This window comes from Ochotona princeps, chromosome 12 (assembly GCF_030435755.1).
Source record: "Ochotona princeps isolate mOchPri1 chromosome 12, mOchPri1.hap1, whole genome shotgun sequence".
Taxonomy (NCBI): domain Eukaryota; kingdom Metazoa; phylum Chordata; class Mammalia; order Lagomorpha; family Ochotonidae; genus Ochotona; species Ochotona princeps.
The window spans coordinates 69,967,050-70,039,138 of record NC_080843.1 but is presented as its reverse complement, the minus strand read 5'-3'; the positions used below and the strand labels follow the sequence as shown (position 1 = coordinate 70,039,138).

Here is a 72,089-nt window from a genome sequence, read left to right as displayed (position 1 = left end):
TCTGGGTCAGCTTATCACCCATCATCACTCAATAAGATTTTTCTGTTGTTTCTTTGCCAAGCCCCAGATGCTACTCTACCAAAAACAAAGGAGGCAGGTAGGAGAAAGAAGGAGAATAAAAATACATTTTAAAGAGTCTTCTGAAGTACAAGGTTAGTTCTTTCCAGGTTTCAATCCAAAATCTCTACAGCAACTGTTCACTTGCTAGGAACTTTCTGCCTAAAAAAATACCCTTTAATAAGTACTCTCCCCTCCAAAATCATTTTTCTAACTCTAATCCCCACACCCAGGTTGCTGTCTATAGTTCGTTAACCTATACCAAATAAATAAACCTGATAATAGCTTTTTTATGGGGGGGAGACAGAAAAAGAACAACAAAAAAAGAAAGAAAAACCAAACTAGTTCTCACCTAGTTTTTCACTCTCCAAATGCCTGCACTTGAATGCCTAGAGTGCCACAGCCAGAAAGCTGGTAGTTATTCCAGATCCTTTTTCTCCCTCATCCCTAATTAAAGCAATATCCATTTTAATTTCCAATGCTTAAATATATCTTCATTCATTGTCCCCTATCACTGCAGCTCTATCTTCAGTTTTGCTTCTCTGACATCTAACCTACATCCTTACCTAGGCTCAGGAAGGCCCAGGTCTAACTCCTGAAAAGGCTTCAAACAGCTCCCCAATGCCAGCAAGCATGCCAACATATCAGTTCCTGAGCCCACTTGCCACTAACACAGCTGCTTTTTACCTTAAAGCACTGTTGTGCTTCATGCCTGCACTGCTTAAAACATTTCCTCAGCCTACAGACTTCCATATTCAGGAGAATGTCAGCTGCCCAGCCTATAAGTTTCCCTAGCAGGTGTGTATGCTTCAGTAAGCATTTGATTTTTTAATACTAGTGATCTGTTCTAACTGTTGTCTTCTTCTCCTTGACACCTTGATACTGGTGGCCAAAACTTTGTTACTTCACTCAGAACACACACACACACCCCTCCCTCACGCTACAGTGCAATAAATGAAAGAACAGCATAATTACATCTGCCTCAATGTTTAGTCTTTTAAAAATATTAGTTTTTTTTTAAACTTGGAAATATGCAACAAAGACAACTATACATACTGAAAGGGAGGAGGTCTCTGTTACCTAATAATGAACTGAACCAAAAAAAAAAAAAAGTAACTCTGGGAATTGACAATCACTAAGCTTTAACAATCTCCTTTCTGTTAACAAGACAAAGATGAAACAGGGTGAAGAATCTCACTGAAAAGCACCTCAGGGGCACTCTTCATTGCAGATAATGAGATACAATCCCAAACTTTCAACTGAGCTCAACTGTCCTTTCAGTACAAGAGGTTTCATCACTAAATTGATTTAGGGAGATTTGTCCTCAAAATTGTCACAGTTGGAAAAATCATGTGTCATGGATCCCTGCCCAAAATTTAAAACAAACATAACAAAAAGGCCACTTCATTTGGCACACAGAAACCATTCCCTTACTTTGTGATATCCAATAAACCAATAAACCAATGAAGCTCCCTCTTCATGTTCCTGATACCCAGGTCCTGCTCTACCATAGGAATAAACCACCCAATACACCTGGCCATAGGTGAGGGCTGGCCTCAGACCCTGTGGCAACAGTGGCTCAGATCACAAAACCCTCATGGCGCCCAGACTCACGTCGTGTAGCTCATCCAGGAACCACCCCACATATGAATGAGGGGTGGCCCCTGGCGGCTCCATGAAGCAAGGCAGCTTCAGTGGTCACCACCACATCGACGGCCTCGCAGCAAAGAACACTGATTTTTTTTCTGAAATCTAAACCTGGCAACTGGAGCGTACCACTGCAGAGCCAGCTATGGGGGACCAGGGAGAACCAGGGAAAATGGATCCCACAGGCCTGTGGTGTCACACCACACAACTGCTAGGGTGTCATGGCCCCTCTATTAAACTTTCTATTTTAGGATAATGCAGCTCTGAATCCATCCCACTAGAGCCTGTGGCATACCCCCTTCCCACCATTCCACCCCCTCCCCTCTATGTAAATGGAATCATCCAACTGCCACTGTGAGGTCAGAGGCACATGCTGGCCCCTCCATCTTGGTGGGAGGCTCTCTTAAATGGGAAGATGCTATTTCTGGGTATTCCCCCCTCAAATCCAGGAAGTTAAAGTATTTGGGCCTGGAGAATCTAATTGGGCCTCAGGTCCTGAGCTGTAGTGTATGCTACACAGCCAGAAAGATTGGGACTGTGGCTCAGAAACTCAGGCCTTGGGAACCTGTGGTGGTGGCTGCCAAGCTACTTCCAAGGGTCTCACGGTGCAGCTCCATGGGGTGATTATAGTGTACCCGCCTTGAACCAGCAGCCCAAGCCAGCCCAGGCCTGAGCCTCAGCAGCTGGTCAACAGTAACAGAGGCACAACACAGGGACAGCCTGTAAATGTCCAAGTGCTATCAGGAAGCTGGTCAATCATGGCACTCAGGGGGTGGGAGGAATCTGTGAGCTCCATTCTGCATGTGGCCACTCTGGGAAAGGGGCTGGCAGGGACCCATTAAGAGGCATCTTCTTGCCATCTGAGGATGTGTTGCCACTGTACTTCCAGCTCTGAGCCCTGAGCCAGATCTAGGACCATGCCAGAGCACAGAAATGGGAAGCCTGATTTCTGTTGAAAGTCTCTGGCTCTCTAGTCCTGAGTCCTCAAACACTCGCCTGCCCATTTGCCTGACCATGCGCACAGATCAGGACACAGGAGTCTCCCTGCTGATCAAGTGGCTGAGGGGGTGTGGCATGCGACACCTGCTTGCTGGGCTCCCTGCAGAAAAAATGTGGTGAGTTAGAGATGCTTTTGTCCATGGTGCCCCCCTCTTCTAGATGTTCCCTGAGCCACTTCTTCCATCCAAGCTGGACATTCCACTTGGCATCAGCATGATCACCTGCTCTGGGCGTTGCCTGGAGGGGCTTTCTGGCACCAAGGGAGGAAGCAATGCAGGAGAGATGAGGGTATCCAGTGCCCTACAGAACCACAGGGAAGACCCAGGACCCAACCAATGATCACAGATATGGTCCAGCATACCAACAAACACTTGTGTTGAGAACTTTCAATGGATCTCAGGAAGGGATTTGAGATCCACAGCAAGGTCATCTACCAGTTCCGTATCAGGTCCCCACAATGATGGGCAAGAGGACAGCCCCTATCCAAGCCCTCCCCATTTCCTAGGATGAAGAGCTCTCAGCATGAGAACCAGGTGCTCACAAAGTCTTTTTATCAAATCAATTTCCTTTTCCAAAAAAAGGTTTTTTAGATGCTTGAGATAGGTATATCAATTTCACCATTCAAAAATAACGGACTGGTTGTAGGCCACAGAGTAAAGAGAATATAAATGTAAAAATAGAAAACCTTGGAACTGGTATTGTGACACAGCAGGTAGGGCTGCAGCCTGTGGTGCCTGCATCCCATGCAGATGCTGGTTCAAACCTTGGATGCTCCACTTTCAATCTAGCTGGCATGGTGTTTGGGTCCCTGCTCCCAATAAGAGAGACACAGATGCAGCGCTTAGCTCCAGCTTTCGCCTAGCCCAGCACTGGTCATTACAACAAACTGGGGCATGAATCACAGCAGACAGAATAATCTCTCTCTGCATTTGTCTTTCTCTAATTTGGACTTTTTAGATAAATTAAACAATAAAGATCAGAAGCCTTTGTTGTGCTGCAGTGTGTTAGGTTGCTGTGTGTGACGCCCTCATCCCATGTTGGAATACATGTGATCTGATCTAGTTCTGTCTCGTCTGCAATGTCGCTCTAACTTAGCTTCCTGCTAATGCATAGGAATAAGAGGAGCATGTGACGGGCCAAACACTGGCTCCTGGAGTCAGCAAGGTCCAGCTGCAGCTGTTGTCATCCATTGGGGAGAGAAGTAGCAGATGGATGGGGGGGGTGTGTGTGTGTGTGTGTGTGCGCGTGCACAGGTTCACATGCAGCTTTTCCTCTAATTTTTAAGCAAACAAATAAAAATGCAGCTTTTCAGAAATGGGAAGAGTTTAAACTAGCTAAAATACTTGCTGTTTTAAGTGAGCAATAGAGTGGACAGAGAGCAGAGGTGCATGGCCAGTGTAACTCCATTTAACCAGCTCTGTGAGTGGTCATTTCTATGAGATCTTTTTTTTTTTAATTATTTATTATTTAACTTCAGTAATTACATTGTATTATGTGACACAGTTACATAGATACTTGGGTTCTCCCCACCCCTCCCCAAACCCTCCCACCATGGTGGATTCCTCCACCTTGTTGCATAACCACAGCTCAAGTTCAGTTGAGATTTCCCCATTGCAAGCGTATACCAAACATAGAGTCCAGCATCTTATTGTCCAGTCAAGTTCAACGGCTTCTTAGGTATACCCTCTCTGGTCTGAAGACAGAGCCAGCAGAGTATCATCCCAGTCAATTGAAAGCTCCAACATACCATCAGCAAAAATTTACATCATTATGGAATTAATTGACATAGTAATGAGTAACCAATATGTTAAAAGTAAATGCGGGTTCCCAGCCACCTTCTGTGACCACCTCACCTATACTTCAATTTTAGTTTATACACAACATATAACATTCAAAACATAACATGTTATACATAACATCATATCATCTTAAATTAAGGCAAACATGTGGTATTTAACCTTTTGGGATTGGCTCATTTCCCTGAGATCTTTTTCCCTCCAGATGGCTCATAGCAGTTAGTTCAGGACACTCCATTTCTAATCACCTTCCAAACTGGATCTCTTGACTCCTTCTGCAATGTCAGGGCTGATTACAGCCACTGGCTGGATTCTGGGAAGCATTAGGGCTTCAGAACGGACTTGCCATTCCATCACTGTAGTAAGTGCTCATCTCTCTTCCTGCCTCTGACACTGATTGATACACTATTAGGACCAAATGTAAGACAGGTTGAACCTTTGAATGAACTTGCATCCTCACCAGAGGGAGGCACCTTGCTTTTTCCTTTCCATGTAATGGATGACGATTTCTGGATCCTGTTATTAATTGGCCCTGGTATCCAACTTGGGAAACAGGATCCTTGGTAGTGTAAGTACAATCACCTACTTCATCCTCCAAAAGGGGAACAACCTTACGAATGTAGTGAGTGTGGAAAAACTTTTTGCCATATGTCATCCTTTAAAAGACATTGGCAAACACCCACCAGGGAGAAACCTTATGAATTCCACCACTGGAAAAGCCTTTATCTAGAAATCACAACTTAGAATACATCACGGAACAAACATAGGGGAGAGACCTTATGAATACATGGCTCTGGAAAAAGATTTCTGTATAAACCATGTCTTATGGACGTCAGTGAAGTCAGAAAAGGGGGACAGATATGAGAGTAGTGATTTCAAAATGCCTTTTTATGAAAATCTGTTCTCATGAAATAGGAAATTCACCAGGGATAGAAACTTTATGAATGTTCAGAATGGGACAGTCCTTGGCCAAAATCAAATGTCAGGACAGAGTATTCACCAAGGACAAAATCTTATGATTGTAACGCACAGGGAATAGTCTTTTTTTCCAGCTGTAGTACCTCAGTAAATCAGGGAATTAAACAGAGCTGCTGCAAAGGCGACGGCTGCTGGGAGTGCACACTGCTTCTCTCCTGCACCGACAAGTGCCACTGTACCTTTTGGACAACGTCTGTGCCAATAGCCAACTCACAGGAGGTGCCAGTGGACAGAGCCCTGCAGGTCGCTGTTTTTCACAAGGAAGACAAAGGGAAAGGGTTTCAAAGAGAATGTGGAGGAACAACTCACTAAAATAAGGTGGGAAATTGATCTTGCCACTGAGACTATCTCATCTTTAGAGTTGGTGACATCTTCATTTGTGGAGAAAGGGCTTCTGCTGGTATTACATCTCAGATGGGAGACTGAAGCTTCCTGGAACTTCCTGTGCCCTTTTGCACAGGAACTTTCCTGGACCCTCACCATCCTGTTTTCTAGGCAGATCTGGCAAACACAATGAGAGAGGGGCTTTGCAAATCCACCCTTAATCACAAGCCCAATTTCCACAAGGACATTTTGCAAAAACAGGCCTCTGTTGCATGACACCATTCCTGCTACAATGACCAATGTGGTGCGAGGTTGTCCTGCTTCCAATGGTCCCTATCACATGGGGTGATCCCAGGACAGAAAGGCCTCTGGTCCATGAGGCCACCATGCAACCACAGGCCTACGACTCACGGGGTACTACTTTCCCCACAAATCCTGGTAGCATAAGGCCATTTCTATACGCAAAGTCAAATGTCACATGAAGCTAACCTATGCCTACAGTTCTGCTACATGATGCCATTGCTGTATCCAAAGGCCCCTGTCACTCATGGAAATTCTGCACCCATGGATTCCTCATGTATGAGGCAATCTCTGCAATATATACAGGCCCTCCCACACAAGGTCACCCTGAACCCAAAGCCCAATGTCACACAAGGCTGTCCATCCACACAAGCCTCTGCTGAATGAAGTCTTCCCAATGCTAATGGCCAAAGTAACACAAGGTCATCCGGAACACACATGTCCTGTTGCACAAGTACATCCCTGCACTTAAAGAATCCCACCCATGAGGTCAAGTCTGCACTCAAGGGTCCTGTCATGAGATTGTCCATAAACCCACAGACTATTGTCTTCTAGACAGTTCAGCAAACAGCCCTGTAAGAACAACCACTCTCACAGGTCGGTGCTGCATGAAGCCATCCCTGTATCAACAGCCAATGTGACACAAGGCTGTCCTACATGCAAACATCCTTGACACATTAAATCCATCCTTCACACATAGGCCTCTGTCATATGAGGTCATCCCTGCACATAAGGAACCCTTTTGGGTTGAGGTCATTCCTGCAAACAAAAATCAAGGTCACATGAAGTCATTCTGCACTACAGGCCACTATCACCAGAGGCCTTCCCTGTATCTAAATCTCAGGGGTTTCTGACTAGCAGCCCCCCATGACCACCAAGGAGATGAGGTGACAGTGTTCCTCAGCAAGAATCACCAGATACAGTCTGGTTGAGCATGTCTATTTATCATAAAGCAAGTACAACTTACATAGAAAAAGAAAAAGGGAAGGCAGAAGGGCATCCCCCGACAATCCTTTCACCCACCAATGGCATGTAATTGGCGAGAAGGCAGCTCTACCTCTCTAGATCCTCCAATCCTGATGCAGGTCACATAAACCACATGTGCCTGGCAGGTAACGAGGGACCACACCAACTTGTCAGTTGCTTATCAAGGAAGACCCAGCACAGCTCATCCAAGGACAGAGAAGGAAGGCTGGGGTGCAGCCCACTGTTCTCGCCTGTATGGCCAGTGATCAGGTCAAGCTGAAGTCTCAGGCTGCCAATATCATTGACAGGGGCTCCCCTGGGGACTCAGTATGCCATGTCCATATGAATTCCCATATAGGTCAAACAGGAAGAGATCCAGGGGCAATCTCCCATACCCAAAGACCACTGGTGCTGGAGGCCATGCCGTACCCATAGATACCTGCCAGATGAGGGCATCCTGCACACAGGTCTCTCTCACATGAGGCCATCCCTGCACCCAAAGTCCCCTGTCAGGAGAGACTTTTCCTGCACACAGAGACAAATGTCACATGAGGCCATTCTGCAGCACACACATGCTTCTGTCTCACAAGGCCATCCCTGCAAGAAGAGCCTATGTCACAGGAGTCTGTCCTGCACCAACAAGTCTGTCACACAAAGCCATCCTACCACCTACAGGCTCCTATCTCACGAGCCTATCCTGCAGCCACAGATATGTCTCACATGACGCCATCCCAGAGCAGAAAGGCTACTATCTTGTGAGCCATCTGTGCATCCAGAGGACTTGGACACATGAGGTCATCCTGTACCAACAGATCCCTGTAACATGAGGCGATCCCTGCACCCACAAGCTCTGGTTACACAAGGTCATCTCCGGAACCAAAGGCCAGTGTTACGTGAAGTCATCTTAGACCCACAGTTCTGTCACACAAGCTCATCAGTGCACTCACAGACCTCACCTGCATCTACAGATCCGACACTCATGAGGTCATCTCTGCATGCAAAGGACCTGTCATATAAGGCAATCACTGTATCCAATGGCCACTCTCATTGTGCGGCCATCCCTGCACACAAAGGCCACCATCACGTGAGGCCACATCTGCACACGAGGCAAATGTCACATGAGACCCTCCCTGCACACACAGGCACTGTCACATAAGGTTGTCCTAATCCAACGACCTCTGTCAACTGAGATCATAACTGTACACAAAGGCCCCTGTCACATAAACCCATTCCTGCATTTCATGTAGGACCAAGCCTATACCCAAGGCAACTGTCACTCCAAACTGTACCTGAACGCACATACACTGATAAAACACAAGGGTCAGTTCTTGATGCCATGCTGGACCACAGAACCAAGTCACAGGAGCCCACCAGGCACACATACACAACCTCTGTCAAAGAAGGCCATTACTACAACCAATGGCCAATGTAGTAAAAGGCCATGCTGCAACAGGTCTTTGTCACATGACGCCATCATGGCATACAAAAGTAACTGTCACAAGAGGCCATCACTACCTCAAACCCCTGTCCATACAAGGCCATCCATGCATCTATAGACCATGGATGTGCAAGCCCGTCCCAGCATGAACAGGCCCCAGACATGTGAAGCACCCACAGGCCCACTATGCCAGGGTATCCCTAAACCAACAGGACCCTTTTGAGAGAGACCAGCCCTATATCTCCTATAATCCCTGTTATATAAGCCCATCCATGACCTCAGGAACCCTGGGCCTATGAGGCCATCCTTTCACCCACAGGACCTCTCATGCCTTAACATTCCTGCAACCACAGGCCACAGATGTGCAAAAATATCATTACATCCACAGCCCCTTGATGTGTAAGGCCAACCCCACAACAGAGGTCCCAGACATGTGTCGTAACTTCTATACCCAAAGGCCACTGTTACACGAGGCATTCTGGCCATCCAGACACCCTGGATACACATGGTCATCCCCCGCCCATACAAACATAGGCACCATTTGCTTGAGGCCATCCCTGATCATAAAAATGATGGGTGAGGCCATCCCTTCTCCTGTTTGTCCTGGAGCCATGAGGCCATTCCCATACACAGACCCTGTTCATGTGAGTCCATCCCTGCACCCACAGGCCCCTGTCATGCTTTGCCATCGCTGCAGCCAGTCACAGATGTGTGTGAGGTCTTTGTTGCACCCAGAGGCTCTGGACATGAAAGACCATCCCAGAGCCAAAGGCCCCAGTCACCTGAGGCCTTCCCTGTCCCCACAGGGCCCAGATGCACGAGGCCATCTATGCACCCACAGACCTTTGTCATTGAGGCAGACCCTGCACCTACACACCCTTGTCATTGAGGCAGACCCTGTATCCACTGACCTTTGTCATTGAGGCAGATCCTGCACCCACAGATCCATATTGTGAGAGGCTCTCCTGCACCTAAAGGACCAAGATAGCTTAGGCTGTCATGAACACACTGGTCCTGGGCATGTAAGCTGTGAACACATGCACAAGCCAAGGTCTTCCCAGACCCACAAGCCTTTGGAAGGCAAGGCTGTCCCTACACCCAAAAGCCCTTTACCCTGTAGTCCACAGGCCTCCATCATGCAAGAGTGGCCTGCACAAACAGGTCACAGACACTGAGGCTGTACACACATCTAAGAGCCCAACACATGAGGCCTTCCTTGTAGCTACAAGCCTCTGTGGCACGAGATGTCATCCTGCACCCATTGATGCCTTTTGTGCAATGCTGTTCCTCCCAGGCCCTTAACACATCAGGCCAGCCTGAACCCAAAGATCCCTGTTGTGTAAGGCCATCTCTACACCCACAGAACTCTGTCATCCAAGGCCATCTCTGAACCCACAGGAATCAGATGGTGGGGCAGTCCACAACACAGGCCACAATCACACCTGCCCTGCCCCTAATCCACGGGCCCTGGCTTGCAAGGCCAGGAAAGGAAATTGACAACAAACTCCACAACATGCCACATGGTGGGATGTCATCCTACACCCATTGTCCCCTGTCACACAAGACCACCCCTGCATGCACTGATCCCTGTTCTGCAATAGCTTATCTATACCTACAGGCCCCAGATGAGTGAGGTCATGACTTTACCCATGGAATCCTGTCGCATGAGGCCATCTCTGCCCCCACTGACCCTTGTCTAGCAAAGCTATCCCTGAGGTTGTCCCTAAACCCACAGGCCCGTGAGGAGCCAAGGTCATCACTGCAGAAATCAGCCCCTGTAGCATAAGGCTGTCCTCGCACAGCAATCACCAGCATTCTGCCTCTGGCTTTGTGCTGATGGGGTCATTCAACTGCTCAGCCCACAAAATCACACCCTTGACCTCTGACATCTCCTTGCCCATGTAGTTGGCATGCCATGATGGCAACCTGTCCAACAGGGCTGGTAAATCAATCTCAACCACAAAAGAACACCTTCATCCTACTTTGCTCTCAGAGAGGCCAGGGCCAAGTCTTCATCAGGGTAATCTCCAATGTCACCAGGATCCTGCATGGCTATTTCTCACAGCAACTCCACTGTGACTTAAAATCTGCACTGGACATGGCTCAGCCAGTAACTCCATGCCAGATGAGAACACGGCAAAGTCCTTCATTTACACAAGTAAAACACCTAATTCTTTTCCAGTTTTCAGATGTCTAAGCATCATCTGCTGGGCAGCAGAGCCAGCACAAAGGAGAAAGGGAGAGGTCATGTCAGGTGCTTCAGAAAGTAGCCCACTTCTGCCTGGCACCCGTCCTCACAAGCATAACTCTGGTCACTCATAGTCTCTCTGGTCACTCACAGTTACTTTGCTGCTGCTCATCTAGGGTGAACCTGTGCAGAATGAACTATACACCTCCCAACTCCAATGCCTGCTGAGAACGCAGGGAGACTCACTTCTGTTGACAATCCTCAACTTCTGAGAGCTCTCCAGGACTTCCTGATTGAGGATCCTAGGCAGAAAGTTCCAGATTTGCATCACCTCCACCATCAAGTACTTGAAGTTCTTCTTTCTGACTGCGAAAACTCTTCCTTCATACTCGGGCTACAAGAAAAAGCACATCTTCTGATCACTGCCATTGCTCCCACGGGGGGATGATCCCTTCACTGCCCACCCAAACCCCTGACTCACCATTCAACAAGGATAATTCAGCAGGTGGAAGGAGGCGCAGCTGGCCTGCTTGAGACAGAAGTCCAGGAATCTCAGCATTCTGAAGAGCAGCCTCACGAGATGAGGTAACTCAACTTGCGCACAGCTCTGGGCCCAGGACCAGGTGCATGGCCCCCAGACAGAGGCGTAGACTGTCACAGCTGAGCCCTCATCATGGACCCGAGTTCTGTGCCTCTGTCCACTCCATCGCGGCTTCCTGCTGCAGGTCTGCCAGATGCACACAGCACAACTGCCTGTCTCCACTGTCCCAACCACAAGGGCCATGGATATCGCTGATTCTGGAGATCCACGCTGGTGCCTCTCAGAACAGGAGCTTGCACCCCACCAACACCTCGGCTCTGGGCTTCATCCCCGCATTAGAGACCTGTGCTTTGCCTTGCCACTAACCCGCACGTCTGCCAACCATGACCCACGCATTTCTCCTGCTGATGGAGACACACACTTCATGCTACCTCCCTGCCCAGCTCCACAAGCACCCAGACAGACCCTGCCTCTGCCCTGCTGAGCTAGAATACACCGCCCTTCTCCCCAAACTTTGCCTCTATCTCAGAAGCTTCACTGCTGCCTCATAGGAACCCTCCACCTAAGGAGCAGAGCTGGGCTTCCTGCAGCAGCCTACTGGGTGACCCGAGTTCACTAACTCAGACACAGGACCAGCCACCACCACCCCTGCTCAGGGGTCTCCACCAACCCCAACAGTCCCGTTTCACCTCAGCCTTGCAGACTCTGCTGTGGGCAGACCCCACCTCACACCCCAGCTTCCTGCGTGGCTCCATGCACACCACCCTCACACCCCAGCTTCCCGCCTGGCTCCATGCAGACCACCCCTCACACCCCAGCTTCCTGCCCCACTCAGTGCAGACCCCCTTATACCCCAGCTTCCCCCTGCTCCACGCAGACCCCTCTCAGACCCCAGCTTCCCGCTGCTCCACGCAGACCCACCCCAGACCCCAGATTCCCCCGCTGCACACAGACCCCCCCCCTCACCCCAGCTTCCAGTCCGGCTCCAGGCAGCCCTGCACTGCCCTGCTGACCCGATACAGACCATGCTTCGCTCACAGCCCCCAGCAAGGCCTGGACGTCCGTGCCCACAGTGCCCACTGACCCGCTGCTGTCTCCCACGCAGACCCGCGCTTCCTCACCGCCCTCCAGCTGACCTGTGCTTCACCAGCACCAAGCACCAAACCCGAGCTCCACCACCAGGCCGACCTGTCCCTGTCAGACTCCACTTCCCGCCAACCACACTCCCACATGTCCCGGCCAGTGTTCAAGGCCCACACACCCTCCTCCACTTCCCGCTTCCCCTTGGCGGCCCTCAAAGAGCTCAGCGCCTCAGCTCGGCTTCCTGGGGAGTCTCCGCAGGCCGCCTGCACGCGGGGCTCAGCACCAACCCCATCACCCCGGCTCCTGCACGGACCTCGCTGCTCCGTCCCGGCACCGCCTGAGGCAGTTTCCTCCTGGTGAAGAACATTTCTTCAGGCCTCAACCCGGGTCTCTCTCCGTGGCTGCAGAAAACTGCTTTCCGATACATCACGCGGCCCAGCGCTACAGGCACCCACCGCCACGCGCCCCACGCTGACCCCACGCAGCCACACGCACCCTGCACTGACCCCACGCAGACGCACGCAGTCCCGCCCTCACGCAGACACACGCAGCCCCGCCCTCACGCAGACCCACACTGCCCCTCCCTCATGCAAACACAGGCGGCCCCGCCCTCACGCAGACCCATGCGGCCCCGCCCTCACGCAGACGCACGCAGTCTCGCCGTCACGCAGACGCACGCAGCCCCACCCTGCACCGACCCCACGCAGCCCCACCCTCACGCAGACCCACGTGGCCCCGCCCTCATGCAGACCCACGCGGCCCCGCCCTCACAAAGACGCACGCAGTCTCGCCCTCACGCAGACGCACGCAGTCCCACCCTACACCGACCCCACGCAGCCCCACCCTGCACCGACCCCACGCAGCCCCACCCTCACGCAAACCCACGCTGCCCCACCCTCATGCAGACACACGCTGCCCCGCCTTCATGCAGACCCACGTGTCCCCGCCCTCATGCAGACACACGCTGCCCCGCCCTCACGCAGACACACGCAGCCCCACCCTCACGCAGACCCACGTGTCCCCGCCCTCATGCAGACACACGCTGCCCCGCCCTCATGCATGAGGCCCCGCTCTCACGCAGAGGCACGCAGCCTCGCCCTCACGCACACGCGCCATGCCCCGCCCTCACGCAGAGGCACGCAGCCCCGCCCTCACGCAGACCCACCCTCACGCAGACCCACGCGCCATGCCCCACCCTCACGCAAACCCACGCTGCCCCGCCCTCACGCAGACTTCCACGCAGCCCTGCCCTGGTTCCGAGGCCCCGCCCACTCACACACCTGCACCACCCAGCCAACTTCACCTCTGTGGCTGCACACTGGCCTCCAGTGCAGCTGCAGGCGGTGTGGCAGTTGGCAGTCCGTGCAGTGGTGACTACCCTCATCTGCAAAGTCCCCAGCAAAACCCAGGAGATGCCTTGGGCCCCTGCAGCTGCAGTGGGTGTGGAAAGTTCAACCTGACTCCCCGCTCGAGCTCTCCCTAGACCTGCTGCCCTTTTGGGGTATCTTGCAGGCAGAACCCTGGGAGTGGGTCTCCCAGGAAGAGCTGCTTTCGCCCTAGTCCTAGAGGCAGTCTATGTAGATCAGCATCCTCCAGTCTCCCCAGCCGCTGGTCAGGGACGCTGGGGGTACTGGACCTGTGGTCACAGCTTGGTGGCCTCCTCCACTGAGGCTGTTGATGGGCACATGGGGGTGCTGGGCCTGGGCGGCAGCCTCCAGAGACACTGCAGGGACAGGCACACTGGGGTGCTGGACCTGTGGTCACCGCTGGGCTGTCGCCTCTTACCAAGACTGCGTGGACATGCATGAGGTGGGTGTTGGGTTTGGGCAGCCTCTTTCAGTGAGGTTGTGGGGACGGGCATGAGGAGGGTGCTGGGCCTGTGGCCATGGCTGGGCACTTGCCTCCAGTGAGACTGCAGGGGCAGGGGCATGGGTTGCAGTTCCCACTAGGAACTATCTTCCTTGAACCCAACTCCCTCCCTTCCATGCCAGCATTTTCGTTGGACAACCCAGGAGCTCTGTGCCACAGCATGCAGCTGTGGAGTCCCTCATGGGGTCATGGTGGGCTTCCCTGGCACAGAGGGACCTGCAGGCCACTCCTACCCAGGGAAGAGGGATGCAGATCCTCAGGGGAGCTCTGTTCTGCAAACAGGGGGCATAGCCTTCACCTTTCCTAGGTGTGGATCTGGAGCCCACTGGGATGGGAAGGGCGGCAAACAGCCAGGCACCCATGTGGGAGACACGGACGGAAGTGCTTGGCTCTGGATCAGCTGGCTCTGACCTTTGCAGCCACTTGGGGAATGAACCAGCTGACAGAAGATCTTTCTCTCCGTGTCTCCTTCTTCCTGTAAATCTACGTATGCAATAAAGAATAAATATCTTTTAAGATGTCCTGAGAATGTATCTAGTCTCCTTATTTATATTAAGAGAAACTGAAAGAAATACACTTAGAATGAATACTATCATCCATTGTTTCTTAAATCACAGAAATCTCATTAACATTTTAAGACAAATCTTTCCTTTTCCATCTTCTCACCCTGATTGTTTACCAAATCATTTTCAATCTTCCATGATTTTGCTATTTTATTACAGACCTATTTTATTTTAAACTGAAAACTAATAGCTGCCTATGGTCCCCAGTCCTACAGGGAGCACAGCCCACAGTAACTACTGTGTGCCCCTGTGCCCAGCCCTGCAGGGAGCATGGTCCCCAGTCCTACAGGGAGCATAGCCCCCAGTGACTACTTCTTGTCCCAGTCTCAGGCCCTGCAAGAAGGGTGACTGCATCAGGCCACTGACTTTGCAGAGCTCCCATAGCCCTCCTCCTTCCACCTCATGCCTGTGCCCACCCATAGTCCTGAGGGCTCTAGGGCAGGGATGTTTTCACACCCCTTGGGGATCCAGCTCCCCTTATCCGTTACTCCCCCAGATTCAAGGGTCTACACTGACCTTCCCAGCCAGCAGCAAGCTGATCTCAGGCTGGGATTCTGCTGGGTTTACATTGGCATCCAACACATCAGCCTCCAAAGCTGGGCTGACCTTTTCCTGTGTTCTCCTTTGTTAATGGAGAATACCAGAAGCTGTGGTGTGGTGTGGGAGAATTGGGGAGGGGTGCTGGCATGTGCATAAGGCTGTGTGTGCACCAAGTGGTGTGTGTTTCTTTAGACATTCCAACAACAATGCATCCAGCTGCCTCTGAAGACCCCATCTCTCTCAGAGGATACCTAGGCAACACAGAGGTACCTTCAGGGTCTCTGAAGCCCCTAGGCAACAAAACTGAGAGGAGAGGAGCTCAGACTCACCCAGTGCTCCCATGTGATCCCCTGCCCTCTCTGGAGTACTGGTACTCCTGTAATAACCTCAACATGGGTGAGGTTGCACCATTACCCTGACTGCATCCCACTCACAGTCCCAGGCCCACCCTATCAGGGGCCATCCTGGGTTCTGGTGCATTGAAGGCTCAGGCTGGTTTCAAGGGCTGGAAGGTCCCTGCCTCTCTGGCTTACCCCTCATTCCCAACACACAAAGAGCTACAGGTCCTCCCTAACCATGCCTGAGTCCTGTTTACAAGCTCTAAAGCTGCCCCAGGGCTTGGCATTTCTCTTTCCTGGGAGCATGGGCCCCTCCACATGCTCGGTAAGCAGAAAAACCCTTTTCCTGTCAAGGACCATGTCTCAAAGGAGGCCCCTTCTCATTACAGCTGAAGCCTCTCCCAACTGTGACTTCTCCCTTTGCCTTAGGCCTCTCTATATCCTGCTATTTCCTCTAACAACAAGGAAGTGTGATTCCAACAGTCCATATGTAGCAGCGCCCACCCTCCCACACACACACACCTGGTTAAGATCCTGTTCTGGAGTTGGTTCCTTGGTGGTGGTGTCCAGGATGTTAGTGTCAGGAAGGGACCACAGTTTTGCACCCCAGCCCACTAGGGTCAGATCCCTCAGACTGGCCTCTAAGCAGTACTAGAACCAGATCAGGTCTCTGCTACAACCACTGCCTCTGTTGGCTGCGTTGGGATCCTCTGCATGCTCTAGGAAGTGGGCTGTTCACAGATGTTTGTTTCAATGAATGTCACTGTTGAGAAAACAAAAAAATAATAGCAAACATGAATAATGCCATAAGCATGGAGATGTAGAAAACTACAAGCAAAAAAGCAGAATAAGAAAGAAAAAAGCATTTTTTCCATGCAGTTCTGTGAAGGGACTGTGTGTGTGTGTGTCTCACTTTGGGCCGGCTGGGTCATCACTGACCCTTCCCACCTCCCATCAGTGCTTCCCAGAAACTTCTCTGAGTTGGCCTGGGGGGCCTGGGAAGTCCCCTGGGCAGGAGGCGGGACAAGAAAGCTACAGGATTTCCCACCAGGCCTGTAGAGCGGATTCCCCCAAGGCTGTCAGATACAACCTGAGTCCACGCTGTGGTCACAGACAGTCCTGGCTGTTGGCTTCAGCATGCCAGTCTGACTGTGGGCCGGGGCAGGGTCTGGGTGTTAGCCCAGATCCACAGCCCCAGATTCTCACAAAGCCTCCCTCACCCTTGGTTTTTGTAAATAGTCTGACATCCTTTGTCTCCATACACATTTTTAAAATGACTTATTTACCTTTATATGGCTGCGTGTGAACTAGGAAACTGCAAGCTTGGCCTTAACAGTCTTCACTTATATTGCTTTTGTTGTTGTGATTTAATCCTTTCCTTTTTGTGAAAGGCATATTTAGGTATCTGTTTCAGAAAGTATTAAAACAATGGCAATCAGTTTGTATTGTTTTGTTTTTAATATAAAATATAAACGTATATGTCATGGGTACATCAAACAAATGTAGGATTATCCACACATACAGTTTTATATTCCATATTTTATTGTGACCCAGAGATGTGAAACAATTCAAGGACCTACTGACAGATGATTAGGTAACTACACAAGCATGTATCGTCACAGTGGAATATTCTCCAGCAGTAAACAGAACAGAGCAGGATGAGGAGGAAAGGGGGAAGGGAAGAGGAAGAAAGAAAGAGAAAGAAGAAAATAGGAGGAAAACGCAATGAGAACAATTTCTACATACTTCTTTGGAGATATTACCAGTGCGTGTGTGTGTGTGTGTGATTGTGGTGCCAGTGTGTGTGTGTGTGTGTGTGTGTGTGGCACTGTGGTGCCAGGTTGTGTGTGGGGACGGGCAGGCATTGTGTGTGCCACGGTGTTTGTGAGGGTCTCTGTGTAGCAGGCATTGTTGAAGCAGGATGTGTATGTGTGTGTGTGTTCAAGGCATTGTGATGCCAGTGTGTGTGTGTGTGTGTGAGGTTTTATGTTGCCAGTGTGGGGGGGCATCATTGTGGTGTTGGGATGTGTGTGCTTGGGCAGAGGTAGGCAGAGTGATGCCAATGTGTATGGAGGTGCAGTCAGTGTGTGTGTGTGTGTGTGTGTGTGTGTGTGTGTGTGTGTGTGTGTATGTGTGAGGCATTGTGGTACCAGGATGTGTGTGGGGGACAGACATTGTGGTGCCTTGGTGTGTGAGTCTGTAGCAGGAAATTTGGTGTCACAGTGTGTATGTCTGTGGCATTGTGGTGCCTGGATGTAAAGGGAGAGGCATTGCACTGCCAGGGTGTGTGTTGGGGACAATCATTGTGGTGCGAGGATGTGTGTTTCTAAGTGTTTATGTGGCACTGTGCTGCCTGGGTATGTGTACGTGTGAAGCACTGTGGTGCCAGGGTGTGTGTACATGTCTGTGTATGTGTGTGTATGTTGGGAGCACTGCACGAGTGCCCTGCCCTAACATGGCGCCGAGACCGTTCCTCCTCTTGGAGCTTGACGGTAAACAGGTTTCAGGAAGTTGCAAAGGATTGGTTCAAGGTCTCATGAAGTCCGTGTGGTGCGCGCGTGATCAGAGTTATGATTGGTGTGCTTACTGCGTGCCTTGGTGACCTTTAAGTGGATTGGCTGGAAAAGAGACTATTCTGTGAGGATTTGGGGGAGGGTGGTTGCTTTCCGCCTTTGGCTTTTGCTTTGCTTAGCCTTGCTTTGCTGCTCAAGGACAATGTGCTGTGGCTACTCCCTTCTTGCTTTGCACTTGGATTTTCTGTTCTTTCACTTTATCTATGCTGCTTAATTAATAAAGCTTTGAGAAGAGATCACATCGTATCGGGGTCTTGCTCGCGGGACGAGAGACCCCGATATGTATATGTGCAACTGGCATTGTTATGCCAGTGTGTGTTTGTGTATGTCCATGTTTGCATATGCATATGTATGTGTATAGAACACATTGTGGTGCCAGTGTGTGTGTTTCAGGCACTGTGGTGCCAGCATGTTTGTGAGTGTGTCAGGCTTTGTGGTACACGTGGTGTGTGAGTGTGTGTGTTTGTATGTGTGTAACAGGAATTGTGGTACCAGGGTGTGTGTGTGCGTCTGTGTAGGTGTGTGCAAGTGTGTGGCATTGTGGTGCCAAGGTGTGTGTGGGGAGGGCCGGCACTACAATGCCAGGGTGTTTGTGTGTGTCTTTGTGTAGCAGGCATTTTTGAACCAGGGTGTGTATGTGTGTTCAAGGCACTGTGGCACCATTGTATGTGTGTTTGTTTGTGTTCAAGGCATTGTGGTGCCAGTGTGCTTAGGGGTAAGGCATTGTGGTGCCAGGATGTGTGTGTGTCTATGCTTGAGTGTACGTGTGTGTGTAGAACTCATTGTGGTACCAGGTTGTGTGTGTTTGTGTGGCAGGCATGGTGAATGTATGTGTGTCTGCATGCGTGCAACACGCACTGTGGTGCCAGAATGTGTGTGTGCATCTGTGTGTGTGAGGCATTGTGGTGCCACAGTGTGTGTGTGTGTGGTATTGTGCTGCCAGGGTGTGTGGGGGGAGGGCCAGCATTGCGATGCCAGGGTGTTTGTGCCTTTGTGTAGCAGGCATTTTTGAACCAGGGTGTGTATGTGTGTTCAAGGCATTGTGGTGCCATTGTGTGTGTGTGTTTGTGTATGTGTGGTTGAGGCATTGTGGTGCCAGTATGTGTCTGTGTGCAGCAGGCATTGTCAAAGCATGGTGTGTGTATATATGTGTGTGGCACTGTGGTTCCAAGTTGTGTGTGTGAGTGTTCGAGGCATTGTGGTGCCAGTGTGTTGGGAGGCAGGCATTGTGGTCCTAGGATGCTTGTTGTGAGGAGCAAGCATTTTTGTGCCAGGGTGTGTTTGTGTGTGATATTGTGGTGCCAGGGTGTGTGTGTGTTTGTGTGAGTCTGTGTGTAATAGGCATTGTCAAACCAGGATTTGTATGTGTGTATGCCTGTGTGGTGGGGGCATTGTGGTGCCAGTGTGTGTGTGTGTGTGTTGTGTGTGTTCAAGGCATTGTGGAGCCAGGCTGTGTGTGTGAGGCTTTGTGGTTCCAGGGTGTGAGAGGGGTGCAGGCATTGTGGTGCAAGGGTTTGTGTGTGTCTCTTTGTTTCTGTATGTGTGTTCAAGGCATTGTGGTGCCAGAGTGTGTTGTGTGTGTAGCAGACTGTGGTGACAGGGGGTGTGAGTGCGTTTATAGTCATTGTGGTGGGATGGTGTGTGTGTGTGTGTGTGTCCTTGTGGTGCCAGTGTGTGTGTGTTCGAGACACTGTGGTCCTAGGGTGTGTGTTAGGATGAGCAGTCATTTTTGTGCCAGGGTGTGTATGTGTGTCTGTGTGTAGCAGGCACTGAAAAACCAAGGTGTGTATGTGTGTGTGGGACACTGTGGTACCAGGGTGTGTGTGTATACATGTGTGAGAGAGAGTCTGGGGCATTGTTGTGCTCGGGTATGTGTGTATTTCACTGTGTGTTTGTGTATGTGTGTTCGAGGCATTCTGGTGCCAGGGTATGTGTGTGTTTGTAGCAGGCATTGTGAGGCCAGGTTGTGTGTGTGTGTGTGTGTGTGTGTGTGTGTGTGTGTGTGTGTGAAAGAGAGAGATTGTGAGTTGGGGACACTGTTATGGTGCCAGGGCATGTGTATGTCTCTCTGTGTATTTGTGTTTGTTCAAGGCATTGTGATGCCAGGGAGTGTGTTCACGTCTGTGTGTCATACTGTGTGTGTGTGTGTGTGAGGCATTGTGGTGCCACAGTGTGTATGTGTGTGTGTGGCATTGTGTTGCCATTGTGTGTGGGGGGGCACAGGTATCTTCGTGCCAGGGTGTGTGGGTGGCAGGCATTATGTTGCCAGGATGTGTGTGTTTGCAGCAGCCTTGTAGTGCCAGGGTTTGTGTATGGCATTGTGTTGTCAGTGTGTGTGGCATTGTGGTGCCAGGGTTTTCTTGTGTGTCGGAGTGTGAATGTAACAGACACTGTGGTGCCTGTGTGTGTGTGTGTGTGTGTGTGAGTGGGAGTTTGCCAGGAATTGTGGTGCCAGGACTAAGCCACCAACTGTGATCCCCATATCCCATGCTGGCATGCCTGGGATGTAGTCCCAGCTCTACCTCTGAACCTGCATTTTGCTATTGCACACAGAGGGAGGTAGCAGGTGATGGCTAGGTCCTGTGGTCCCTGCCACCCACATGGGGCACCAGAATGGCATTCCAGGCTCCTGGCTCTGGCCTGGTCCAGACCTGGCTTTTTATTTGAGGAATGAAAAGGCTGTATATGCTTCTCTTGCTTTGTCTTTCAAATAAATAAACAAAAATAAATTTTAAAAAGGCAAGTTTCCAAAGAAAAACATATAGTACATCTTAGACTTTGAATGTTTGTGTGCCTTCTGAAACTGATGTTGAAACTTAATAGTTAATGTGATACAGCATGAGGATTTTTACCCACCTGGTGAGAGTAATACTCTGTCTAATAAAAGAGGGTTCATGTGGTTGGCATCATGGCTCAACCGGCGAATCTTCCACCTTCAATTGCTTACAGGCCATTTGGGCATTTATTGGTGTTCTGGCTGTTTACTTCTTATACATCTCCTTGTTCAAGGCCTGACAAAGCAACAGAGGAATGCGTAAGTCCTTGGGACCCTGAGCCCATCTGAGAAACCTGGAAGAAACTCCTAGCTCCTAGCTTCAGATCAGCCTATCTCCAGTTTTGAGCCATTGGGGAGTGAACCAGAGGTTTAAAGATCTGTCTCTCTATATCTCTTGAAAATCCAACTTTCTAATAAAAACAAGTAAATTTTTACCAAAAGAGGGTACATTTATTGAACATTTGCACCTTTTGGATTTTGCCCTCTCCCCATCACGGGAGCATGGTGGATGGGCTCTCACCAGCTGAAACCTTCATCCTGGACTTCTAGCCTTATGAACTGAGGACAAAACAATTCGTTGTTTATACACTCCCAGTACCAGGTATTGTGTTATAGAAGCTTGAACGACTGCAGCAGAATGTTACCTTTTGTTATATGAAAGGAACGAAACAAGAATATTAACTTGTATTGCTTGTACTTATATAAATAAGCAATGGAGGAAACATAAAAAATGATAAAAATGTTTTTAGAAACGGGATCCGCTAATTAGGAAGATAGAAAAAAGTTAAAGCTACACTTGACAGAGCATGATTTATTAGATGTTGAAAAGCACAGCACAAAAAAAATGTATTTACTAAAACAAAATAATTAATAAAACATATATAGTATGAGCAGTTTTGAAAGAATCCAGAGGTTCAAGTCTGGAAGAAGATAGATCAAAAGATTAATGGTACTCATTTCTCTGATTTTTGACTCTCTTTACTTCTTCATAATTTTCATTCTCATTGCTTACCTGCATGTATTTTCTCTGCTTCGTACAATAAATTTACATTATCTGTGCAGTTGTCAATATTTGAAACAACCTGTCAGGACACTTCCCCAAATTACTGGGAAATAGTTTATGCAACTGCATAAGCATTTCAGCCACTTCAGGAGTGCTGTGAGTCCCTGAACTCCCGGGGAAATTTTCTTTTCCTGTAACCTACTGAAGCATACCATCAGAACCAAACTCTCAGCATTTGTAATTAAAAGGCAAAGTGCCCAAACTACAAAAGGCATTGCTTAAGTCAACAACAATCTATGTTTTTTTTTAAGTCAGATTTGCTACTAATATCTAGTGAATGAACAAAACGATACACCAAACACCACTCACATATTTTTTTGTGTCAAGAGATCCCCCTAAATAACCTAGTTTTCACTGACTGACTTCCCAAAATGACTTTTATGGGTAATCTCAGATTTTATGGGTAATCTTCAGATTAAGGAGCCAGCACTCTCCCCAGAAATGATCAAAAAATATCCTCAAGCTCAAAGCTGCAAGATGAAGACATCAGGGAACTAGCAGATAAGGAATAAAAAAAAAATCATCATGAATCTCTTCAGAGACAATGAGAAACACTGGGGAAAATTAAGGAATTCAAGAAGAGCATTATCACAGAAAATAAGTTGGTCCACAATGAAATATTATGACTGAAAAACAATGCAGAAAGCCTGACCAACAGAATGATTGCTGCATAACAAAGAATATCAGACATAAAAGATAACCAAAATGAATACACACAATTAATAAAATATCTGGAAGCAAATATGAACAAACCCAAGAAATCTATACAAGGAACAATACCATCAAACAGTCAAATATCAGAATTATAAGCATTCCAGAAGACACATAAAAGGAAACAAAATTAAACATAGATAACCAACACACACACACACACACACACAACACAGCTATATCACAACCTCTCAATACTAACTCTGAACACTAATGGCCTGAACTCATCAGTCAAAAAACATAGATTAACAGAACGGATTAAAAAACAGGACCCAACCATTCGCTGCCTACAAGAGACACACCTAATCAATAAAGATGCAAAGAAGCTGAAAGTGAGAGGATGGAAAAGAACATTTCACACCACTGGAAAGGAAACAGAGCAAATGTAGCTTTTCTTAATTTCAGACGCTATAGACTTCACCATGGAAGACATTGAACCAGATAAGAATGGACACTACATAATGATTAAGGGAGCCATCAACCAAAAGGAAATAACAACAATAAACGTTTTCATGCCAATCACAAGAGCACCTAGCTATATGAATCAATTGTTGACTGACTTAACCAGAGACATTGATGTTAATACAAGAAACGAGGGAGACATTAACAGTAATAGATAGATCAAGGAAACAAAAACTAAGCAAAGAAGCAATAAAACCCACATGGCCACAGAATAATACATTCTTTTCAGCAGCACATGGTACCACCTCCAGGACTGACCACATGATAGGGCACAAATCAAAACTTACCAACTTCAAAATAATAGAAATTACACCATGTATCTTCTCACACTATCAGAGTGAAGCTGGAAATCAATAAATTCAAACACCCTAGGAAATTGGTAAACTCTTGGAGGAAGAGCAACATGATTTACATAAACAATGCATCAGAGAAGAAATTAAAAAAGAAATAAAAAATTGCTTGAAACCAATGAAGACTCACACACAACATATTAAAACATCTCGGATACCATCAAGGCAGTATTAGAGGTAAATTCTTCAAAACAATAGAAGGGAAAGCAACTCTTCCAAACTCATTCTTTTTTTTTTAACTGTAGAATTTATTAGAAAACATATACACATTTCAAAACAATGAAACAGCAAGGATTGAACTAAAGAATAAATGTGTAGTACTTTAAAAGAGATAGCTACAACTTACTGAAGGATTTTGAAAAATACATGTCTAAACGAAAAAGCATATCATTAATAATGATGATTCTCCAGGATGGAGTACAACTGTGGGGAATTATTATAACCTGTTTCACTATCCTGTACTATAAAGTTTTTTCATTGACTAGTTGTCAATTACTTATATAAGCTAAACTAAATGTAAATATTTCATAAACTCAGAGACTCCTTTCTAAGTATGTGGGTTAAAACTCAAAGATCTGGATTTACATGCATTAAAAAAATCAACTCCTTTTATTTCATTACATCTATTTTCTCAGAGTGTTTGATTTGTTAGGCATTACTGAAAGGTTGTAACCAGGGAATTTGTCAGTGCCACACCAATTTAACAAGACACAACATTTTCAAATAACGGAACTCACCATGTGGGATTCCTAAGCCATTAGAAGCAAGCATATGCCAGAGAACTACACTAATGGTGCCTCTTCCTTCCCACACTGAACCTTGCAAATGGTTACTGTGATGCAAACAGCAGGTTTGCAAGGAACTGAGCTTAAGTCTGTGGGATATAAGATGGAATTTGTGATCAATTATAACTTCCTGTGTTAGAAGTAAACTTTGAGTTCCTCCATGGCACCCAATATTCTTCAAACACCCTTAAAATAAATTAACATGCAAGTGTGGGAATTAATCTTTGAGGATACTCTAAGGGAGGAAAAAAACAACTTGTTTCCTACCTTTGCTGCAATTTTGGTTAGAAAGATCTGCCCCACCTAACCAAACTCGTTCTTAATAACAAACATCATCCTAATACCAAAGCCAGATAGAGATTCACCAGAAAAAGAAAACTACAGACTGATATTCCTAAAGAATATTGAAGCTAAGATCATCAACAAAATACTAGCTGACAGAATGCAAAAACACATTAGATGGATTATTTATCCGGACCAAGTGGAATTCATCCTGGGCATGCAGAGATGGTTCAATGTCCACAAATCTATAAATGTGATACATCACATCAAAAACTGAAGAGCAAAAATCATGCAATAGTTCCAATAGATGCAGAAAAACCTTTTTACAAAATCCAACACCATTTCATGCAAAAAATTGCAAATTAAGACAGACATGGAAGGAACAATCCACAACATAATCAAGGCAATATATGAAAAACGCAAGGCAGCATCATATTGAATGGGGAAAGATTAGAAGATCTACACCAGACAAGGATGTCCACCATCACCACTGCTATTTAACATAGTACTCAAAGTACTCACAAATGCCATCAGACAAGAAAAAGAAATCAAAGGAATTCAAATTAGAAATGTGGAAGCTGTCTCTGTTTGCAGATGATAATGATACATGGGAGAACCAAGAGACTCAATGAAGACCCTGTTAGAACTTATACAAGCGTTTGGCAAACTTCTAGGGTACAAAATAATGACAAGAAATTAAAAGCTATAGTGTATGCAAAAAAACCCCAACCCTGCAGAAGAACTAGCTAGCATGGTACTATGAAGAAGCTCTGGGCTCCTGGCTTTGGATTGGCTCAGCTTCAACCACTGAGGCCACTTGGGGTGTGAATCACTAGGGAGGATTGAGGATTTTCCTCTGTCTCTCCTCCTCTCTGTGTATCTGACTCTGGAATAAAAATAGTATTTTAAAAGTGTAGAAAAGTCCTCTCTGGGCCAAGTTCATTGCTCATAGACAGCTGAAACCTTTACAACTGAAACCAAAGGACAGAGTTCAGCAGCACAGCCCTTGGAGAGGACCAGGGGAAGACAGAGATGCCACAGAGGCCAATATCATGGCTGCGACATATACACAGCTGCTGTGTCCAGCCTCCCAATGCACTGAAACTGTGGAGTTTTAACCCACTAAATTAGTTGTGACTTGCACAACTAGAAAATTCCATAAAATACAATTTTATACACAAAAACTCATAATTTTTTTCCTGAATGTATGTTACCTAGACTTTAATCACTCAGGCAAATATACCATTTAACTGCATCATTCATGGAAATACTTTCAACAAAAGAAACAAGTATTTTAGAGTTACTTATATATCTCTTTCATTACATACCATACCATAAAAAAGAGTGACTTTGTAGTTTACTATTTCTCAAGAACTTTGACTTGTTTCTTCTATGATTCTATACATAGGAGAACCAAGATACTCAATAATGACACTGTTAGAACTTAAACAAGTGTTTGGCAAACCTGCAGGGTACAAAATGATGAAAAGAAATTAAAAGTTATAGTGTATGCAAAAAACACCAACCCTGACGAAGAACCAGCATGGTACCCTTCAAAATAACAGAGAAGAAAATGAAATACCTGGGAAGGGCCCGGCACCGTGGCCTAGCAGCTAAAGTCCTCACCTTGAACACGCCCCGGGATCCCATATGGGCGCCGGTTCTTATCCCGGAAGCTTCACTTCCCATCCAGCTCCCTGCTTGTGGCCTGGGAAAGCAGTCGAGTACGGCCCAATGCATTGGGACCCTGCACCCGCGTGGGAGACCCGGAGGAGGTTCCCGGTTCCCGGCTTTGGATCGGCGCGCATCGGCCTGTTGCTGCTCACTTGGGGAGTGAAACATCAGACGGAAGATCTTCCTCTCTATCTCTCCTCCTCTCTGTATATTTGACTTTGTAATAAAATAAATAAAATCTTTCAAAAAAAAAAAAAAAGAAATACCTGGGAATAAACTTAACAAATGATGTGGGAAGTCTCTATGATGAAAATTACAAAACATTAAGACAAAAAATAGAAGACTTCAAACAGTGGAGAAACATACCATGTTCCTGGATGGGCAGAGTCAACATCTTCAAAATGTCCATATCAATAAAAGCAATATATACATTCAATGCTATTTCAATCAACATACCAAGAGCATTCTTTACAAAGCTGGAGAAATGATCCACAGGTTCATCTAGAAACAAACAAACAGAAAAAAAAAAAAAAAAACACATGAATAGCCAGAACTATCCTGAAGAATAAGAACTTAGCAGGAGGGATCACAATTCCAGCTCTTCGGACATATTATAGGATGGCAGTTATCAAAACAACCTGGTACTGACACAGAAACAGAGAGGAAGACCAACGGAATAGAAATACCAGAAGGGAACCCAAACATGCACAACCATCTAATCTTCGACAAGAAAACAGAAACCAATCCAGGAAAAATGAAGGTCTCTTCAACACATGTTGTTGGGACAACTGGCTAATGCCCTGCAAAAATAAGAAGAATGACTCACACATTTCACCATACACAAAGATCAAATCTAAATGGATGAAAGATCTAAACCTACACCCAGAAACCATCAAAGTTTTGGAAGAAAACGTTGGAAACATTCTGCAAAATATAGATGTAGGCTCTGACTTCCTAGAAAAATCATCAAAAGCAAAAGCAATAAAGACCAAAACAAATAAATGGGACTACATCAAACTAACACATTTCTGCACAGCAAAGGAAACAATCATCAAAGTAAAAAAAGCAACCAAAAAAATGGGAGAGTATCTTTGCACACTACACAGGAGACAGGGGGTTAATCTCCAGAATATACAAACTCCAGAACAACCAAAACACAAAGCAAACAAACCAGTCATGAAATGGGCACAGGAAATGCCCAGTCAATTTTTCAAAGGAACAAATCCAAATGGCTAACAGGCTTATGAAAAAATTGCTCAAGCTCCCTGGTAATAACGGAAATCCAAATTAAAACATCACTCAAGTACCACCTAACTCCTACATTTCCTATCACCAGTCACAACAGCCAAGAAACATATTAAGCAACACATTAAGGAAGAACTGTTGTCATTTTCTAAAACATGTCTGGAATTAACGTTATATTATTGAGTGAAATAATCCAAGCATAGGAAAGACAAATAACACATAATCCCATTCAAATGTAAGATCTGTAAACTTGATCTTATAGATGTTCACAGTGTAAGGCAAGTCCCTCAATATTCCCCAGTGCTGGCACGTGGGTTCCTGGTGCTCTATTCCCCATTGTTAAGTCCACACGGCAGGATCTGGGAAAGATCTTAAACATAACACATAGTGAGGCGATAGCTGCAAGTGCCGCAAGCCCCTGCACCATGAGGGGAGAGCCACCTCTGTGCCCAGAATCATGTCATGGGCACAAAAACCCTAGTGTGACTGATGACCAGCTCCCTAAGGACTAAAGATACTCAGTGCCCACAATTGGGCAAGTTTTTCCTTTGTCATGAAGTTTTCTTTCATCCTGTCCTAGGGGAAATAAGGCTATGTGACTGTATGGGGAACTGGCATTGGTCAATGGGTCTCTTAGGCAGACCGGCTGAGCCATTCTGTTGGTGCCAGCCTCAGTAATGCATGGGCTCCATAATCACAAGTCTCCATGAGTTTCTACAGGTGTATATCAGCCTGTGTGGCGACACTGGTATTACATGTCAGGCAAATCTGCCCCATCAGAATATGGGCTTATTTCCAGTGTTAGCCAAATCCAGAAGTTCCATCCATGAGCACAATCCCAGTAGTAGAGACTTTTGGTTTACAGCTGCTGGGCCACATCATGGTGCACAAGGTTCTGACCTCAAACCTAAGTCCCTCTTCCCTTCTACTTTGGAGTAGAAGGAATTTTGCCCTGATTTCTGCTGGGCGTTGTTGGTGGGGCAGTGGCTACGTAGGGTTCAAGTACTCATTCTGCATATAGTTCCTGAGGAGCAGTGGCCATGACTCTGTCTTAACCTGAATGCTATCACATTAGATCTGGCTTTGGGAATAAATCTATGGACTTAACGCCCCCACCTGCTTAAAGAATAGTTGTCTATAAGTTCCTATCCTTGTTGGAGGAGGAGTGGCACAGGCAACTCTTTGTGACATTCTTTAACAACACATAATTATGCTAAAGTAAGACAAAAAAGACACTCATCTCTTACCCAGCTTCCTTAGCTCTTCTGAAAGTGAACTGGTGCTTGAATTGCTGCTCAAATTGGTATCTCTGTGGTGAGGTGTGTGCTGGAGTGTCTGAGTCAACTCTGGTCTTATTGTAATCTGAGAGGTTTGTTTAGCTCACAGTTATGACGATTCCAGGGACCACACCTGGTGAAGGCCTTGGCCTTACAGGTAATCACTTGGCAGGAGACTGGGAGAACATGCATTTCTGTTTCAGCTCTCTTCATATAAAGTCACTTGTATTCAATCAGGGCATCAGATGATCTTATCTAATATTTCAATCACCTCTGAAAGATCACATCACACCAGTGTCACATGAAGTTCTCATCCTCTTGGGCAATAAATTCCAACATAAGCTTTGGAGTGACAGTCATGTTCCATGGCTGGAAGGGCAGTCACATTGGTGTATCCTTAGAGCACACTGGAGTTATCTCTGACATTCTCTTTAGCAGATTCCTTCGAGCATCTACTTCACTTAATCTCTGTCAGGCTGAATGCCTCATTTTGTAGAACTCCTAGGGTTCCAGCTGTCATAGCTGGGTCCTCAGGTTGGCATTTCTGGTGTCTTTAAAGAGGTGGGCCTAGGGGGAGGTTCTTATGTCACTGGAGGGTGGAATGGGTGCATTTTAATTACAAGATAGACATGGGCCCTTTTTAAATAAAGTGAACATATTTCCTGTATTTCACAATATAGATTTAGCAGCCGAGTTTCTATCCCTATCCTCCCTTTTGTCTGCATCAGAAGCTTAACACTCAATTAGAACTGGTAACCATCAAATAACTATTATATTCTTCTTTACAACATTTATCAATAAGCATTTATGGAATTTCAAATTAAAAACAAATGTTCTAAGCCAAGAAATATGAGGTAAGTAGGTTTTACTGTAAATGCTTCTACCAAGACATTAAGATATGCCAATAAATTGAAAAGTTCAGAAGAATAAAATTCTCTACACAATTTATTAAACGTGAACCATCAGGACATTGGAGACCAAAATAGACCAATAACTAGGACAGAGATTGAATAAGTAATAAAGATTCTTCCAACAAATAAGTCTGGGACCAGATGGCTTCACTGTTCAATTCTACTGAACGTTTCAAGAAGTAACTCCAATTTTTCAAAAATTATTCAAAAACAGTAGAAAGTGAGATGATCCTTCCAAGTTTCTTCTATGAGGCCAACATCATCTTAATTCCTATACCAAAAAAATAGATACAACAGAGAAACAGAAAATAGACCAATATCCCTGACAAATGCAAATGCAAAAATCCTTAACAAACTACTAGCCAATGTAATCCAACAACACATGACAAAGAACATCTTCCCAGACCAGGTGGGACTTTCCCTGTTTTTCAGGGATGATATGCAAGGCAATAAATGGGATACATCACATCAAGAAACTGAAGAGGAAAAACCAGATGCTTATCTCAACAGATGCAGATGTAGAGTCGGAGAAATTCAACTTCCTTTATGTTAAAAACTTTAAGCAAATCAGGCCTGAAGGAATTTCCACCAATATTAGGAACTAAACAAGGATGCCCACTCTCTCCACTGCTATTCAACATAGTACTAGAAGTACTAGCCATAGCAATTGTGCAAGACAAAGAAATAAAAGGAATGTAAACTGGAAAGGAGAAAGTTAAATTAGTCCTTTGTTCAGATGGCATGATTCTTGCACAGGAAACAAAAGACTCAACTAGGAGCCTCCTGGAACTCATTAGAGAGCTTGGCAAAGCCAGAGGATACAAACACCACACACATAAATCAATGGTCTTAGTATACACAATTCCATGGGTGTGAGAGAACTTGTAAAATCAGTCCTGTTCACAACAGTGGCAAAAAACAAAGAAACAAAAAACCTTAAATACTTTAGCATATACCAAATGAAGGATGTGATGGAGCTCTATGATGAAAACTACAAAATATTGAAGAAAGAAATACAAGATGACATCAAATTACGGAAAACTGTGTCATGTTCTTGGATTGGTAGAATTAATATCATCAAAGTGCCCAAACTGTCAAAAGTAATCTATAGAGTCAATCTGATTCCATCCAAAGTTGAATGGCATTTTTCTAAGATAGAAAGAAGTGCTGAAATTCACATACAAATGCAAGTGATGTTGAATAGCTAATCTAATCTTAAACAGTTAAAACAAAGAAGAGGTACCACAAAAGCAGATGTACAGCAGAACAATGATAATCCGAACATTGCTGTAACTGGTAACGGACCTGAAGTGCATTGATATATTTTGGATACATACCAGTATAAGATGGCCAGATCATACAGTAGTTGCTTTTTTAAATTTACACTAAAAAACCCAATTCATGTTTTTCCAATGGGTGCACTAATTTATATTCTGATCAGTGCCTTTCAGCTTGCCTTCTCCTTACAAGATTACATGCGCTGGCTGTGTGTCTAGCTAAGAGCAGCAGTAGCCTTGGTGGCATGGTGCTCTCTGTTCCTTCTGGGCTGCTTTTCAAAGTCTGTGATGGCCAGTGTCTTCAGGACACAAGATTCTGATTTCACACTGCTTCTGTAAGTATATCAAATGTGCCATCACAGTGCCTAGGCTATTAATTACTCTAGTTCACATTTACATGAAGAGCTATTTTTTCTTCCTTTTTTAAAAAAAAAATATTTTTATTGGAAAGTCAGATATACAGAGAGGAGAGACAGAAAGGAAGATCTTCTGTCTGTTGATTCACTCACCAAACTGCCACAATGGGCAAAGCATTGCCTATCTGAAGCCAGGAGGCTAGAGCTTCACCCAAGTCTCCCACACAGGTGTAGGGTCCCAAGCGTTTGGGCTCTCCTTGACTGCTTTCTCAGGCCACAAGCAGGAAGCTGAATAAAGATCAGGGCCTCTGGAACTAGAACCGACAATTATATGAAATCCCCAAGCGCAAGTAGGACAATGACTTTAGCCACTAGGCTATCGCGCTGGGCCATTTTTTCCTGTTTTAAGGATGTTCTTTTCAACCTGTTTGCTGTGAGATGGGACAATGTTCTCCATGACTCCATGAGATGCCACGACCACAACGACATCAAACAATGCCCAAACACAGATGCAGCCCACTCAAGGACAAAGGAAGGGGACAGGGACAACAGAACTGAACCCTCCTCAGGGGACACAGCTGTGTTACCACCTCTCCCAGTGGACCTGGCTGCACCTGTGTCACGCTCTCAAGCAGTTATTCATTTTCACAACGTGATCCTACATTTCAGAGGAGGTCCCTCTGGACAAAGCACCCAGGAGCAGTAGTGTCCAGGACAGGTCAGCCTGTTAAGCCAGTGTTACCAATTAGGAAGCCAGCTGATGGTCTCTGGGGATCTGGCCTGGTCACCACATCTGCCTAGTGGACAGTGGTTCAGCAATGTCAGAATAAGAACTTCCTGAAATCACAGACACAGGAAGACCAGGAGCACCAGGAGGCTCCACAGGGAACGCTAGAAGCATAGCCAGTGCCATATGTACCTGCAAGAGCTCACAGAGCCCTGAGCCTGCAACTCTGTTGAGACAACAAAGTGGCCACAGAGACAGATAGCAGACAAGAGGGAGAAGGTAGGAGGAGGGACAGGAGGAGATGTGGAGCAGTGTTATGTGCAGGAGCCAACTCATTACCAGCTAACCAAGCCATCCAGGAGGTGGAATAGCAGAGTTGGGGTGGAACAGAAGTGTGTTCACTTGTTCATCATAAAAGCATGGGTGGAGCAACACAGCATAACAACTCATGGTGAGTTTACACTGGAAATGGACAGCTGAGAGACACAGTACCTCAAGTCTATCTTACAAAGTACACATCCAAAAAATAATAATAACAGAGGAAAAGAGAAGTGATACCAGTGACACTGGAAGCAATGTCCATGCAGGAAGTCTGCACTATACACCAGTTCAAACATCAGGGATGGGCCCCTCACAAACCCTGGAGTGAAAGAGAAACACAGCCACTCCACACAAGTAAAGGTTTGCTTGGTGGCTTATAATGTGATCACTCCTGGAGAAGATTCCTGTGTGATGAAAAAACAAAGGATATTCTGTGTCTAAAAAATGAAAGGTTCTGTAGATATAAAATCAATTGATTTGTTCTGTCTGGATGAGCACTGTTGTTTCCTTACTGAGTTTCTATCTCATTGATTTTTCCATTGAAATTAATGGGGTACTAAGGCACCCTACTTAACTGTTAGCAGGAGTGTCAACTAGTACAGCCACTAAGGAGGACTCTATATATCTCTAAATATGAAAAGTGCTCAGAGGGGCCCGGCGGCGTGGCCTAGCGGCTAAAGTCCTCGCCTTGAAAACCTCGGGATCCCATATGGGTGCCAGTTCTAATCCCGGCAGCTCCACTTCCCATCCAGCTCCCTGCTTGTGGCCTGGGAAAGGAGTCAAGGATTGCCCAGAGCACTGGGACCCTACACCCGCATTGGAGACCCGGAAAGAAGTTCCTGGTTCCCGGCTTCGGATCAGCACAGCACCGGCCATTGTGCTCACTTGGGGAGTGAATCATCGGATGGAAGATATTCTTCTCTGTCTCTCCTCCTCTCTGTACATGACTCTGTAAAAAAAAAATCAATAAATATTTTTTTAAAAAAAGAAAAGTGCTCAGAGAACTGAAAAATGATCTACCATACAATAGAGCTATAACAATCCAAGAAATATATCCAAAGGAAGTGAAATCTGTATATGAAAAGTGACTTACAACTCTGTCTATTAGAATAATCCAAAACAGAGAAGACATGGAAACAACCCAGATGTCCATTTAAAAAAGAATAAAGAAACTGCGAAACATCAACTCCATAGATTATTACTCAGCCATCAAACAGAATTAAGTTCTACCATTTGCAACAAAATGGTCCCAACTGGAAATCACAATACTTACGGAAATAAAAGCTGGACTCAAAAGGAAAACTATGATATATTCTCTCTGATATAGAACAGCCTTTATGCAAAGTGCAAAATAAATAGATGTATTCTTGAACAAACATATACATATATTCTCGTAGATAAACAGTATAATGGAGACTAGCATATTAAGAAATGAAGATAAATACACCACTGAATAAAAAGTGGACTCCCAAAAGAACAGTTACATATACCTTAACAACAATATCATACTAGACTTTCTGCTTTGGTCTATATCTACACTGCAATAATGGACTTGAGCAGTAGAATATCAGACTTGTAACTGTTGCTAAGGGTCTACAATACCGTAGTAATACTGGAAAAATTGTGAGAGAGGAAAATGGTGAGAAAGGAGAGGGAAAGAGGTTTTTATACCTACAAAAATGTATCATGGAAAATAATCAAAACAATTTTTAAATATTGTTTTCAAGTCTAAACAATAGCTTCCCAGCAAACCCAGACTGCCTTTTGCTAAGACAACATGGCTTAGTCAAGTTGACACATAATAAGTTTCCATGACTAATGTTTATTCTTCCAGTGAAGACCACAAGTAATTCTTTTTGGATTCTGGGTGAAAATGTTTTATGGGGAAGGGATAAAGCCATTCTGTAATATTCTTAGTGGCGAATTTCTTTGTAAAATGTTATCAAACTCTACAAGCACACATACACAGCCAGACCACATAAAAAGTTATGGAGCCTTACAGATTTTATTCTTCCTAGAGTATCGAAGTAAATTGATGTTTTTATTTTCATTCATTCAGAAAAGAGGGATTTTTTTCTAATTAATTTCCTCGCTGACTCATAGGTCACACCATAGCATTGTTTGCTTCAGGAAGGTCCTTGATATTCTTTTGGATTTCTTTAGCGGCACATTGGTCATTTAGTAGCATGTTATATAACTTCATGTTGTTATGGATTTTCTATTTTTCTCTCTGTTGTTGATTTTGTTTTATGGCTTTCCATTTAAGGGAACATATAGTGACTGTGCAGTAGAGAGTATCACACAGAGATGTGAAGATACAATGCGTATTTCATCTGCTGGGAATTTCTTGACAAAATTGCAAAGTTAAACTTGTAATTGATTGTAAAAGGCTATACTACTATATAGGATTTTTAAAAATTAAAAGTTTTCACATCAAGATTGTACACAGCAAATTTGGGTCAGTGCCATGATAATTTAATCCCTTCTTTAAGGATCAAATTAGGCCAAGAGAAGAAACAGGAACCAGAAAACAACACAAGATGGGTATGTCCCACCTCCCATCAAAATAAATTCTATTGTCATCAAAGAATTAAATGTCCAACATGAAACAAAACAACAATAACAACTAGAGGACACTAGTGTGGTTGGGGTTTGACTGATGATGATGATGATGCCACCTAGCATTGCAAAGCAAAAAAGTCCATATTTAACAAAACAATGGCTAGAAACCACTATAAATTTGATTGTATAAAATAACATCGCTGCAGGGTCAATGCCATTATAAGAATGTCATAGACAACTAATTCAGACATACTCTTATTCACATCAAAATGACTAATTTCTCTAACTGAATAGAAACTGAATAGGATAACAATCAACAGCTGAAGTAAAAAATGGAGAGGAAAAGCCGTTCACACAAATGAAACTGCAGGGCAGGAAGGTCAAAAAGTTCCATTTGCCAACAAACTTGGTGAAATGTCTCTAATAACATAAAATAAAATGAAAACATTTACGCGGTACCCAAATTCTTAGGAAGACATAACAAACCATGGAACATATACTTAATAAACCTAAAAAAATATGTCTTTTAACATTCTGAAAATATAACCTGTAGTACCGAGAAATCACCTCAACTCAAGTAACTGCAGCATCACTGACACTATTGTATCTTAAACTATTGTATCTTAACTATTGTATCTTAAAAAACAAACAAAAAAATGAAGTGTCTAATAAAAAGAGGCATCCTCTATTACTTTACAGAACAACTTCCTGCCTTACTAAAGACCAAATACTAGGAAATCTGAATCTATTTGTAAGTTCTGGAGTGTAACAGAACTTGAAGCCTCCATGCTCCTCTATATTTGATAATTTCTGACACTATGCCTTAACAAAATAGAGGAACAAATATTTGCCACAGTGTCAGAATTCAAACATCTGCACATCTGCCTCTGAAGACAGTTACAAAGGGGAAAAGCAGCAGATGGAAGTCACACATATGGCCCCTCAGGTGCACCCCACGGGTGGACCAGGGCCCCAGGGGGAGGCCTTCTCAAGTTCCACAACGCAGCTACAGGTGCTCTGAGTCCTCTCTGGCTGCCTTATTCTGCTCATAGCACCAAAATGCATTGAAATCCAACAAGCTCCAGCCTAGGCAATGGTCAACCTGACAACAAGTCCCTCAGCTAATGACTCTGACTCCAAATATCACGACCACGTGGGGCCAGGCTCCACGTTGGGTCAGGAGGGTCACACACCAAGCACATGAGGGCAGACCTTGTTCTGCGGGCACGGAGCTAAGGGGACTGGTCAGGGACCCCAAGAGGAAATCAGAGGGAAGGACCCCAGGGACTCTGCTAGGAACAGGGCAGCAGAACTGGAAGCAGGGCACTCACTGTGCTCAGGATGACGCCCTCCCTCACAGGTTGATCTGGATCTTCTTTGTCCTGCACAGCTCCAGCATCTTCAGGGCCGCTGCGTCCCCAGCTCCGTGGTCATCTGCACCAGCAAGCACCTCAGAACTGAAGGTGTCAGGCAAGAAGCAGCATGGGGCGAAGGGCTTCCATCCCACAGCCAATTGGTTGAAACTGCCTGACCAATTAGGACCACAGAGGAGGCGGGACTAACCTTTCCTCCTCACAGGGGTCCACCTGTCAAAGGAGCACACACCAAAGGAGGTTATGAGCCATACAGACTAACTGCGCTGGAACCACAGATATGTACCACGTCTCCCCAAGGCCAACCTGTGTGGATCTCCTACATCTACCTACCCAGGGTCTTCCTGAAGCCCATTCTGCACTTCTGGTCTTGCCACCTTTGGTGTACGCTCTCTCTTGAGTGCCCCTTGCTCTAACTGCTCTGTTAAGATGACTACCTTTTGCTATCACCCATGAAATCAAATATTGTTCTAACTTTAGTACCCATTTTATTACTTACTCACTTTCATATTATTACTTAATTTACTATTTTATCTTAATTTAAATAATTACTTAATTTAGCTTTGGTTGTGTCTTTAGTTCATTCTTTAATACGTGTCTTCCAATCAAATTTCTCAGTTGTTCTGGATCACTCTCCATAGAAACAAATGTTACTTTAGTTCTAAATGTAATTTGAACATTTGAATTTGAGGGTGTCACATGTGTTACCTCACTTGGTCAGCCTATTTTAAAATGATGAAGAACTATAGTGATTATTAAAATTTTATTATTAAAATTATTAAAATTTTAAACATTAGAATTTAAATGTCTGCTAGTAATCATGAGACACAATGAACTAAATGTTACAGATGCCTAGTGATGTGACTAAGACACACATAGAGTTAATAAGAAAACTACTGCAGGGGCCAGAACAGTAACCTAGTGGCTAAATTACTTGCCTCAAATGTGCTGGAATCCCATATGGGTGCAGGTTCACTTCATGATCCCTGTGCAGCTTTGACTCCTGGCTTCAGCTAACTGAAACCCAGTCTTTGCAGGACGGCTGGAGGGTGAATCATCAGATGGACACTTCCTATTACAATCTCTCTTCCCCTCTCTTTCTCTCAGGTTTTTCCAGTATCTTTTCCTTCATCTCTCCACATCATTTTGCCTTTCAAGCAAATACATTTTTAAGACACATCAATCAACATATTACATAATATTCATAGGACAAAGTACTTCACCGCCCAAAATATATAACAAGAATCAACAGCCAAATTATTCAGTAAGTTAAAAAGCACTCTCTAGCAAATTAGTGAGAGCAAACTAGTAAATTCATGTACAAACACCCCACAAAATGAACAGCAAGATAAGTGCTGCACATCACCACTAAGGTTTATAAGAACAGGATTTTTGTTTTCATTACTTCTATTTTAACATGCAACAAATATTCTATCCTGGGAACCTGGCAACACAAAGAAATAAAAAGTATTCATGTTTCAAAGACAGAAGAAATGATTCAAATTTTTAGATTTTATTTACAGAAAAATATAAGAACAGCGTGTACAGAGATTAAAAAGAGAAATAAACAGAAGGAAGGATGGGATGAGCAGAAGAGTGTGTGCAGGAGGGGGAGGAAGGGCATTACCAGGATATTCTTTGTTTTTACTGGAAAGGCAGAGCTGGAGGAAGAAGGAGAGACAGAAAGAAATTCTATCTACTAGTTCACTCTCCAAATGGTTTTAATGAGAAGAGCCTGGCAATCCAAAGCCAGGAGCCAGGAATTTCTTTTGGGTCTCTTAAGTAGGTACAGGAGTTGAAGGATTTGAACATTCCCAGGTCATAGGCAGGGACCTGGATGGGAAGTGGAGGAGCTGGGACACAAACCAGAACCCTCAGGCGATCTTGGCACTCTAGCCGGAGGCTTAGTCTATTGTGCCATGGACCCAGCCCCAGGATCACCATATTCTCAAATCTGTGTCCATGAATCATGTCAATCTAATGTTTTTGTATTAACTCTTATTAACATGAGAATTGGAAATGTACAGGAATCCTATTTCATAAACTTTAGTAAATTTCTGATTACAAAATCAATATTCAAAATTCAACTGCATCTCTAGACAATAGCCATGAATATTCAGAAAATGAAATTAAGAAAAATTTGAAATAGTATTGAAATGAATAAAATACCCAAGAACCAATTCAGCAAATTTGTCAGTTCTATAAACATTAACTAGCATTATCATAGGAAGTATCTAAGAAGATAAAATAATTGTAAGATACCCTAATGTCATTGGTTGTTAGACTTACTGCTGTTAGAGTAAGAAGTACTTTCTAATTTCCAAGGACATCAGTGTCTAGATCCTTAATCCCTTGCTGATATGCACAGTGGGGCTGCCTACCAGAGGATCTCGACATGGCTTTCTGTGGTTTTCACTTCTTAAAAGTCGCAACTGGATTCTCAGATGGAGAGAGAGAGTTCCCAGAGCCTACAGAGAAATCCAGACAGGAGCCAAACAAAATTCTTTTCACCTGCTATAGTTATGGAATTTTTACAAGCTAGCCAGACTCGCAGGGATGCACATAGATTGCTTTCCTAATTTGAACAACTATTAGAATATTGCAGTTGATTTCTATCAATCTCAGTATATTGTCACAATGACCATAAAACAACCAAAGGAAGCAAAACAGAAAATAAGAACTACAGTGTATGGACACAGTGAGTCTCAAGAAATGCAAGCTTAAAATGAATGAAAACACAAGTAATTCTTCTTTTATAAAGGGATTGCAGATCGAAACAGAAATCCAACATGCAAATGTTACAAAATTGAAACTGTAAGATACAGTTAAATAGAAGGATGATGCACTTGTGATTGCATAGCAGGCTGAGCCTCTGCTTGTGGCATCAGCATCCTGACTATGTAGGAAGACACGGCTGGTGTTCCAGCCTTGGCCACTGCAGGCAATTTGGACCAAATGATTAGATGGGGCCTCTTTATCTCTCCAATCTATCTCTCTCTCCCTCCTCTGCTGTCTTTCATCTCAAACTAATCAATCAAGTACACACAAAGAAATGAGTAAGGAACAAAACATAGTTCAAACTTAAAAAAAAAAAAAATGGGGCCCGGCACCATGGCCTAGCGGCTAAAGTCCTCACCTTGAAAGTCCCGGGATCCCATATGGGTGCCGGTTCTGATCCCGGCAGCTTCACTTCCCATCCAGCTCCCTGCTTGTGGCCTGGGAAAGCAGTTGAGCATGGCCCAATGCTTTGGGATCCTGCACCAGTGTGGGAGACCTAGAGGAAGTTCCTGGCTCCTGGCTCCGTATCAGCACAGTGCCAGCCGTTGCACTCACTTGGGGAGTGAATCATCAGACAGAAGATCTTTCTATCTCTCCTCCTCTCTGTATATCTGACTTTGTAATAAAAATTAATAAATCTTCTAAAAAATTCAAAAAAATGAAACAGTGAAAAATAATGGAAGAAATGAGAGAAAAGTGCCTTTAAACATAAAAGAACAAGGAGAGACTGTCATATCTAGTAACATGTCATTGAACTTCAGAGCACCGTAAATTTCTATTTTTCTTTCTAATGTTGATTTTGTATCATGACTTCATTTAAGGGGATGTACAGTAGTTGTGAAATGGAGACTGTCATATCTAGTAACATGTCATTTAACTTCATGGCATTGTAAATTTTTACTTTTCTTTCTGTTGTTGATTTTGTATCATGACTTTTCATTTAAGGTGATGTACAGTAGCTGTGAAATGGAGACTAACATCCAGATGTGAGGATGCAGTGTGGTATGCATTTCTGCTTCCAGACAAAGATGGACTTACAATGAAACTGTTTACTATATCTTGACAATAGGATTCTGGACTCTCTGCCATTGTTCATGCTCACAATGATGGACATATGACTGTGTATGAAGAACTACACTTTAGTAATGATACAGATGAACTAGGTGTTCGGGGGAGGGAAATGGGGAGCGGATAAGGGAATATGTAGTTATATCATAAAATGATAGCAATAATAATAAAATGTATATTAAAAAACATAAAAGAACAAATACTTAGAAAGTATGCACATAAGTCTTCCCTTAATGACAACTGTTTCAAATAGAAACAAAACAAATAACGGGAAGAATATGTAAAGGCACACACCTAATCCAATTATTTTCTGGGTACAAGAGACTCACTTTAGGTGTAAAGATACAAAAAAGTTCAACACTTGCAAAGTAGCATCTGATGGCCCAAGTCTTTGGGTCCCTGCATACACATAGGAGACTCAGAAATTACTCCTGGCAGCCAGATTCAGATCAACTCAGCTCTGGCCACTGTGAACATTGGGGAAGTGAACCAGCAGATGGAAGACCTCTCTTTATCTCCTTCTCTCTGGTAAATCTGCCTTTCAAATAAAAGTAAATAAATATTTTTAAAAAACTAGTAGGTCTGGGTGGGGAAAAAAAAGAGGTTGGCAAGAAAAAATAGTAGCCCCAGGGCACAGCACAGTAGCATAGTATCTAAAGTCCTTGCCTTTAATGACCAGGATCCCATATGGGCACTGGTTCTAATCTCCCCATTTCCCATCCAGCTCCCTGCTTGTGGTATGGGGAGGCAGTGGAGGATGGCCAAAGGTCTTGGGACCATGCACCCGTGTGGGAGATCTGGAAGGAGCTCCTAGATCCTGCAACCCATCAGCACACCTCTGTCCACTGCAGTTTCTGGGGAATAAATCAGCAGATGGAAGATCTTCCTCTCTGTCTCTCCTCCTCTCTGTATATCTGACTTTCCAATAAATAATTGCAATCCATAAGCCGGAGTCAATTCGCAGCTAATGACTCCTGACTCCGGCTCGCCAACGGTGATGGCTCAATGAGCAGGGTTCCAGTCACCCCTGTGGGACACTTGGACTTAGTCCAGCTTCTGGCTCCAGTTCAGTCTAATCCCAGCTATTTAAAGAAATCTGAAGAGTAAACCAGTGGATGCAATTTCTGTCTGTATGTACTTCTTTCTCTGCATCTCAAATATAATTTTGTAATTCAGAAATTCAGAATTCATTTACATAATTTTCTCTATTAAGCTTCAGAATGTTCATTTGTAACATATTGAACACACTTTAGAAAGAGATCCCAGAATCTGGAAAATTAAGATTTAAATAGCACATTTCAAAATAAAATTTGTCACATACTTAGTTTAGGGTTTTTTTTTTGACATTTCAATCACAAACATGCACTAACTGCTAAAATAAAATTTTAGAAATGTGCAGTTTATAATTATAGTTTCACGCTGAATGTTTGTAAAACACACCTTCTAGACAACTTCTTCCAAAATAAAAAAATATTTCAGGGTCCCGGCACAGTGGCCGATCTGCTAAAGTCCTCGCAGGAATGCATCAGGATCTCATATGGACACTGGTTCTAATCCCAACGGCCCAGCTTCCCATCCGCCTCCCTGTTTGTGGCCTGAGAAAGCAGCTGAAGATGGCCCAAGGCCTTGGGACCCTGCACCCACATGGGAGACCCTAAAGAGGATCTGGGCTCCTGACAGCTGGCGTGTCTAATATTCCTAGATCCTGCCTGCCTGGTTGCACTGCAGTGTGCTCCAGGACAAGGCAGGCTCAGAAGGTTCTACCTACCCTCCGGTACCCCAAGCCTGCCCACAGTCCACTCTGGAGCTAGGCCAGCTGGCTGACACCCATCCAGGTCCCAGCCTGCCACCTGGACTCTAGCCCACCCGCACCAGTTCCCCACCAACCGTTCCATGTACACATAGACTCAGCCACCCACCTGCTCCCTTAGCAGGCTGTTTGGCTGCCCACTGATCTAGGACTGGGCCCATATGATAGCAATCTGTAGCACCAGTCCCTAGGAGCTGAATCCCCAGCCCAGAGCATGCCCACCTCACTGCCACGCTTACCTGCTTCAGCAATAAAAAAAAAATGGTTCATATGTGACCTCCCATGTTCCCAGCCAGCCTACCAGCCCCTCTATTGTCACCCAAACTTGGCCAACACCTCATGCACCTCAAGCCGCTGGCCCCTGCTGCTCTTGGGTAAGGCATGCTTTTCCATAAGCAACCCTCCCCACCCCACCCCTTGCCTACAGATACCTACCATCCACTCCAGGGCCACACCAGCTGGCTAGCACACAGCCAGCCACATCCAGCATGCCCACCCTGCCACCATGTCCACCCTGCCACCCCACTTGTTGTTGCAGAGCCACGCCGGCTAGGGCAGCATCCATCACATCCCCAGCCCACCTGTTCATTGCAACACCTCAAGGCCAGCTCCACTGAATCCTGTCCACACAAAGCAGGTTTGCGTACTGTTCCATTTGCTGCTTCAGGGCCAGGTCCTGCTGCCCTTCACTAGGCGTGAACCCTAGCCTGCCAGCCCCACTGCCCATCTGTTGCCTCAGGGCAGGATGGGATCACCCAGTGACCATGCTCCCTCAGCAGGCAGCACTGCCACCTGCTGCTCTAGCACCTGGCCCATTTTGTCAGAGACTCTGGACCCCGGCTGGCATGCTCTGTCATTCCTCCTGGCACTTCAGGACCAGGCTCACTCCCCCAAGGATTACCATGCTTCTAATATTCTAGGCAGCCAGGCACAGGACAACTGGACTGGAAATCCCTATGCCTTTTGCCTACCCACCCAGTTGTACCATGAGCTGCTCCAAGAACAGGTGGGCTCTGCCGATGCTTGCCAAGCTCCTAATGTCCACCTGTCCCACTACCACCCCCAGCTGCTTGAGGATCATTCCACATTGGCTGGTGCACCTGCCTCCCTCTATCCACCCCACAGAACACCCCTCTCTTTCCCAGCTTGCCTATAAGCTGCTACAGGGCCAGGCAGGCTCAGCTGTTTCCCACCATGACTCTAGCTCGCCCATGCCACTCTCCCACCCACTGCTCCAGTGACTTGCAGGAAGTTCACCTAGTGCCATAAGCATGTTTAGCATGCATGCAGTACGCTCCAGGGCCAGGGGTTGCTCAACGAGAGAGCCCAGCCCACAAGCCATCTGCTGACTGCTCCAAGGTCAAGCCTAATAGGTCAGATCACCCTGTGTCCCAAGTCCACCCATTAACTGCTTCATTGCCAAGCTGGCTCCACTGGTATCCCTGCACCCACACACAGCACTGTCATCATCCATTTCATGGCCAGCCCGACTCTCCTGGGCCCCCTCCCCTCTGCACTCCTACCTCTCCACCCTGCCATCCTGCCAGCTGCTCCAGGATCAGGTGGGCTAGCCCAGTGACCCAGCAGCCCCAGCAGGCAATTCACTGGCCTGCTCCAGCACCAGGTCCACGGCATACCTTGCACATCCATTCCGCAGCACCTTTTCCACTCTGGGGACAAGTCAGTTCAGTTGGTGCCCCCTTTGCTCACAGCACAATAACCCTTGTCCACAGGACCAGGCTAGCAAGCACAGGCTCCCCAGCTCATCTAGCCTGCTTGCCCTGCCACCACACCCACTGTTCAGGGCTAGGCTGGCTTTGGTAGCACCTCCTGAGTCCTAGCTTGCCTGCCAACCATCAATGCCAGGCAGGCTCAGCCAGTGCCCACAGCCACCACCTGGCAGCTGGCTGCTCCAGGGCCATGTTGACTGGGCTGGCGCCTCCAGTCTGCAGGCCTTCCATAGCCAGGTTGGCTCTGCCTGTGCCTCCTGTGCCCACAGCCCTATCACCATCCTTTCCAGAGCCAGCTTGCCAGCCTCCCCATACCCAAATCATCTTGCCTGCCACTTCAGAGCCAGAAGGGCTCGGCCAGTTTCCCCAGCACCCACAGACACTGGCTGCCCATGGCTTCATCTTCCAAGGGTTGGTCTTGTTCGCCTCCCTGCAATGAGGCACTTAAGTGTTCCAGACTTGGTTCCAGGTTCTGCTGGTTTGGGCTGCAGTCTTCATACACCAAAACTAGGACTTGAGATAATATGATTGTTCTTCATAGAGTCATCAAAAGATGCTGTTACTTGGAAGCATAACTGTGTCAGAGCTTCGTCCATTCACATTCCATCCTTCTGACTCCGGCAACTCTGGCTTGATAATCCTACGTTTTCCTACATGTCTGTGCTGCATCTCTTGCAAGACTGTGCATTTCTCTTCAGCCTGGGCTCTAAGGGGGCATGAAGGAGAGTAGAATGTGACATAGTGCCACTTCAGGTCCCACGTGCAGAGAGGAATCCCTGGAAAGGCGTAATTTGACAAGTGAGCTGATAACATTACATAGGTGGGCAAAGTGTGGCTTCCGAATTAGTGATCCTACACAAGCTGCTAACTTAGGACCACACCATTATCAAAGAGTGAAAAGCAAAATTCTATACAAATATGTGACAAAAGTTTCTTCCAAGTCATATTTCGGTAGCTAAGTATTTCAAGTGGAAAAATAACTAGTAGATAATTCACAATGAAATAGACCAGATTCACTGGAAAACCTGTTACAAATCCTTATGACAAAATTACATAGTTAAGAAAGTAACAAAACAAAATATGTTTTAAATGTTAACACTAAGATACTCACTTTTGTTTATCAGAAATGTTTTCTTTGTTTAGGTCTTCGAGGTTTCTTTCCACAATATAAGCTGCCCACTTAAAGCACATGGAAAAAAAATTAAAAGAAAAGTAAGAAAGGAGGAAGAATATATGAGAGAAGGTAAAGGAGGACCATATCATGTTCTTAAAACCACATATTTGAAATACGCGAAATACATTAACCACACGGAAGTTAAAAGTTTTTAAAAACATTTTAGGCACACCAGGGGAAAGTGTCATCCTGTTGACATGCTCCCAGCCCACCAGAAGGCAGTGAGGGGGCCAAGGCTGCAGGCTTGGGTTAGGGGAAGGTTAGTGGTGTAACACAGGTGGGCATTTGGGTAACTGGGAGCTCACCACTAGGCAGGTGGACAGAACCTGGGGATTTCCTTATGTGTCTGGTACTGGGTGAGGTGAGGAGAGTGGAGGGGAGAGCCCCAGGTCAGCATGCTGCTCTGGTGAGCTGGCAGACCAGGCCTGAAAACCGCAATGGGCCTGGATCTTGGGTGTGTAGAGGGGTAAGGCACCAGGCCAGCACATATGACAGGAGCTTGGGACCCTGGTAAATGGCAGAATATAGGACCACCACACCACCCACTGGACTTCTGAAGACTGGGCTAGGCACAAGGCTCGTGGTTTGATTAGAGAAAGGAGCAAAGGGATATGGGGTAGGAAGGACCATCCTGGGAGTATCATGCAGATGAGGAATGGATCCTGAGGGACTTCCAATGACAAGGCCACTGTACTTGCAAGTAAGCAAGGGGAATGAGACCCAGTAGATTGGAGGGGAGAGACCTAAAGATCTTTAAGGGTCAGACTGATGCACCAACCCACATGGGAAACCTGAGCTAGGCTTGATACAATGGAACACTGCTGACCACCACACGCCAGTGCACATGAAATCTATGACTGGGGACCTGTCTGGCAGGGCTAGATCCCAGTATCTGACAGTGAGTGTCGGATAAGGGGATGGGTCACATTATGCTAAACCATGACACCAACCAGGTGTGGGGGTGAATTCTGTGGGGAATATGTGGGCCCAATCTTATGGAATTACATTAAAAAAAACACAATAGTTTGGAATTTAACATTAAATATGTCCACATAAAATGTTGACCTGGGGGGCAGGCAATTGGCACTCAGCTTCAGTTGCTGCTTGGAATGCTCACGTTTCCTTAGGAGTCCCCAGGCTTGACAACACTTTTGATCCTGCTTTCTGCTAATATGTACTTCTGGGAATCACCCACTCAGTAAATAGACTAGACTGCTGCACCTGCTGCAAAATGTCAAGACTGCAAGCAGACTATCTCAAACTGGTCACAGCACCCACTGGCCCATGCAAGACCTGAGGCTGGGAACAGGCCTAATGGGAATAACTGGAGAGCATCAGAGCTCGGACTGGGTGTGGGCCAGGCTCATACAGGCTGCATTACCCCACTGGGAGAGCTGAGACTGGGGCTGGGCCAGGTTGAGCCAGGCTGTAGCACCTGATGGCAAATGCCAAGTCCAGGGACAGACCATCAGCAACCATTGGCACATGCAAAACCTGGGGCTGGGAGTAGGCCTGGTTGGAAAACTTCAAGGACTCCCTTGTTGGCTACTGCTTCCACTGGTGAGCGTGACAGCTGGGACTGGGGGTGGGCCAGGTGGGGCAAGGCTGCTGCACCCTCTAGTGTGCATGAGAGCCAGAACGGGCATGCTAGGCTGCAGCACCAGTTGGCATGTAAAAGGCTGGGTGCAAGAGCTTCAAGATCTTTTTTGGAGCACGCCTGGTAGGGGTACTGTGGGCCCTGCTTGGCTAGGCTAGGCTGCACCTACAACCTGTCAGAGAACCAGAGCTGGGGTGGACCAGGCTGGACAAGGTGGTGGCACCTATAAGTACACATGAGGAACATACTGCGCTGAGCTAAGCCACAGCACACATGGGTGCCCATGAAAGCTGGATGGGATATGGGCTCGGCTGCACCAGATGGTGCCATATACAAAAACAAGGCTGTGGGGTGGGCCTGGTGCAGGTTACTCAGAACTGCCCCAACTAGACCATGTCACACACTGCTATGCTTGAGGACCTGGTCTGTGGCAGGCTGGTTGGGCTGGGCCTTAATACGCACGAAATACAGAGCTGGGTCCAAGCTGATGAGGCAGCTACATCCACCAGCATGTACACTGGCTGGTGCACGCCAGAATCAAGTCTGAGCTCACCCCACATGAGGTTTCATGGAGGACTCCCTGACTAGACTGCTGGACTCAGACCCTGGCCACATGGAACATCACAGAATGTGTAGTCAGACCTTGGCATGAATATATCAGGCTGGGACTCCTCAGGTGCTGATGCCTGCACAGTGGACACCATGCCAGGATGCATACAGAGGACATGATGGCCAGCTTACTTACCTAAGCTAGCAGAGGACCTCAAATGCCTGGTCAGAAGAGGGAAAACAAAAACAACTGGACAATTTCCTAGCCAAGCTGTGCAACATGTTCCTGGGTCTATGGATGCACTGAAGAGTTTGTCAACCAGTAGATTTTGTAGATTTTCTCAACCCTGGTGCACTGAAACCAACAACTTCTCAGAACTACCAAAATCACTCAAGTAACACCTTGGAATACTCTGCCACAATGGGGTCTCCTTGACCCCACTGAATGATCATCTCCCCCATCACCAAGTACTGATGTAGTTTGACAACAAGGAGTGACCCACTTGTCCTCCTCCCCTGTGGACACAGGAGAAGAAAAAAAAAAGGAAACATTTGTCTTACCCACTCTCCTCAATGCCTGAACCTGAACCTCCCCACCCTGATCGGAGGCTCACATGGGTGTCCATCCCTCAAATAGGTAAACAATAACAAAAAAGAAAATAAGAAATTTAAAAAAAAAAGTAACTGGGTTGGGTCCCTGCCACCTGTGTAGTGACTCAGGATGGAGTTCCTGGTTCCTGGTTTTGGCCTGGCCCACATGAGGACCAGTGGAGAATAAACTAGCAGATGGGCGCGCTCTTGCTTGCTTGTGCGCACTCAATCTCCACCTTTATTTGTCTTGAACAGGAAATTCTATACCAGCATTAATTGTACGGCACAAAATTTGAAGAGATACCAAAGGAATGTATTTCTTAAAATTTTAAGCTTTCTAGATCCTAAATGCAAATACTGACAATTCAGAAAAGATGAAATTATACTAAAATTTACTTCAGTAAATCACACAATTTTACCCTCATTCCTGAAGGTCCTGATCCCCCACTCAAAAATTACCAACCCATCAACTCCAAGCATCCTTCAGAAGCATCTTGCCAGGATTCCTTGAACTTAACCATAAAATAGTCAAAAGACAATCTGACTCACCTTAAAAAAACCAGAGAATTGACAGAGTTAGTCCCCAGTGCCAGCTTCAGAACCACCTAAAGAGTGCATAAACTGGGACTGGGAGAGACCTGGGAGGGGAAAAGTGGGTTCCCCCTTCCTGGGTCACTAGTCCCATGGGAGGGCATGAAAACTAGGACAGGGGCTGAGGTGGCTAGATAGAGAGGCACTCAACAACATCCGTGAGGGCTGGATGGTTGAGTTGGTTAGATGGAACTAAGCTTTAATACCCAGTGACAAGTACAAGAGCCAAATGGGATGGGGGACAGACTGGTCTACTGCTACACATACTGGCAAACCAGGGTAGGGGGTGGGCCTGATGGGGGCTTATTGTGGGTCGCCCCGACTAGGCTGCAGCTCCCACTGCTTGATGTAAGGGCCGAGTATGTGCTGGGCAGAACAAGACTGGACTGCAACACCCATTGGTTCCAGTGCAACTCGGGACTGAAAACAGAACCAACCCAGCAACTGCAACCACCAGCTGATCGGGGTGATGGACTGTGCCGGGTCCTGTGCTTGCTAGAACATACAAGAATCTGGTCTGGGAATACCTCAAGGTTTCTTTGGAGATCTCCCCAATCGAACTGCTGGACTCAGAACTCTAACCAGGAAAGGACAGAAGACAGAACAGATCAATCATTCATCTCAGCTATATGTTGGCAGCGAAATATGGGGCAAACGGAGACTTTATGATGGACCATATCAATCAGTGGACGACCTCATCGAGCAAAACTGGCAGCGATTCATAACTGGAGAACTATTAACACCACTTGAGCAAATATCTCAGAGCATGCCCCACATCCGGGACTTGGGGTGGGCGGGAAACCGGGTGGGGCTTCTCCCTCAATATCCCCCTTTACCTCAGATACATGATGGAAACAATATGGACATAATAGTATTACCCACTTCCCTATACCCCCTGAACCTTTTTTTTTAACCGCAATTAACTATGTAAAGATTGTCAACAACAATACAATAAAAAAAAAAAAAAAAAAGAAAAAAAAAAAAAGAGAAAATTGGGGAATCCAGAATAAAGAGGTCTGCCAGTGTCTAAAAGCCAAAAGTTAGACCTAGAGCCAGGATGGCACTGTGTTCTAACTCCTAGGCCTTTGGCGATATCTGCTCACGAGCCCTCAACCTCTTCTGCATCTGCTGCTGAACTTCACAGCTCAGAGCTCCTGAAGGCAATGGTGCACACACCAAAGCATACAGCTTTCATGTAGGGACTTTTAGAATCTCATCCAATCCTATCCTATTTAGGATTACTTATTATATTACTGATGACTCCCAAATTGATATTAAATCCCAAGTTTCAATTTTCTTATAATAATACTGTCTTGTAAAGGCCAATCCTTATTTCAACTCACACTTCTTTGACATAAATGATGTTCAAATAGTAACAGCTAACTTCAATACCATTCAGGCATCTTACAAGTTTTAAAGTACTTAACTCTCAAATTAACACATTGAATAGATACCATTGCCCAAGCTTTAAGGATGAGAAAACTGAGTGCAAGGGCTGTTTCAGAAAGCTGTTCACCATCACAAAGACACAGAGCCTCACACCAGGCAACAAGCCCAGACTGACACCAGAATCCAGATTCCTGACCCCCCTTTCCTCACCATAAAAGTTCAAGAACTCTCTCCGGAATACCAAACTTCATCCACAAATGCCTGCTATACAACTCTAATTTAAAATTCCACGTACACCACAAACTTCATATGTCCCTCAGACACAACCCTCTTTCAATTTTTCTCATCTCAAGAAACAGTAATAACATGTAGGTATATCACCAAGCCAGAATATCAAATCACCCTTACAACTTTCTAGACGCAATGCTCTCTTCATTATAAAGCATTGAATACAATTTCTATTTTTCATATTGAAATGAAACTCATAGTCACTAAAACTTCCTACACACCCATAAATATGTTAATTTTAAACAAAAGGAGACTTAGCAAAAAACTTTAATAGCACACTTTAAAATGTAAATGTTTAGGCATAATCTCACTATAAGACAAATAATAACTCCAAAATGAATAAAATTGAAGGTTCAAATACAGTGTTGCATAAGCAATGTGCTAAGTTATGAAGATGATTTAATATTTAAAAAAAAACTTTTTAAGCCCAATTCTAAGCCGTTAAAAAGAATGAAATTCTAGAAGTTGGAGCTGGATGGTCCCAACTAGAGACAATTGTGCTCAGTGAAACAAGTAAATCCGAAAAGGACAACCACCATATGTTCTCTCTCATATAAGGCAGCCTTCATGCAAATGTATGATCAATAACGCTTTCCATACAGATATTCTGTATCCTCTCTGTTTTGATGGGTTTTTTAAATCATTTTCATCATTTCCAAACATTCTTTTTCTCTTGTCAAATTCATTGCTGGCTCATGTATCACATACTGGCATCATTTTACCCAAGAGGCTTTTGTGTTTTCTTTTCTCATTTCTTCACCCATGTGCTGGTTATTCAGTGGCACATTTTTTGACTCCATGGTGCTGTACTTTTTTTGTTTTAACTTCACATCCGTTGTTGACTTTGTTCCATGTCTTCTCATTCAAGGGAATGTATAGTGACAGCGGGAACAGAGCCTATCATATTCAGATGTGAAGATATAATGAGTATGCATCTCTATGTCCAAATCAAAGATGGACTCCCAATCAAACTACTGAACATATCTAGACAATGGGATGATGAGCTGTCTGACATTGTCTGTACTGGCAATGTTGGGATGCACTTAACTAACAGACTGATGGACTTATGACTGCTAATGATGGGCTATCCTATTGTAATAATATGGGGGAAATCAATCAGTGGGTAGGAATTTGAGGAGGGGGAAGGGAAATCCCAGACCCTGTGGAATTGCACTGTGAAACTCAAATTTTTTTTTAAAAAGTTCATTTCTTACTATGCCAAACAATTTTATCAATATTAAATGTGTACTTCCTAGGTTGAACTGACAGCCGTATTTCTAAAAACTTCACTTTGTTAAAACACTGCGAAAATTATTTATCTTTATATGTAAATATGCATAAAACTGAATTTGAATTCAAATTAAAATAGGAATCTCCTTGACCAACCTGAAAGTTCTTAGGATGAACACAATTCTTCACTGTTGGGACTGTCCTGAGTACTAACCATCTAGCATGCGGGCCATCACGCAATGAATGGCAACACCTTTCAATCTGAACAAAAACGCCCTCACAAAATCCCAAAGAGAATGACACTGACCTGTGAATGATACCACTGCATTAAACCACCTACACTCACAAGCCACTGTCACGTATTTCCAGTAAACTGTCCCCTAGATCCATAGCCAGGCTCTCATTTGATCTCATACACTTTCTGTACTGCAAATCTTTTTTTTTTAAGACTTATTTTTATTTCAAAGTCAGATTTATAGAAAGAAGGAGAGATGGAGAGAAAATGTTCCATCCACTGGTTCACTCCCCAAATGACCTCAACGGCAGGAGCTGAGTCGATCTGAACCCAGCAGCCAGGAGCCTCTTCCGGGTCTCCCGTTCATGTGCAGGGTCCCAAGGCCTTGGCCCATCCTGATCTGCTTTCCCAGGCCACAAGCAGGGAGCTGGAAGGGAGGTGGAGCAGCCAGGATGCACACTGGTTTCCATAGGGGATCCAGATGTGTGCGAAGCAAGGACTTGAGCCACTAGGCTACCGTGGCCAGACCAATGTTCTTTATGTCTTGTTATCTCTTACCTGGCCTTACATTTCTGTCTTGGTGATTCCCATTTGCACATTCTATACCAAAAGGAAAATAAATTTTCTATTCTGCAGAGATCATTTTTCCATTCAATCAATACTTATAGCAAACAGACAGTATACCAGGCCTGCTCTAAAACTAGATCACAGACTTCCCCCTCACTTAAGCATGAACAATTTAATTGCCCACAGCAATCTTCAGTGCTTCATTTTCCATTTTATATACTGAGATTCTGCACAACATATTCTTGGTTTTACAAGTTTATTCATTTTCATTGGAAAATCAGAAATACAGAGAGGAGGAGAGGCAGAGAGGAAGATCTTTTGTCTGTTAATTAACTCCCCAAGTGGCCGCAATGGCCAAAGCTGCGCCAATTTGAAACCAGGAGCCAGGAGCTTCTTCTGAGTCTCCCACACGGATGCAGGGTCTCAAAGCTTTGGGCTGCCCTCGACTGCTTTCTCAGATCATAAACAGGGAGCTGGATGGGAAGCAGGGCTGCCTGGATCAGAACTGGTGCCCATAAGGGATTCTGCTGTGTGCAAGGTGAGGATTTTAGTCACTAGGCTACCATGCCGGGCCAAGATAATCTTTTAACAAAATGATATACAACATTTTCCAAAGTTTGCAAATCCAGCTTACAGGATTAAATCTAAATTAGTAAAATGATCTTTCTACATAATTGTAACCATGACCTTGCCATTAACAAGCTAATGATGGGCTGGCACCATAGCCTAGTGGCTAAAATCCTCTTCTTGTACCACATTGGGATCCCATACAGGCTCCGGTTCTAATTCCAGCAGCCCTGCTTCCCATCCAGCTCCCTGCTTCTGAACTGGGAAAGCAGTCGAAGATGGCCTAAAGCCTTGGGATTCTGTAACCACGTGAGAGACCCACAAGAAACTCCTGCCTCCTGGCTTTGGATCAGTGAAGCTCCAGCTGTTGTGGCTGCTTGGGGAGGGAATCAGTGGATGGAAGAGCTTCCTGTCTCTCCTCCTCTCTGTATATCTGAATTCACAATAAAAATAAAATAAATCTTAAATAAAAAGAGCCTAATGTCTTTATCCATCTTCTTCCATCCATCTTCCAAATGAACTCCAGCACTATCTGACATTCCATCTTACCTCTGGCAAGTTGCCACTCAAGCTCCTAGCTCCTCCTGATAAACCCCCTTAGCAACAACTCCCCTTCCCAAGTCTACCCACCTGTCAGTTGGCACCCAGTGCTTTTAGCTCTACTGAACCCAGAGAGCTTCTCAGAATCCAACCCCTCTGATAGATTTAATTGTTTCTGTCACTGTAGACATTAACAGGAGATGTGCTTATTTCAAACATTAAACAGTGGGAGAAGCAGAGTTGGTTCACTACCCATTACTTCATCTAGATCTCACACAGGGTAGAAAGGGCCCAAGTCCTTAGGCTATCTCAGCCAGTAGCAAGGAGCTGGATCAGAGTAGACTTATGGGAGTTGAATGGGCACCCCTGTGGATTGCCACCATCACAGTCACATCTGTACCTGCTAGGTCACAATGCCAGGCCCTTCCTCCCAACTGTAGTTTCATAAAATAAAACATTCAAAACAAAAAAGGATACTTGGAGTGCAAATTTTCGCAAAGCCTGACTTTTCCCTCACCTAGCTCACATGAGGCCCACACATCTTGCAACCCTGCCCGGTCTGGTCTGCCCCCACCACAACTCATGCTCTCCAGTCAAGTGGTGGTCCAGCAGAGGAGCACTCCACATTCCCCCTAACAGCTTTGTACACCCCTGTTTCTCATGTGTCCTTTTTGAATGCTATGGCTCTGTCTGGCATGGCCTGTCTCATGTTGGCATTTGCCAGTGAGTGCTATAGCCTGGCCCAGCCTGGCCCACCCCCAATTCCAACTCCTGTTGGTGCAGTTTGCAGCCTAGCACAGCCCACATACTGATATGTGTTGCAACTGAACCCAGTCCCACCCACACTCTATTCCAGTGCTCTGATTCACAGGTGGGTGATGTGAAATGGTTCAGCCTTGTCTGCTCCCAACCTATGCCTAATGTATGCTGGTGGGTACCTTTCACTGCCTCGTCTGGGCTGCTCCCTATCATAGTTCTTGTCCTCAGCTGCACGAACTCTGTTCTGACAAGGGAGTTTTCTAGGCTCCTCCATCAGAACCTCTCCCAGTGCCAGATCTCGCACACACAGGTGGGTCCATGGGCCAGCCCTACTTAGTCCACCTCCTGTCCTAGCAGGATCAGTGGCCTTTCTTAATTGCTCTTCAAACTGTTCTAGTTCTTCCTGTCGGATGTTTCATCCCAGTCAAGGCTCATCCTCACTCAGACATAGCTCACATGTGGCTCAGGAGTGGCAGAGACCTAACATAGCTCGTCCTACTTCTACCTTGTCCTGCAGAGTACCAGCTGGTACTAGAGTCTAGCCCGGTTCAGTGCAGCCAGCCCCAATCCACACTTGTGCCAAGGGACACTGCAGCCATAGCCAAACCGGAACACAGCCCCGACTCTGGCCCCAGCACATACCAATGGGGACCCCAACACAGCCTGGGTGTCCTCTTAGCTCTCTAAACATGCCTGTGGTTGCTCTAATCCAGCTTGGCATAGCCCCTCACCTGTCTTGGCCTTTGCCTTGGATTCTGTAGCGTGGCATCCCTGGATCATGCAAACCAGTCGATGTAAGTAAGAGCCTAGCTTGGCAGCTTGGCATGGCCTGTGCTCCAGCCTGATTTCTGTTGTTGCTGGTGAGCCAAGGCTTGCTCAGCCCTGCCCAGTCCACCATTTCCATAACCAATCCACACATCAGCCACAGTTGGAGCTACTTAGCCCAGCTTGCCTGACCCCAGGCCTGGACCATGTGATCAGCGGTAAGAGTTATGACCCACTAGGAGAGTTTCCCATGTTCTTCCACTCAGCCCACTTCAGAATTCATAGAGCCTTCTAAATCAGATGAAAAGGATTTTTCACAATTTCTTCTAGAACTCATCTCAAAGAAAAGACAGTATCTCTTAAAGTTTTAAACACTACACGAATGGCCTCCCATAACCAGTCAGTTGTTCTTCAAGAGTCAATGAAACCAAAACTCTTGGGGAAAAATGGCTTATGGGCATTGATACCTAAGATTTTAGGAGTCTTCTCCCCTTTGGCCAATGATTCATCCTGATGCCAGCATCTGGGGAACTCTGGGTATCAGTCAGAAGAACGTCAGGTTCCACTTTTTGCTTAAGATCCAAATTAGGCATCTGTACACCCTAAAAGAACACAGCAAAGAAAGAGTTTCCTGAAAAAAATCAGGTTTCACAGTGGAGAACAACACATTCCCAATAAACCTCCTAAAACTTCATGAAACCAGATGACAATTCCACTACAATTTCATCTGCAGACAAAAGGAAATCCTTATCAAAATTTCAGAATTTTTTTTATTCAGTAGAAATTCAAACATCATTCTAAAAATCACGTGGAAGCATAAAGTGCTGGGAAACTTGGAGAAAAAAAAAAACACAGGACTCCCACTACCAGATACCAAAGTTATTTTAAAGCTACAGTACTCAAAGTACTGTGTTACTGAGATTTGCACAGACACATTACAGTAGGACCACAACACAGAGTAGCTATTCCAAGACCACCAAAGGATGTTTGAAATAGAAGAAAGGTAAGTATTTTTCTACAAAATTTGGTTTATACGTTAGTTGTGGTTATCAGATTAAAATTATTAAATAGAATAATCACAATAACATACTACAATAAAACTTAGGTGAATGTGGTCATTGATCTAAAAAAAAAAATCTTATTTTAATTTCACTTTTCCTGTAAGAGAGAAAACACATTCTGACTTCTCTCGAGCATATCCAAATTACCAACATCATTACTGTATTTTGGGATCATTTTTGTAAAATAAGAGACTATCTGGGGGGGGGCCTGATGTTATTCCTCGGTGGCTAAATCCTCACTTTGCACGTGTTAGGAGCCGATATATGGGCACCGGTTTGTGTCCCAGCTGCTTCACTTCCCACCCAGCTCGTGTTTGAGGCCTTAGAAAGCCTTTGGGACCTGCACCCATGTGGGAGACCTGGAAGAGGCTCTGCACTCCAGGGTTTGGATCAGTTAAGCTGTAGCAATTACGGCCACTTAGGAAGTGAACCCGGGAACAACAGATATTTCTCTGTGTCTCTATTACTCTACCTTTCCCAAAAAATAAAAGACTTCAAAAAAAAAAAGAAGAAGAAGAAGAAGAAAAGCATACCTGGTTACCAGTATTGAAATGCCATGAGAGCCAGTTCGATAATTAAGATGGATACTGAACAGGGGCAAGGGATAAATCCCATTCCAGACAGGACAGTGACCCACACAAGCAACATTTCATCACACTAATCAGAACACCACCCAACTAAAAACTTACGAACCAATTAATACTGGAATTTTCCATGCAATATTTTAATGCAACTGACTGAAGGTATTCAAAACCACAGAAAAATCTACGAAATCATAGACTGACTCAGGATTGGGGGTAGGGGAAGACCATCTCTATCCAATACAACAAAACACTTTAGAAATAACACTGTACACTGGGCCCGCGGTGTGGCCTAGTGGCTAAAGTCCTCGCCTTGAATGCCCTGAGATGCCATCTGGGCGCCAGTTCTAATCCCGGCAGTTCAACTTCAGATCCAGCTCTCTGCTTGGGGCTTGGGAAAGCAGTCGAGGACGGCCCAATGCATTGGGACCTGCACCCATGTGGGAGACCTGGAGGAGGTTCCTGATTTCCGGCTTCAGATCAGCGCGCACCGGCCATTGCAGCTCACTTGGGGAATAAATGGAAGATCTTCCTCTCTGTCTCTCCTCCTCTCTGTATATCTGACCCTGTAATAAAATAAATAAATCTTTAAAAACAAAAAGAAATACTACTGTGCATTTATGGTCAACTGATTCTCAATACACGTAGCCTAGTTAAATCAACAGAAAAAACAATACTGTTTTAAACAGTGCTCATCACTGAGTATGAGTATTCATATGGCCTCCATCCCAAAAAACTAACCCGCGTATTTACCTCTTATGTTATACAAACACAAAAATAAATGGTTCAAGAAGCACCATGAACCTCGATGTAAAAGCCAATAGTTACAACACCACTTGTGAGACCCACACCCCACACAGCAGTGCCTGAGTTCAAGTCCTAGTGCCATTCCTAACTCAGCTTCCTGCCTGGCAGACAACACATGACTATGTAACTACTTGAATCCCTGTCACCCACAAAGGAAATCTGGATTGAGTTCCTGGCTTTACCCAGGCTGGGAGTGAACCACCACATGGAAGCTTTCTCTCCTCTCTTCCAAATAAAATGAAAATAAGGGAATAAGTGAACTCAAAAGGAAATGCTTTGTAACTAAAGTTAAAACCATAGAACTTCTACACAGAGACAAATAAATGGCTATAGTCACCAATAAGGAAAATACTTCCTAAATGATTCGAAAACTAAAATCCATCAGAGGAAAACAGGAAGCTGCAAAGCATTCTTCAAGCAGATAATATCAGAAAATGAAAACATAAATTATAGAAAAGCATAAAGTTTTTGCAAATCAATATCTAATTAAGGACTTGCACTTAGTATAACAAACTCTTACAAGTATACAAAGCCAACCCAATAAACACTTCACTGAGGGAGATACACATACGGCTAAAATGAACATAAAACAATGCAAATCATCCTCCATAGCCTTTAGCAAAATGCAAATGAAAACTACAAGGAAATGCGAGTACATACCTAATAAAATGGTTATAACCAAAACAAGAGACAACACGTGTTTGCCAGGACATGGAAAAACTGGAAGCCTCTACATTAACGGGGGGAATGTAAAACGGTTCAGCCACTTTGAAAAACATTCTGACAGTTTTTAAAAACTAAATATAAATGTAACACAACATCTAGCAATTCCACTCTATTAAGAGAAGTGAACACATACGTCCACACGAAGCGTTATACCTAAACAGGCACATTATTATTCCTAACAGCCAAAAACTGGAACAATCCACTGTTCATCAACTAGTAAACAAGTAACAAGGTACATACATACAAGGGATATTATTTACCAATAAAAACAAATGAAGTGGGGCCCAGCACAGCAGTCTAGCGGTTAAATCCTCAACTGGCATGCTCCAGAATCCCATATGGGCACCATTCAGGCCCTAGCTGCTCCAGCTTCCCACTCAGCTCCCTGCTTGTAGCCCGGGAAAGCAGTCAAGGATGGCCCAAAGCCTTGGGACCCTACACTCATGTGGGAGTCCCAGAAGAAGCTCCTGGCTTCTGGCTTTGGACTGCCTCGGCTCTGGACACTGCGGCCACTTGGGGAGTAAACCAGCAGATGGAAGAGCTTTCTCTTTCTCTCTAAACTTGCCTTCCCAACAAAAAATAATTTTAACACATTATCTCCCAATAAGCTTTATTTTTATTGGAAAAGCAGATTCACAGAAAGATCTTTCATCCGCAGGTTCACTCCTCAAAGGCCACAACAGCCGCAGCTGAGCTGCCAGAAAGCAGGAGTTCCTTCCTGGTCTCCCATGTGGGTGCAGGATACCAAGGTTTTGGGCTCTTCTCGACAGCGTTCCCAGGCCACAAACAGGGAGCTGGATGGGAAGTAAAGCATCCAGGATACAAACCGGTGCCCATATGGGATCCTGGAACATGCACGGTGGGGCTTTTGGCCACTAGGCTACCACCCCAGGACCAATTTATCCAATTCTAAGAACAATGCAGCAACTCACCATAAGACTGACGCCAGACTGGAACAGCTCATATGGGTAGAGAATTCTTTCACAGTGAGACTTTGAAGAGAGACCCAGTTTCTTTTCCTGGCAGATATCCCAAGCAGCTATCGACTTTAGACCACTTCTTTCCTTTGGTGACCATTTCAAAACCTCCTTTGCTGGCAACAATCTAAATTTTAAAAAAGTAAAAATTATTATTTAAGTAGAGGCAAGCATTATCTGATAAATACATAAATTACTCTGGGCTGGGATTTTAGAGTTCCACAAATAAATGACAACAATGACATCTGTAATATCGACAGGCAAACAAAAAATCAGGTAATGATTACTGAAGTTTCTTTGTTGTTTTTCTTGTTAAGATTTATTTATTGGACCCAGCACAGTGGCCTAGTGGCTAAAATCGTCGGCTTGAAAAAGCCGGGATTCCTTATGGGTGCATGTCCATATCCTGACAGCCCCGTTTCCCATCCTACTCCCTGATTGTGGCCTAGGAAAGCAGGTGAGGATGGCCCAAAGCCTTGGGATCTTGCACCCATGTGGGAGACCTGGAAGAGGCTCGAGGCTCTGGACTTCGGATCAGGTAGCACCAGGTTTTGTGGTCACTTGGGGAGTGAATCACCGGACAGAAGATCTTCCTCTCTGTCTCTCCTTCTCTGTGCATATCTGACTTTGTAATAAAAATAAATAATCTTTAAAAAAAAAAGTTTTTTTTACATTTGGGCCCAGAGCAATAGCCTAGTGGCTAAAGTGCTTGACTTGCATATGCCAGGATTCTATATGAGCACTGGTTCATGTCCTGGCTGTTCCACATCCCATCCAGCTCCCCGTTTGTGGCCTGGGAAAGCAATCAAAGATGGTCCAAAGCCTTGGGATCCTCCACCTGTGTGGGAGACCTGTAAGAAGCTCCTGGCTTCTGATTGGCTTAGTTCTGGCTGTTTTAACTACTTGGGGAATGAACCAGCAGACAGAAGATCTTTCCCTCTGTCTCTCCTTCCCTCTGTATATCTGACTTGCCAAAAGAATAAATCAATTAAAAACCTTTATTTTTTTTTTTTTTTGGAAAGGCAGATCAGATTTACAGAGAAAGAGAGGCAAAAAAGATCTTCATCCACTGCTTCACTACCCAAGTGGCCATAATGGCCACAATGAGGCGAGCCAGAAGTTTCTTCTGAGTCTACCACAGGGGCATAAGTTTCCAAAGTTTTGAACCACCCTCTTCCTCTTTCTCAGACCACAAGTGGGGAGCTTTATGGGAAGTAGAGCCGCCAGGACACACACTCAACCACAAGGGATCCTGGCACTTCCAGGTGAGCATTTAGTCATTGAGCCATCATGCCAGTCCCTCTCAAGGTTTGTTGTTGTTGTTGTTGTTTGTTTGTTAAGGTTTATTTATTTTTATTGCAAAGTCAGATTTACAGAGAGGAGAAGAGACAGAGAAGATCTTCCATTCATTGATTCACTTCCCAAGAGGCTTCCACGGCTGGAACTGAGCCAATATTCCAAAGCTAGGAGCCAGAAGACTCCTCCCACTCTCCCATGGGGTTCAATGTCCCAAAACGTTGGGCCGTCCTTGACTGCTTTCCCAGGCCACAAGCAGGGGAATGGAAGACAGAGCTAACAGGATTAGAACAGGCACCCATATGGGATCATGGCACATTCAAGGCAAAGACTTTAGCCACTAGGTCCATGCTGGACCCCTCTCAAATGTTTTAAACTCTAAATTTTAATTCATATTATAGTGCCTACACTGAAACTAGACATTTAACAGATTTACTCAATTTGTACCCCTTGCCTGGATGGAACACCAGACTAATTTCTGTATCTAACTAAAATCTTCATAATATATAACATAAAAGGCAGCAGATGAGGCTCAGCTGCTGGGTTCCACTCACATGGAAACCCAGACTCAGCTCCTGACTCCTGGATGTGGCTGGGCCCTGTGCTAGCAACTGCAGACATGTGCACAGCGATCAGTGGAAGGGAGGTCTCCCTGTTTCTGATTCTCTGCGGCTCAAATGAATCACAGTGCAATAAGAATTAGCACACACTTGCAGCAGCAATAATAGAAACAAAGAAACAAATAAGCGTTCACATCATTTCACTGAACTAAAATGGTCCATAATTTAATTTTTAAAATTTATACTCTTCTTTGAAAGTGGACTGAGAAGAGCTCTTCCATCCACAGGAGCTTCATCCAGGTCTCCCACATAGGCGACAAGGGCTCAACAACCTGGACCATCTTCTGCTGATTTTCCCAGGCCACCAGCAGGGGATGGATGGAGTAGCACAGCCAGGACCTGAGCAACGGGACCTGAGCGGCTGTGCAGGCAGCAGCTCGACTCATCACAAAAGCAACTCAGTCTCACATCATTTCAACTTCTAAACATCACCAAACTAAAGACAAGAGCTCTCCACAAAAGCAAGATTCTTTTTACTAAAAATATGCATGTATGCGTTTATGTTAAAACTAAGAGCAACACACAGGGAAGAGACAGACACATTTCTTCCATCCACTCGTCCACTCCCCACATGGCCACAATGGCCAGGCTAAAGCCAGAAGATGAAACCCCATCTGGGTCTCCACATGGGTGCAGGGATCTAAGGAACTGGGCCATCTTCAACTTGTCCCCTCAGGTCATTATCAGGGAGCTGGATGAAGGCAGAGCAGTCAGGACTCACACTGACAACACAGGCAGCAATTTCATCCAAAACACCACACAGGCCTCAAGAAGCAAATTTCTAATTCACTTCCCACTGATCTTCTTTCTCATTAGACTAGAAGAAACCATCCATCAAAACATAATAAACCAAGGAAAACAAAGACCTGCAACAAAGGAAGAAGCAAAAGAAAAGCCCCAGAGGTTCTAGGCTAATAGCTAACCTTAAAAACAGCTAGTCTGGAGTGAGCAGTAAAGATAACTCCAGCAAACAGCAACATGGCCATGTGGGATGTCGGCATTAGAAATGTTAGATTAGCGCACTGCACCACAACACTAGCCCTCGCATACACTTTAACCAGAATATTAGCAGAAACTTTGACTTTTTATTACTTATATCTAGAAAACCACTCATCCAGAGAACGAAAGAGAGAATGAAATTTTCAGTGAAAACAAATCACTGGAATAATTGACTTCATCAAAAACTCAACTAAAAAGTGATAAAACGGGGGCCAGCATTATGGCACAGTAGGCTAAGCTTCCACCTGTGGTGCTGGCATCCCATACAAGTGCCAGCTGGTGTCCTGGCTGCTCCACTGCCCATCCAGCTCCCAGCTGGTGGCTGTGAAGGCAATAAAGGAAAGATCAAGTCCTTGGTCCCCTGAGTTCACACTGGAGACCCAGAAGGACTGGCTCAGCCTCAGTTATTATGGTCATTTGGCAAATCTGATGTCCGATGGAGGATCTCTGTCTCTCCTTCTCTCTGTGTTACTCGAAAAGAAAACATAAGTGAATCTTAAAAAGAACGAGAGAGAGAGAAAGATCCATGGCCTGGTACAATGGCTCAATGGCTAAGTCCTCACCTTGCAAGCACCAGGACCCCATAAGGCTGACGGTTTCAGGCTCCGGCTGCTACACTTGGTATCCAATTCCCTGCTTCTCTCTTTCACTCCCTTCCTCTCGTGTTACAAGGGACTGGTAAGTTGTCCTAAAAGGAATCCAAAATGACAAGCATTAGCGTACTCAAAAGCAGAGAAACAAACTCATGAAAGCCCAACAATGGGGACAGGGCCTCCTCAGGTGCTGAGGCCTGTGCAGTGTTTGGACAGTGTGTCCCAAAGGCACATGGGGGACATGGCAGCCAGCTCATCTGGGCCAGCTGGGGACATCAAGTGCCACATCAGGAAATGGAAAGCAGAACAGAACAGAATATTCTCCTGGTCAAGCTTTGCAGCAAGTGCCTCGGTCAGGGGATGCACTAAGGTGGACTTGGTCAGCCACCGGATCTGGAAAAGATCTTCCCAACCCTGATGCAATAAAGCTAACAACGTGTCAGAACTGCCCAAACCACTCAGGCATCACCCTGGGAAGGCAGATGGCCAAGCTGCAACTTCACCTCTAGGAACCAACACTCAGTGCTCAATCATGGCCCGCACTCATTAATTTTGCATGAAGGCAAGCGCCCACCTACCCTCCTGCACCTGAGTTGACAACCAAGCTACCCTTGCCGTTGGGGACATCAAGAAGAAGGCCAAGTCACCACCTGCCTTTCAAAATCCCAATGCAGACCGAAGGAGAGGCCTGCACTCACAGACACCGTCAATGACCAAGGTATCACCTGCCCTCAAGCTGGACCCCGCGCACATGACCAAGCCACTGGATGCTTTCCTGGATGCCGAACAAAGCTCCAGCCGAGGTCAGCCCTCCTGGACCACACATCAAAGTACAAGCCACCACCTCCCCAGCTGGACCTGGACCCTATGTTGATGTCCAAGCCGCTGCCTTGCCAACTGGACCACGCACCCAAGGACAAGTCACTGTCTCCCCAGGTGGACTCCACACCCAAAGACAAGCTGCAGCCTCCCCAGCTGGACCCGCACAAAGAAAAAGCCTCTGCCTTGCCAGCCTGACCCTGCAACCAACAACAAGTCATTGTCTACCCAGCTGGACTCCGCACCCAAGCACAAGCCTCCTTCTCCCCAACTGGAACCTCATCTAACGACAAGTCACGGACTGCCTCCCCAGCTGGACCCGCACCCAAGGACAAGCTCCCGCCTCCCCAGCTGGACATGCCCTAATAACAAGCAGCCGCCTCCCCAGCTGGACCCCGCACCCAAAGAAAAGCCACTGCTTCCACAGCTGGACCCTGTACAAAAGGACAAGTCACTGTCTCCCCAGCTGGAACCGCACCCAAGGACAATTCGCCATCTCTCCAACTAGACCGACACACAAAGACAAGCTGCTGCCTCCCCAGCTGGACCCGCACCCAAGGACAAGCTGAATCCTCCCCAGTGGGACCCGCACCCAAGGACAGAAAGCCGTCTTACTGCCTGGACCCCGCACACAGAGACAAGCAACTCCCTTCGCACCTGGACTCAGCACCCAAGGAAAGTGGCCACCTCCCCAGCTAGAACCCGAGCCCAGGAACAAGCTGTCGCCTCCCCAGCTATACCTGCACCCAAAGACAAGCTGACTCCTCCCCAGCTGAACCTGCACCCAAGTACAAGCTGCCGCCTCCCCAGTTATACCCCACACCCAAAGGACAAGCCATAGCCTCGAAAGCTGGACCTGCATCCAAGGACAAGCCGCCGCCTCCCCAGCTGGACTCCGCACCCAAGAATAAGCTGCCGCCTCACCAGCTGGACCCTGCACCCAAGGACAAGCTGCCCCCTTTCCAGCTAGACGCACACCCAAGGAAAAGCAGCTGTTTCCACAGCTGGACACTACACCCAAGGACAAGCTTCTGCCTTTCCAGCTGGAACCCGCACCCAAGGAAAAATTGCCGCCTCCTCAGCTTGACCCCGCATCCATGAACAAGCTGCCACTTACCCAGCTGGACCCCGCATCCAAAGACAAGCCACCGCCTCCCCAGCTGGATCTCACACACAAAGACAAGCAACTGCCTCCCCAGCTAGACTGCACCCAAGGACAAGCCACTGCCTCCACAGCTGGACTCGCACTTAAGGACAAGCTGCCGCGTCCCAAGCTGGACCCGCACACAAGGACAAGCCAATCTCTCCCCACCTGGACCCGCACCCTCTAATGCCGAGCAGCTGGACCCCCAAACAAGGACAAGCCAACTCCTACCCAGCTGGACCATGAACCCCAGAACAAGCTTCCTCCTCCCATCTAGACCAGCACCCAATGACAAGCAAACTCCTCCCAAGCTGGACCCTGCACCCAATCAGAAGCCACTGTCTCCCAAGCTGGACCAGCATCAAAGGACAAGCCCCCGCCTCTCCAGCTGGACTTTGCACGCAAGGACAAGCCACCTGGTCCCCATCTGGACCCCACACCCAAGGACAAGCTGCCGCCTCCCCAGCTGCACCCTGCACCCAAGGACAAGCTGCCGCCTCCCCAGCTGGACCCCGTGCTGATGGCCTAGCCACTGTCTTGCCAGCTGGACCTCGCACCCAAGGACAAGCTGCCGCTTTGCCAGCTGCAACCCGCACCCAAGAAAAGCTGCCGCCTCCCAGTCTGGAACCTGGACCCAAGAATAAGCCACCTCCTCCCCAGCTGGACCCCGCACCCAAGGACAAGTCACTGTCTCCCCAGCTGGACTCCACACCCAAGGACAAGCTGCCGCCTCCCCAATTATAGCCACACCCAAAGACAAGCTGCCGCCTAGCCAGCTACACCTGCACCCAAGGACAAGCTACTGCCTCCCCAGCTGACTGGAACCCAAGGAACAGCTGCCGCCTCCCCATCTGGAACCCGCATCCAAGAACAAGCTGCCACCTCCCTAGCTGGATCCCGCACACAAAGACAAGCCACCGCCTACCCAGCTGGACCCTGCACCCAAGGACAAGTCACCACCTGCCAAGCTGGACTGGCACACAAGGACAAGCCACTCCCTCCCGAGCTAGACCCGCACCCCAGGACAAGTCGCCACATCCCTAGCTGACCAGCACCCAAGGACAAGCCACCTACTCCCCAGCTGGACCCCGCACCCAAAGGACAAGCCGCCACCACCCCAGGTGGACCCCGCACCCAAGGATAAACCGCCAACTCCCCCAGAAGGACTCACAAACAACCACAAGCCAACTTCTTCCCAGCTGGACACAGCACCCAAGAACAAGCTGCCACCTCCCATTTAGACCAGCACCCAATGACAAGCTGCCACCTCCCAAGCTGGACCCCGCACCCAAGGGGAAGCCACTGTCTCTCAAGCTGGACCCGCATCCAAGGACTAGCCACGGCCTCCCCAGTTGGACCCCGCACCCAAGGACAAGCCACCTGGTCCCCATCTGGACCCCACACCCAAGGACAAGCCACCGCCTCCCCAGCTGGACCCCACACCCAAGGACAAGCTGCCACCTTACCAGCTGGACCCTGCACCCAAGGACAAGCTGCCGCCTCCCATCTAGACCAGCACTCAAAGACAGCCTCCACCTCCCTAGCTGGATCCCGCACACAAAGGCAAGCCACCGCCTCCCCAGCTAACCCTGCTCCCAAGGAAAAGCAGTCGCCTCCACAGCTGGACTGGCACACAAGGACAAGCCACTCCCTCCCGAGCTGGACCCGAACCCAACAACAAGCCGCCACCTCCCCAGGTGACCCTGCACCTAAGGACAAGCCACCTCCTCCCCAGCTGAATCCCACACCCAAAGGACAAGCCACCTCCTCGCCAGCTGGACCCCACACCCAATGATAAGCCGCCAACTCCCCAGAAGGACCAGCAAACAACCAAAAGCTAACTTCTTCCCAGCTGGACACAGCACCCAAGAACAAGCTGCCACCTCCCATCTAGACCAGCACCCAATGAAAAAACTGCCGCCTCCAAAGCTGGACACCGCATCTAAGCGGAAGCCACTGTCTCCCTAGCTGGACCCGCATCTAAGGACAAGCCGCCACCTACCCAGCTGGACCGAGCACCCAAGGACAAGCCACCTCCTCCCCAGCTGTGTGTCTTTCTTTAGACATTCCAACAACAATGCATCCAGCTGCCTCTGAAGACCCCATCTCTCTCAGAGGGTACCTAGGCAGCACAGTGGTACCTTCAGGGTCTCTGAAGCCCCTAAGCAACAAAACTGAGAGGAGAGGAGCTCAGACTCACCCAGTGCTCCCACGTGACCCCTGCCCTCTCTGGAGTACTGGTACTCCTGTAATAACCTCAACATGGGTGAGGTTGCACCATTACCCTGACTGCATCCCACTCACAGTCTCAGGCCCACCCTATCAGGGTCAATCCTGGGTTCTGGCGCACTGAAGGCTCAGGCTGGTTTCAAGGGCTTTCAAGGGCTGGAAGGTCCCTGCCTCTCTGGCTTACCCCTCATTCCCAACACACAAAGAGCTACAGGTCCTCCCTAACCCTGCCTAAGTCCTGTTTAAAAGATGTGCAGCTGCCCCAGGGCTTGGCACTTCTCTTTCCTGGGAGCATGGGGCCCTCCACATGCTCGGTAAGCAGAAAAAACCCTTTTCCTGTCAAGGACCATGTCAAAGCAGGCCCCTTCTCATTACAGCTGAAGCCTCTCCCAACTGTGACTTCTCCCTTTGCCTTAGGCCTCTCTATATCCTGCTATTTCCTGTAATAACAAGGAAGTGTGATTCCAACAGTCCATATGTAGCAGCGCCCACCCTCCCACACACACACACACCTGGTTAAGATCCTGTTCTGGAGTTGGTTCCTTGGTGGTGGTGTCCAGGATGTTAGTGTCAGGAAGGGACCACAGTTTTGCACCCCAGCCCACTGGGGTCAGATCTCTCAGACTGGACTCTAAGCAGTACTAGAACCAGATCAGGTCTCTGCTACAACCACTGCCTCTGTTGGCTGCGTTGGGATCCTCTGCATGCTCTAGGAAGTGGGCTGTTCACAGATGTTTGTCTCAATGAATGTGTGTCACTGTTGAAGAAACAAAAAATAATAGCAAACATGAATAATATCATAAGCATGGAGATGTAGAAAACTACAAGCAAAAAAGCAGAATAAGAAAGAAAAAACGGAATTTTCTCCATGCAGTTCTGTGAAGGGACTGTGTGTGTGTGTCTCAGTTTGGGCCAGCTGGGTCATCGCTGACGCTCCCCCCCCCCCCCACTGTCAGTGCTTCCCAGCAACTCCTCTGAGTTGGCCTGGGGGGTCTGGGAAGTCCCCTGGGCAGGAGGGAGGCGGGACAAGAAAGCTACAGGATTTCTCACCAGGCCTGTGGAACAGATTCCCCCAAGGCTTGTCAGATACAACCTGAGTCCACGCTGTGGTCACAGACAGTCCTGGCTGCTGGCTTCAACATGCCAGTCTGACTGTGGGCCGGGGCAGGGTATGGGTGTTAGCCCAGATCCACAGCCCCAGATTCTCACATAGCCTCCCTCACCCTCGGTTTTTGTAAATATTCTGACATCCTTTGTCTCCATACACATGTAATTAATGAATAAATTTAATTAAAAAAACATGTATTACATAAAAAAATGACTTATTTACCTTTATATGGCTGTGTGTGAACCTAGGAAACTGCAAGCTTGGCCTTAACCGTCTTCACTTATATTGCTTTTGTTGTTGTGATTTAATCCTTTCCTTTTTGTGAAAGGCATATTTAGGTATCTGTTTCAGAAAGTATTAAAACAATGGCAATCAATTTGTATTGTTTTGCTTTTAATATAAAATATAAATGTATATGCCATGGGTACATCCAAACACATGTAGGATTATCCACACATATAGTTTTACATTCCATATTTTATTGTGACCCAGAGATGTAAAACAAGGACCTACTGACAGATGATTAGGTAACTACACAAGCATGTATCGTCACAGTGGAATATTCTCCAGCAGTAAACAGAACAGAGGAGGATGAGGAGGAAAGGAGAAAGGGAAGAGGAGGAAGGAAAAAGAAAGAAGAAAATGAGAAAGAAAATGCAATGAGAACAATTTCTGCATACTTCTTTGGTGATATTACCTGTGTGTGTGTGTGTGTGTGAGAGAGAGAGAGAGAGATTGTGGTGCCAGTGTGTGTGTGTGTGGCATTGTGGTGCCAGGCTGTGTGTGGGGATGGGCAGTCATTGTATATGTATGTGTGTGTATTTGAGGCATTATGGTGCCACAGTGTATGTGTGTGTGGGTGTGTGTGGGCGTGTGTGTGTGTGTGTGAGGTTTTGTGGTGCCAGTGTTTTGGGGGGACATCACTGTGGTGTTGGGGTGTGTGTGCTTGGGCAGAGGCAGGCAGAGTGATGCCAATGTGTGTGGAGGTACAGTCACTCTGTGTGTGTGTGTGTGTGTGTGTGACGCAGTGTGGTACCAGGATGTGTGTGTGGGGCAGACATTGTGGTGCCTTGGTGTGTGAGTCTAGCAGGAATTTTGGTGTCACAGTGTGTATGTTTGTGGCATTTGGTGCCTAGATGTAAAGGGGGAGGTACTGCATTGCCAGGGTGTGTGTCGGGGGCAATCATTGTGGTGCGAGGATGTGTATTTCTAAGTGTTTATGTGGCACTGTGCTGCCTGGGTGTGTGTGTGTGAAGCACTGTGGTGCCAGGGTGTGTGTATGTGTATGTGTACGTGTATGTGCAACTGGCATTGTTATGCCAGTATGTGTGTGTGTGTTTGTGTGTGTGTCTATGTTTGCATGTGTATGTGTGTAGAACGTATTGTGGTGCCAGTGTGTGTGTGTTTCAGGCATTGTGAGGCCAGAGTGTTTGTGAGTGTGTCAGGCTTTGTGGTACACGTGGTGCGTGTGTGCTTGTATGTGTGTAACAGGCATTGTGGTACCAGGGTGTGTGTATGCGTCTGTGTATGTGTGTGCCAGTATGTGGCATTGTGGTGCCAGGGTGTGCGTGGGGAGGGCCGGCACTGCGATGCCAGGGTGTTTGTGTGTGTCTTTGTGTAGCAGGCATTTTTGAACCAGGGTATGTATGTGTGTTCAAGGCACTGTGGCGCCATTGTGTGTGTGTGTGTGTGTGTGTTCAAGGCATTGTGATGCCAGTGCTAGGGGTAAGGCATTATGGTGCCAGGGTGTTTGTGTGTCTATGTTTGAGTGTTTGAGTGTGCATGTGCATATAGAACTCACTGGTGCCAGGTTTTTTTTTTGTGTGTGTGTAGCAGGCATTGTGATGCCAGGGTGAATGTGTGTGTGTGTGTGTGTGTGTCTGTATGTGTGCAACATGCATTGTGGTACCAGAGTGTGTGTGTGGTCTGCATTGTGGTGCCACTGTATGTATGTGTGTGTGCTATTGTGCTGCCAGGATGTGTGTGGGGAGGACTGGCACTGCAATGCCAGGGTGTTTGTGTGTGTCTCTGTGTAGCAGGCATTGTCAAACCAGGGTATGTGTGTTCAAGGCATTGTGGCGCCACTGTGTGTGTATGTGTGTTCGAGGCATTGTGGTGCCAGAGTGTGTGTGTGTGTGTGTTCAAGGCCTTGTGATGCCAGGGAGTGTGCTCGCGTCAGTGTGGCTTACTGTGTGTGTTTGTGTGTATGTGTGTGTGTGTGGCATTGTGGTGCCAGAATGTGTATGTGTGTGTGGCATTGTGGTTCAGGGTGTGTGGGGAGGAGCAGGCATTGTAGTGCCAGGGTATTTGTGTGTCTGTGTGTAGTAGGCACTGTTGAACCAGAGTGTGCATGTGTGGTGGGGGCACTGTGGTGCCAGGGTGTGTGAGTGTGTGTTTAAGGCATTGTAGTGCCAGGAAGTATATTTGTGAGGCTTTGTGATGTGTGACTGGCATTATGGGGCCAGTGTGTGTGTGTGTGTGTGTGTGTGGCATTGTGTTGCCATTGTGTGTGGGGGGAACAGGTATCTTGGTGTCAGGGTGTGTGGGTGGCAGGCATTACATTGTCAGGGTGTGTGTGTGTTTGCAGCAGCCTTGTAGTACCAGGGTTTGTGTATGGCATTGTGTTGTCAGTGCACGTGTGTGGCATTGTGGTGCCAGGTTTTTCTTGTGTGTACATCTGTATGTGAATGTGGCAGACATTCTGGTGCCTGTGAGTGTGTGTGTGAGTGGGAGTTTGCCAGGAATTGTGGTGCCAGGACTAAGCCACCGACTGTGATCCCCATATCCCATGCTGGCATGCCTGGGATGCAGTCCCAGCTCTACCTCTGAACCTGCTTTTTGCTATTGCACACAGTGGGAGGTAGCAGGTGATGGCTAGGTACTCTGGTCCCTGCCACCCACATGGGGCACCAGAATGGAGTTACAGGCTCCTGGCTCTGGCCTGGTCCAGACCTGACTTTTCATGTGAGGAATGAAAAGGCTGTATATGCTTCTCTTGCTTTGTCTTTCAAATAAATAAGCAAAAACAAATTTTAAAATGGCAAGTTTCCAAAGAAAAATATATAGTACATCTTAGATTTTGAATGTTTGTGTACCTTCTGAAATTGATGCAGAAAATTAGTAGTTAATGTGAAGAGCATGAGGATTTTTACCCACTTGGTGATAGTAATACTCTGTCTAATAAAAGAGGGTTCATGTGGTTGGCATCATGGCTTAACCGGCTAATCTTCCACCTTCAATTGATTACAACACATTTGGGCATTGATTGGTGTTCTGGCTGTACTTCTTATAGATCTCCTTGTTCAAGGCCTGACAAAGCAATAGAGGAATGCCTAAAGCCTTGGGACCCAGAGCCCATGTGAGAAATCTGGAAGAAACTCCTAACACCTAGCTTCAGATCAGCCTATTTCCATTTTTGAGAAATTTTGCGAGTGAACCAGAGATATAAAGATCTGTCCCTCTATATCTCTGAAAATCTAGATTTTCAACAAAAAAGTACATTTTTACCAAAACAGAGTACATTTATTGAACATTTGCACCTTTTGCCCTTGCCCCTCTTTACCATCATGGCCTAGCAGATAAAGTCCTTGTCTGGCACACGTCAGGATCCCATATGGGCACCGCTTCTAATCCTGGCAGCCCCGCTTCCCATACAGCTCCCTGCTTGTGCCCTGGGAAACACTGGAGAATGGTCCAAAGGCTTGAGACTCTGCATTCCCATGAGGAACTAGGAAGAGGCTCCAGGCTCCTGGCTTCAGATTGGCTCTGCTTCAGGCTTTGGGGCTGCATGGGAGATAAAGCAATGCATGGAAGATCTTTCTTTCTGCTTCTCATCCTCTTTGAATATCTGACTTTCTAATAAAATGAAATAAACCTTTAAAACTATCCCTTATTTAATGCTATCCCTTGACCTTCATCTCTATAAACACCTAACGTTATCTTTTAACTCCTACATATTTTTGCCATTAACTTCACTTTAGTTTCTTGTTTTCCACAGCCTCAAAAATCAGCAGATAGAAGATCTTTCTGTCTCTCCTTCTCTCTGCAAATCTACTTTCCCAACAAAAGCAAATAAATCTTTTTAAACATGGAGAAGTGAGATGGACGTTGAAAATTCAGCCTTTATCTATATTCCTAAAGAACATCAGGTTCTCATCTTGGTTTTGTTTTCTGTTTTCTAGCTGTTGAGAGTAGTATACCTGACTGAGAAGTGAACTCAAAGTATGCCATTCTAAAAATCTGTGAAACAAAACAGTTGGGAGGGAGGAAGGAGAACACAGCAGGAGGGTCATGGGGAAAGTATCATGACGCTTCTGAAACTGTGCTGTGACATCTGCAGCATTTCTTCTATTTAAATGAATGAAATCATTTTTAAAAACCAGAAATGGAGAAAAACAACTCTAACCACAAATGCTTACAAACGTAGAAAGACAAGAAAGAAAGAGACAACATAACTCCTCTAAAGGAACATGTCAATATTAGAATGTAAAAATTTAGAGACTGATGAAATACCTCAAAATAACTTCGGAAAAAAAAAAAAAAACACTGA

The 72,089-nt window shown here is 46.1% G+C and overlaps 1 long non-coding RNA gene across 1 annotated transcript; it reads right to left on the bottom strand.

Moving 5' to 3' along the window:
- Positions 1 to 43,966: 43,966 nt before the first annotated feature.
- Positions 43,967 to 58,860, bottom strand: LOC131481549 (uncharacterized). The gene is made up of 3 exons (XR_009246379.1): positions 58,688 to 58,860; positions 44,850 to 44,917; positions 43,967 to 44,514 (listed from the first exon to the last, which is right to left on the bottom strand). It is a non-coding gene; the product is annotated as an uncharacterized LOC131481549 (long non-coding RNA).
- Between the last annotated feature and the right edge of the window lie 13,229 nt (positions 58,861 to 72,089).